General features: G+C 46.6%; 3 protein-coding genes across 6 annotated transcripts; 1 reads left to right on the top strand and 2 right to left on the bottom strand.

Moving 5' to 3' along the window:
• Positions 1-35,968: 35,968 nt before the first annotated feature.
• On the top strand, positions 35,969-61,675 carry LOC123385772. Of its 3 annotated transcripts, XM_045058684.1 has the most exons (10): positions 35,975-36,103; positions 38,470-38,628; positions 40,113-40,357; positions 44,650-44,795; positions 45,819-51,663; positions 59,862-59,967; positions 60,060-60,095; positions 60,664-60,774; positions 61,092-61,133; positions 61,249-61,675. In XM_045058684.1, exons 5-10 carry the CDS (start codon positions 51,647-51,649, stop codon positions 61,384-61,386), a joined length of 450 nt encoding a protein of 149 aa, XP_044914619.1. In that variant the 5' UTR covers positions 35,975-36,103; positions 38,470-38,628; positions 40,113-40,357; positions 44,650-44,795; positions 45,819-51,646; the 3' UTR covers positions 61,387-61,675. The 3 variants fall into 3 exon arrangements, with proteins under 3 accessions (XP_044914620.1, XP_044914619.1, XP_044914618.1); XM_045058685.1 differs by lacking the exon at positions 38,470-38,628 and having other exon boundaries at positions 35,969-36,103; XM_045058683.1 differs by lacking the exons at positions 35,975-36,103; positions 38,470-38,628; positions 40,113-40,357; positions 44,650-44,795; positions 45,819-51,663 and having other exon boundaries at positions 58,949-59,967.
• CSF2 (colony stimulating factor 2) lies at positions 37,519-39,809 on the bottom strand. 2 transcript variants are annotated; one of them, XM_019833687.3, is made up of 4 exons: positions 39,448-39,809; positions 39,310-39,351; positions 38,527-38,652; positions 37,519-37,814 (listed from the first exon to the last, which is right to left on the bottom strand). In XM_019833687.3, exons 1-4 carry the CDS (start codon positions 39,604-39,606, stop codon positions 37,713-37,715), a joined length of 429 nt encoding a protein of 142 aa, XP_019689246.1. In that variant the 5' UTR covers positions 39,607-39,809; the 3' UTR covers positions 37,519-37,712.
• LOC111560806 (interleukin-3-like) lies at positions 51,649-53,490 on the bottom strand. The gene is made up of 5 exons (XM_023255164.2): positions 53,332-53,490; positions 53,199-53,234; positions 52,094-52,186; positions 51,929-51,964; positions 51,649-51,819 (listed from the first exon to the last, which is right to left on the bottom strand). The coding sequence occupies exons 1-5, from the start codon at positions 53,488-53,490 to the stop codon at positions 51,712-51,714; spliced, it is 432 nt and encodes a 143-aa protein (XP_023110932.2). The 3' UTR covers positions 51,649-51,711.
• Positions 61,676-70,127: the final 8,452 nt, after the last annotated feature.

Raw genomic sequence — 70,127 nt, 5'->3', positions numbered from 1 at the left:
ATGAAGAATAGGGTATACCTGGTGAACGTTTCCTGTGCACTTGGAAAAAATGTGTATTTTGTTGTTGGGTTGAGCATACTGTAAATACCAAGTTGGTTGATAGTGTTTAAGTTTTCTATATCCTAACTTATTTTCTATTCTATCAATTAGTGAGGAGGGTTGAAGTCTAACTATAATTGTGGATCTACCTATTTCTACTCAGTTCTGTTAGTTTTTGCTTCATGTGTTTTGAAATTCTGTTAGATGTATACACAATTAAAGTTGTTATGTTCTCTTGGTTAGTTTACCCCTTTATTACACATCTTTCTTATACCTGGTAGTATTTCTTGTTCTGAAGTCTGTTTTGTCTGATATTAATATGGCTAGTCCAGGTTTCTTTTGATTTGTGTTTTAATTGTATATAATTTTCCATTATTTTACTTACTTTAAATTAATAGATGTAATTTTTTAGAGAAGTTTTAGATGAAAAAAACTGAGTAGAAAGTACAGAGTTTTCCCATTTTCCTTTTTTCCTACCCCTACACAGTTTCTACTGTTATTAACATCTTGCATTAATGTGATACATTCATTATATTTCATGAGAAAATATTGATTACATTATTATTAACTAATGTCCATAGTTTACAATAGAGTTTGCTCTTTGTCTTACACATTTCTGTGGATTTTGACAAATATATAATGACATGTATCCACCAGCACTGTATCATCCTGAATAGTTTCATAGCCTTAAAACTGCCTTGTATTTCACTTGTTAATTCCTCCTCTCTCCTTGAACTTCTGGCCACTGAAGTGTCTGTCTCCATAGTGGTTCCATTTTATCTCCATTATTGGCATTATTTGTACCTCTTTCAAACAAATTTTCGTGATTTTCCTAGAGTTTATAATACAGTCTTTTATTAACCTCAGTCATCTTTCCAATAATATTGCACGACTTCATGTATAGGTTAAGTACCTTAAAATAATACCCCCAGGGGGTGCCTGGGTGGCGCAGTCGGTTAAGCGTCCGACTTCAGCCAGGTCACGATCTCGCGGTCCGGGAGTTCGAGCCCCGCGTCAGGCTCTGGGCTGATGGCTCAGAGCCTGGAGCCTGTTTCCAATTCTGTGTCTCCCTCTCTCTCTGCCCCTCCCCCGTTCATGCTCTGTCTCTCTCTGTCCCAAAAATAAATAAACGTTGAAAAAAAATAATAATACCCCCAGTTTCTGCCTCCTAATTTTGTGCTACAGTTGTCATGAATTTTCTTTATCATATGCTATAATTTCATAACACTTTGCTACTAGTTTTGCTTTAGACAGTCAGTTATCTTTTAGGTGATTAACAATATGAAAACATGTCTTTTACATTTGTCTTCATTTATCCTTTCTTAGACACCTTTATTTCTTTGTATAGATCCAAGTTTTATTGGGCAGGTCTGTGGGTAGTGAATAATCAAGTTTTATTTACCTGAAAAGATATTTCAGACTTCTGGCTTCTAGTCCATCATGTAAGGAGCTTAGAAGTTGCTATTCCACCCTAATAACAAGTATTTAAAAAGCTGAACAAACTGAAAAATCATCCGCTCTTTTAGATTCATCTGAGAAGTGAGGTCACAGTACAAACCTCATAAATGTCCCATAAATTGGAGACATATAGATAGATAGAATCACAACTTATTTAAGAAGAAGCCCACCTCCATGGGAATGAGTACTGGGATAGAAAAGCCCTAAACTGTGATTAACAAATTGCTGGAGGTTCATTGTGGACAAACTTAAGAAATCAAAACTCCAGGGGATCCCAGTTATTGGAAGGCTCTTATGCGCTTATGAGTTTTATCCGAGAAACTTTACCAGGTTCTCACAGTGAAAATCACAGAAAAAGCCTCTCATGCTTCCAACAAGGGTAGAGAAAAAGAAACCATTTTGAATTATGCTAGAGCATTGTTCTTTTTTTAATTAATTAGTTTATTTAAATTTTAGTTAATATACAGTGCAATATTGGTTTCAGGAGTAGAATTCAGAATTCAGCAGTAGAATTTAAGAATTCATCACTTAAATACAATGGGACACTTGTTGTGATGAGCATTCTGTTCTTAACAAGGCCTGCTCCCAGTAGAAATTATTTTATTACAGCATAATCTGCTGAGATTTTATCAGAGCCTAATCAACCTGGGGGAGGGGAATTACCCAACTCCAGTTCACTCTCTTCTTCCACGTGGGGAAGGGAAATAACCAACCCCAATCTCCTTTAGCTATCGTCTCCCACCTAACGGGGGGGGGGGGGGACTGAGAACTATTGGTGAAGTTGACAGTCTAGGGGCACAGACTTATCCAAAGACTGAAACCTAATCATGGTACTATAAAGTGCTTCTACTCTCTCCACACCTTACCACTACTTATTAAGCCCTACTCACCACAGCTCCTTTTACCCAGTGCATCATATCTTCTTTTCAATAAGAGATTACAAGCCATACTAAAAGGAATAAACAAACAAACACACTTTAAAGAGAGAGAGCAAGTATCAGAGCTAGACTAGAGGTGGCAGGGATATTGGGGTTATCAGACCATAAATTTTAAAACCACTATGAATAATATGCTAAAGACTAAATTCTTCTTTTTCTTCAACTCTGTTTCCTTCTTCTGGATCCTAATTACATATATGATATACCATTTAATATTGTCTCACAGCTCCTAGATACTCTTCCCTGGTTTTTGTTTGTTTGTTTGTTTTGGGTTTTTTAATGCACTTTTTTCTCTTTGTGTTTCAGTTTGAGTAATTTGTGTTGCCCTATCTTCAAGTTCCTTAATTTTTTCCTTGGCTGTGTTGAGTCTGCTTTGAGCCTTTCAAAAGCATTATTTAGCTCTCTTACTACAGTTTTTAATTTTAGAATTTCCATTAAATTATTTTTTTATGATATCAGTATTTCTGCTGAAATTCCCTATGTGTTCATACTTGTCATTCTTTTTTTCACTTAAGACATTAACTTATTTATCACAGATATATTAAATTCCCTGTCATATCATTCCAGTATCTCAGTTTGCCCTGATTCTGTTTGAGATAATTGCCTTGTCTTTTAAAGCACTTTATTTTCTTGTTTTTTTTCTTTGTTGTAGTTTTTATTGCATACTTACCTTATATGTAATATTGTGTGTAAAATCGTGATGTAAATGTTATATTTTTTGAAAGTGTGCACAGTTCTTCTCCTAAGTTATTAATATGGAACATTGAGTGAATTTAGTTAGTATAGGAACCTATGTTTGAGATCTTTTTTGTTCTTATGTTTGCTTTCATTGTGTCTTCAGCTTCAAAACATTTTTCTTAGGATAGGAGTTGAGTTTCCAGAGGGTTGGGGTGTGTGTGTGTGTGTGTGTGTGTGTGTGTGTGTGTGTGTGTGTGTCTATTTTATCAGTCCTACTCCACCTGCAACTTTGAGGCTTCCCAGTACATTTGCACCTCAGAGCGATTTTCTCAGGGCACTGTTGCCCATCCTTGACCATAATCTTCTCTTGCTTGGTACTCATGCTTGCTAGCCTAGTGGTGGGGATCAGTGAGAATCCTATGTTGTCCTGGTCCATCCTCAGTCTTAGACAAGCTGCGAAGTCTGTTGCTTTTAAAGAAGGTCAGGAAATGATCTCGTTCCATATCTTTAGAATTGTTATACCACTGGGAGGAATACAATACTGTCTCCTGACCAAGACCCACCAAAGATACAAGGAAGAGTTTGACTGTCTTGGAGAGGTAGGTCAGGATCTCTGAGAAAGCCCTAAGGCCATAGGGCCAGTCTTTCTTGTGAGCATCCAGTGGTCTGTTGAGAAGAACATGTGAGAGTTGTGAGTTTCCCTTGTGTCTGGGACTCCCAAGAGTGCCATGTTGTCACATCACCCATGCTTTACCTTTAGTAGTTTTTTTTAATGTTTATTTTTTTTAATTTGGAGAATGGGGGGAGGGGCAGAGAGAGAAGGAGAGAGAGAATCCCAAGAAAGCTTGATGCTGTTAGCAAAGAGTTTGACATGGTTCTCAGACCCACAAACTGTAAGATCATGACCTGAGCCAAAATCGAATTGGCCACTTAACTGACTAAGCCACTCAGGCTCCCCATTGCCTTTAATAATTTGTTTAAAATTTTTATATGAATTTTTATTAACCTACTACTATGATGTCCAGTGTTTCTTCCTTTTGTGCTCTGCCACAGGTGGACCTTTGCTCATGTTCCATCTCTCAATGGTGGCACCTGTCTTTCCTTAGACTTCAGACTTTTTGATTGTCCTATGACCTCATATCTCTGATGGGTTCAGGAAAAGTTATAGTTTTGTTATTTATCCAGCTATTGTTGTTGTCATTGTTGTTAGGGTATGAGCAATACTATTCCCAGATTTCTACATCCTGGACTTCCTTGTGTTTTAAGAATTTTTTTTTCATAATCTATCCCATATGTATTTAATATGTAGCATAGTTGATATTTCCTTTTATTTATGTTTTTTTTTTTCCTTTTTGACTTACAGTTACTTAATGACTGTTTAAAAATTTTCAGGGTGGTTGAGATTTTTATTTAACCTTTTGATCTTTATTTCTATTGTTTTAACATTGTCGTTGAAGAATAGGGACAATTAGATATTCACTTTGAGAAATATATTGAAGTTGTTCTTTTGACTTTTTGACCAGAATATATATTTGAAATTTATGGGATAGCGCATTTAATATCTCTATTAAGCCAAGTTTACTAATTATTAATAGTGGGTTCTCTATAATACTTTTTGCCTACTTAATCTGTTAAGGATTAAAATAAGCATGTTAAAGGTAATGATTATGATAATGATTTTACCATTTTTCTTGAATTGACTCTTCCTAGTTGTTTTAGTTATTTTGTAAGCTGGTTTTCAGCACAGAAGTGTTTATAGATGTCTTTATTTTGGAATATCATAACAAAATAATCCTTTGATTTCACTTAGTTCTTTTTTTTTTTCTATTGCCACTTCTGATTTTTTCTTGCTTTCTTGCATCTTTGCCCGTCTATTTTTAATCCATCTACTGTGTTCATTGCCTGGGTGGCTCAGTCAGTTGAGCGTCTGACTTCAGCTCAGCTCATGATCTCACATTTGTGGGTTTGAGCCCCGCATCGGACTCTGTGCTGACAGCTGAGAGCCTGGAGGCTGCTTCCAAGTCCGTGTGTGTGTCTCTCTCTCTGCTCCTCCCCCACTTACCCTCTGTTTCTCTCTCTCTCTCTCTCTCTCTCTCTCTCTCTCTCTCTCTCTCTCAAAAGTAAATACACATTAAAGAAAATTTAATCCATCTACTGTGTCCATATCCATTGCAAAAACTCAAGTCCAAGTTTACTGTCATCTTTTTCCCTAGACTACTGAAATAGGAACCTAACTGGTCTCCTTGTTTTTGCTTTTACCTTAGTGAAATCCATACCCGACTCTATAGGCAAAGTGATCATTTGCCAGCTGAAAACTCTCCCATGGCTTCTCTCATACTTCTTTCCATGCCTTATATTATATAATCTACCCCCAGCCTACCTCTCCAAACTCCTCTCATACCACTCTCCCCTTTGCTTGCTCTGTTCTAGTTATACTGGTCTTGTTTCTTACCCTTAAACATGACATGCTTTTATACTAGCCAGTCTACCCAGAAGACTTCTTTTTGTGACTAATGCCTTCTTTTCATTTAGGACTAAGTGCATTTGTCAGAGAATTTTTTTCTGACTACCTAAAGTAGCCATTCTGTCACTCTGTTCTATCACTCTATCACTCATTCTGTTACTCTGAGTCACTCTATTGTGTTGTTTTATTTTTTTCTTTAAAGGATTTACTAGGATCTCATTTAGTCTTGATTGTTTATTTGTATACTGTGTGAGAGTGGGTACCTTGTATGGGTTGTTTACTGTTGTCTCCCTGGCATCTATAACCCTACCCTGCACATCTCAGGGCAGTTTTCTTCAGCTATTTTTTTGGTTATTAGGTCTTAATTTAATCAATTTTCTCAGAAAACTTCTTTTATATTTACTTTACCTTGTGTGGAGTTTTCTTGCGGATCTTCTTATCTTCTTATTTTTATGTTTTTCCTTCAGTATCTCAGAATTTCTTTCAAGTTTGTCACTAATTCTTTGGTTCTGTGTTCTGTACTATATAATATTCTGTTTACTCCATTCACTGGGATTAATATGTATAGTTCTGCATTCACATTATTTTCTCTCCATACATTGTTGGGCTTTTTTTTCCTGATTATATTGTTCCTCTTCACACAAGGTCCTTGTGGATTATGTTGGAAAAATTATTCCTCAGGTTGGAGACTTCTTTTGAACTACTAAATTTGTTTGTCTCACATTTTGATTTATTTTTTTGCTGATCATTACAGAGAGAGTCCAGAGTTTGCCTATTACCAGGAGTTGAGGTGAGTTGAGGTTTTGGTATAGATTATATTTAAACTCCTTGAATGATTTCAGGTTTCTGAGATATTCAAGATCAGTATGGGAAGTGAGGTTGTGGTAAAAGGAAGAGTCAGGTTTGATATAGGGATGAGTCATTTTCATCAAGGGAAAACTCTGCAGCCTTGGAGAGTCAGTGGAATCAGGGACTCATCCAGCTATGTCTGAAGGTGGGATAAATGTACGAATAAGCTAGAGCCACCTGTTGGTTATTTGTATCAGTTCTGGCAGGAACACCTAGCATGGTTTCCAGCACAGAATTAGTCCATAGGATATATTTGTGAAATGAACCAAAGTACACTGACTAATGAATTCCTAACTCTGTGCTGGGTGCTATGGGAAATACACAGATGATAAAATGGCATCCTGTTCCTGCAGTGAGCTCCATCTAATAGGGATATTAGCCATTTGAAGAGTTAAATAATAAAGGAAGAATTTTTTCAAGAAATTCAGATGTGCTAAAAGAAGGGACACTACCCTCTGAACTGGTTAATTGGGGAATTTTTCCAGAAGGGGACAATATTAGCTGGGTCTTAAAGAAGTGGTTGGAAATAGGAAGGATGTGGTTAGGGTGGACTAGATGGTAGGAGTAGTTGATATAAAGATGATGTAGTGGCCCAAATCAGCACAATTTATATGGGAGAAATGAAAGGTTCAGTTTGTCTAGGACGGACAAAGCATGCAGGGTATGGAGTATTACTCCATTTCACTAATACATCCCCTTTCCTTTGACTTCCCTGAAAACATCACTTATACAAGTTTTTTTGTGCATGCAGCAGATGCTTGAGAAGATTTAAGGTGCCAGAGATGTTTTATGCTGTCATGGTGCTTGCCCTGGCCCAGTGGGCCTGGACCTTGATTGCTAAGCATAGGATTTTAGCCTTTACCTTATGGCTACAGGAAAGTATTGGAGACCTTTGAGCTGAGAAGAAAGAACTATCATTAGAACTGTTTCAGGAAGCTCCATTGGTATATTTCCATTGGTGAGAGATTGATAGAACACAAGATATCTCCTCTTGTGCTTTTCTTTCTTCTCCTCGTTTGTCTCTTCTCTATTTCTTCCTTTGCCCCAAACTTGATCAGTTTTCTGAGATATTCCCTAGAGTGGCTTCTGATTCCTACCATCCCCAAAGTAGTAACAAGGTCAACAGTACACATTTTACCTCCTAGTAGCTACTGCAATTTGGACCTTGGCTAGTATGCCAGATATAGCAGAGGTTTTAGAATTTTCCAAAAGGAGAGTTTTGCATCCTGAACTCTAACCTGGGGGCCTACAAGATAGATGTCATGTTCTTATTATATGGCTTATGAAAATTGGCCTTCAGAATAGACATAGCAAATTGCAGCAAGATTATGTTTTCACCCCATGCCTTGGGGATGGATGGAGAGGAGGGAGTGTTAGGCTCACTGATTGCCTAAGCTTCTAATATTTTTTGCATCATCTCAAGAACCACCTTGCCTAAAGAGCCTGAGAGATCTTCATATAGACAAAAAGTTGAGAATTCCCTTGACTTATCACTCTGCCTCCGGAGTCACTGCCTGTGGAAGATAGGGAGGTCCAGTCCCACCACTGTCCAATCTGGTCCTTCCTTTGGCCACTCACCAAAGTGGGGCATCTCACTAATGGGAATGGAGATGAAAGTATCACCCAGATATCATCAGGATTACACTCTTCTGATGTTTTGAATTTTCTAAACTTGTTCCATATTACTCCATTTCACTAATATACCCCCTTTCCTTTGACTTTTCTGAAAACATCACTTACACAGGTTTTTGTGCATGCAGCAGATGCTTGAGAAGATTTAAGGTATCAACGATGTTTTATGCTGTCATGGTACTTGCTCTTGGCCTCATCTGTCATGTGTTTCTCATGTGCTTGATACTATTTTGTGCTGTCAACTTCCATTGTACATTGGCAAACTTTGCTCCAAACAAACAGGACAAACTTAGTCATACATGACTATTTAATTAAACAGGACTAATTATGAAAAGTCCTCAGTTCCCTTAACCATATTTCGTGTGCTCAAAAACTACATGTGATTCGTGGCTCCTATACTGGACAGTGAAGGTTTTTAATACTCTCATCATCATAGAATGTTCTATTGGAACTGCTGGTCTAGAATAATACTGCCACATTCCATCAGGATGGTCCACGTGGATGTAGGTTCTCCAAGGTTGGTTCAAGTTCTTCACTGCCACTCTGTGAAGTAGATATCTCTTCATTATTGCAGTTGTCCACCTGGTAACTATTAGATTAGACAAACATACACATACACACAGTTACCCATTAATTCTTATAAAATGGATATTATAAACCAATAAGGAAGAGGGGAAGCATTTTCCAAATTGCTCTGTAATTATCCACAATAGAATTACTACCTCATGCTATTAAACAAAGAAGTCCCCTCCTTTCAAATTATGCTCCTTGAGCCTCAGAAATAGGAAAATAAACTCATTTCTGAACCTCTCTCCTTCAGTAGCAGGTCATTCAGCTCTAAAAGGATGCATAGAAGGTTTTTTTTTTAATCTATTCATTTTAAGCGCCCAGTGGAGTGCTCATCTTCTCCCCCATCTGTGCTGAGGCTCTGGAGGTAGAGGCAGAGATCTTCAGCAATGGGATGACCTTCTTAGATGGTATAGTCTTTGTCATTTCACACTTTAACCTCAAAGGAAGTCCTTCTTGTTCTTGGGATGGAGTACTTCAGTTCCCACAACTCTTCTCTGAAGTCACTGTAGAGTGGGTGGAGGGAGGTGAGGTGATGCTTTAGTCTGAACTTTTTGGGTAACCTTGGGAGTGGATCTATTAAAACCAGAGGGTATTTTTCTTTACCACACCACCCCCAGGATTCCATTTCCTGCAGATGTGTTATCAGCAACTCAAGCCGTCTTGGCCCAGACCTTTGGATCATGCCTTAAGAGGACTCCACCCTCTGACTTGGGCTCCATTTGTACCTCTTCAGTGGAAACAGTGACTTTCTTTGCCCTGGCCTCGTGGGCAGCCTCTTTCCTCTCTTTCATGATTAACTGAAGTGGGAATTAGGATTACTACCCCTGTGGGTAAAAGACATTTTGCTCCATGTTGGAGAAAGAGGTGGGTAATGGCTTCATTTGCCACTACTATCCATGGATATTAATAGAACCTTTGCCCTGATGCAAACTCCTGCTTCTGTCCCTGGCCCTTTCCAATCTCTTACTCTGTTTTGATTTCTAATCACCCCTTTTTCTGACCCTGATGGTATCCCAGACCGTTCTTCTTTTCCTCACTCTGCCATTCTTGGAGCCACTGCCCTGGACTCAAGGTGAGCTTAGAGGGGCAGTCTCTCAAGGTCTAGGCAGAGCACCTCAAGGGTGGGGGCTGAAGACATGGGGAGAGGTACACAGACTCTGAATGCTGGTACCTGCCTGCCAAGGCTGGACCTTCCATGGCCTTCCCTCCTTTCTGTCTTTGAAATTCTTTCAACAGAGGAGCCCTTATCATCTGGCCCCCAGGCTATCCAACACCTTGGGTCTGCCCTCTGTCCCCTATTTGTGGGCATTCAGCTATGCCGAGGGAGAGAGCTGGCCCATTCCCCCACATTTAAGGGTCAGGGAGATTCACAAGCATGGTAGTTGAGGCCTAGGCGGTGACATCTGGAATCAAGTCGCCTTTGGGCCACAGGACCCCCAGCAGAGGGAGTAGGCTCCAAACTTTTGCCTTTCCTTAGCCAATCCCTAATGATTTTATTAAAAATCCACTTTGTTATTTAATTATCTAAATTATGCATGAATACATTGTCTTCTTGTAACATTTTATCTTCCTGTAAAAAAATGATTATACAATCATAAGGCTAATTAAACTGCCTCACCTGGGGCACCCGGGTGGCTCAGTCGGTTGAGCGGCCAACCTTCGGCTCAGGTCACGATCTCGTGGTCTGTGAGTTCGAGCCCCGCGTCGGGCTCTGTGCTGACAGCTCGGAGCCTGGAGCCTGTTTCGGATTCTGTGTCTCCCTCTCTCTGGCCCTCCCCCGTTCATGCTCTGTCTCTCTCTGTCTCAAAAATAAATAAATGTTAAAAAAAATTTTTTAAATAAAAAAATAAATAAATAAACTGCCTCACCAGATCCCAATCCCCTTTCCCAGTTCCCACAAGTAACTATAATTCCCAGCAAGGCATTTATCTTTCCAGAGCTCTTTCTGTACATTTCCTTACTAACCCTATATCTATCTATAGAAAATGGCATTTTTCTGTGCTTTTCAGCCTCCCTCCCTCCCTCCTTCCCTTCCTTCCTTCTCATAAATGATGTACTGTACCTGTCACCCTACAGTTGTCAGTCAGTGACTTCTCATAGAGATCTCTCCATGTTCGTTCAAAGAGATCATATGCATTTTGAATAGCTGTGCAATGTCCTCTAGCACGAACACACCTCAGTTTATCTATTCATCTCTGGTTGATGGACATTTTGTGTGTTTCCAAGATTTCACCACTACAAATAGGCTGCGATGAGTATTGTTGCATATGTTTCATTAAGCACATGAGCAAGCATCTTTCTTGGGTAGATACACCATAAGGAACCACAGGCTCATAGGGTATGTATATTTACATTTAGTAGAGTCTGTCAACTTGATCTCTAGAGAAAAGCTGTGCCCACCAACAGCCACAACATTACATATCTACTAACAGCCTGTTGAAACCATTGTCTTGATATTATCAAATGTTGCATACAGAATTTCTAACTTTTGCATTTCTCAACTTCCTTAGTGATGCTAAACATCTTTTTATATATTTATTGGCCATTTTTGTTTATTCTTATGCTAATTACCTGTTCATATCCTTTTTCTATTAAGTAGTTAATATATTATTTGTTAACTTTTTGATACTCCTTATATACTCTGGATATTAATTCTTTGTTGTAAGTATTACAAATATTTTTTCCCACTGTCTCATTCATCCTTTATTTTATAATATCTTTTGATTATACCAAAGTGTTTCATTTTGTTGGAGAAAATGATCAATTTTTAAAATGACTTGATTTTTTGTGGGTCTTAATTAAAAAGGTTTCTTCTTAGGGCACCTGTGTGGCTCATTCAGTTAAACGTCCCACTCTTGATTTCAGCTCAGGTCATGATCTCACACTTCTTCAGATCGAGCCGCGCACTGGGCTCTGTGCAGACAGCACAGAGGCTGCTTGGAATTCTCTCTCTCCCTACCGCTACTTTGCTCTCTGTCTCTCAAAATAAATAAACTTTTTTTTTTTAAAGGCTTCTTCTCAGGATGCCTGGGTGGCTCAGTCATTTAAGTGTCTGACTTCAGCTAGGTCATGGTCTTGCAGTTCGTGGGTTCAAAGCCCTCGCCGGGCTCTGTGCTGACAGCTCAGAGCCGGGAGCCTGCTTCAGATTCTCTGTCTCCCTCTCTCTCTGCCCCTCCCCTGCTCATGCACCCCCCTCTCAAAAATAAACATTAAAAAAAATTTTTTAAAGGCTTCTTCTCCCCCAAGGTCATAAACATATTTTCCTATATTTTCTAATATGTTTATTCTTTATATTTAGGGCTTTAATATGACTGAATTTCTTTTTGTGAATGGTATGAAGTGGGATCTAGCTTTATTTTTCCTCTTAAGTGATAACTGTGTGGAAGCTCTGTTGTTGTCTGCTCAGTGTGTATTCTTCCCTCTTCCCTTGCTAACAGTATTCTGAATTTCCCAGCTGGGTGGTTTGTGTGGATTTGTTCTCACCCTCACCTCTTAAAGTGGATGCTACTTGGCTTAAGCCAATCAGTGCATCCCATCTCCCTGGCTATAGGACACGAGTGGTTCAAATGGATAAAACACCCTTTGGGAGCTGGTGATACATGAAGTAATGCTTTCTGTGAACTTCTGAAAAAGATACTTTCTTTTTACTCTTGGCTTAGTTCCTCTGATAATCCTCTTACTTTCATGAGGGAAGCTATTCTTAGGATGAACCAGTGCAGTGGAAAGCAAGGATGAGAGAGCAAAAGAAGGTTCTTGCTGACATCATTGATCTACTGGATCTATCCTGTTCTGAAATCTAACCTACCTCTGGACATTTTTCATGAACCAGGACATTTTATTTATTGTTTGAGTTGAGTTTTCTTTTACTTAAAACTACTACTTAACATCTTTTACTTATAATTGGTTAGTATTCCTAACCAGCTTAATAACAACTGTCTCAATACTTTTCATTGAAAGATTCATATGTTTCACACTGATATGAAATACCACTTGTGGTAGACTCAGGCCTGCTTACTGAAAGACCCAGAATAAACATGAACAAAAAACTTTAAGACTCTATAGCTATGTAAGGATAGATTGCCCAAAACACTGGCAACAAGAATTTTCAAGGCTTAGAATAAATATATTAGTCCTGTATGATGCTACTGAAGAGCAGAGTTAGTGCTTTATTTGTTAGTATAAGCTGTTTCTGGTGCTCACATAGGTGGGATTGAATGAGGCAATGAGTACTCTTCTGGGTTCTTCTCATCTAGTGGACATCTTATTCCGTGAGGGCTACCAAGACCTTTGAACTTGGGGGATGCCTTTATGAGAAAACAAGAAAGGCAGTGGAGAGCCACACCCCCCACATGCATTATCAACTCCTGAATATCCTTTGTGCTGCTAATTATTAACTACTTCAGCAGTAAACCAAAATAAAAGCAACCCTGAAGAGAGTCTAAGTTAGCATTATCACCCATTCCTGAATCTAAACTTTATCTTCCTTCATAAATCCCATGAATATGTGGATATATTTCTAGACTGTTTATTCTCTCTCCTTGACTTATTTATTTATGTATCAGTACCACACTGTTTTAATTTTTTAATGTTTATTTATTTATTTTGAGAGAGAGAGAGAGAGAGAGAGAGAGAGAGAGAGAGAGAGAGGGAGGGAGGGAGAGAGAGAATGCAAGTGGGGTAGGGGCAGACAGAGAGAGAGAAAGGGAATCCCAAGCAGGCTCCATGTTTTCATCTCACAGCCCATCGTGGGGCTCAATTTTATGAACTGTGAGATCATGACCTGAGCTGAAATCAAGAGTCAGACATTTAACTGACTGAGCCACCCGGGTGCCCCCCTCCACTGTTTTAATTCTTGTTGTTTTATTAATGCATTTTGATATTATAGAGGGCAAGTCTTCCATCACTGTTCTTCAAAATGATCTTGAATATTCTTCCATATGAATTTTAGAGTCAGTCTTTTGTGGTATTTGGGAAAGCTGCTGATTTTTGTTTGTTGATCTTGTATCTGGACATATCATTTCACTCCTGAGTTTTCTGTGTGGAATCTCACATTATTGAGAGGTAATATAGTATAGTGATTAAGAACACAGATTCTCAAGTTAGACTACCTGGGTTTCAATCTGGCTCTGTCATTTACTAGCCAACTACCTCAAGATCACTATTATTTAGTTTCCTCATCTATAAAAATGGGTTTGATACTAATACCTACCTCATAAAATGGCTGTTAGGATTAAATAAGTTAAGATACACAAAGTATTTAATGTAAAACAAGCAGTAATAACAATCACCATTTATTTATTTAAAAATAATAAGTTTAGATTTTTTTCAATCCTCATATCTATATTTCTTATCTTAACTCCCTGGATAAGACTTCAATATGTCATTGAACAGTTACATGGATAACAGGTATTGTTGTCTTGTTCCTTCCTGTCTTTCATGGGATTTCTTCTAATGTATTTCTGTTATAGTTGCTATAGATTTCTAGCATATTCCTTGATCTTATTAAGGATTCTTCCTGGTAGTGCTAGTATAAAGAGTTGGCTGAAGCAATGAGTGAAGGAGTAGGCTAATCTTGTGCACAGCCCATTAGACAGAAAGTAGCCAGGGCCACTAGAGAAGTAGAGACAGGGCTGCAGGTGCTCCAAGCAGGCCAGTTACCCACCCTCTTCTCTTGCTGTCTCAGATTTGAAAGGGTCATCATGGAGATATGCTTGAGATGAGCATGTAGTAGTCTCTTGGCAGCAATGGAGAAGGCTCAGGCCTGTGTGTATAAGTATGTATGCAGGGATATATCTGTGTGTGCATAAGTGAGCATGTGTGTTCACTCTGGTCCTGGTCCCTGCATCAGAAGGTTTATGGGGCCCTGCCTCGCTGTCCTTTCTGCAGCAGGGCTAGAGGGGCTCCTGACTGCTGTGTCTTTTTGGATTGTCATATTTTTCTGTAGTAGCACCCCTATGTCATTTGCCTCCACCCCCTAGAGGCAGGCAGGGTGATGACTGAAGCATCAGACCTGTGGTTTCCATAACAGGAAGTGATTTAGATGCTGAAAGCTAATTTTAGATAAGCTGATATGGGGTTTTCAAAGAATGTTTCAGGGGAGGTTTCAGGCTCAAGGTTCAGCCCCCCTGCTTCTCTCATCTACAAGGGACTGACAGTATTCCACAGTCATTGTCACCGTCTAGCTGGGTGAGCTCATGTCCAGCTGGGTAGTGCTCCCAGCTAAAACGCCAGGGCTGGTTTTCCCTGGATTCCAGGCTGCCTGAGTCATTGTTTCTGGTGTCAAGCTCCAAGCAGAATCTTGTGACTCAGCATAGTCTGGCTGTAGGCCAGGCTGACACAAGGCCTCTTACCCTGGCGACAGCTGCCTGGGAGGCTCCGAGGGTCCTGTCAGGACAGGGCCATCTACCCCCGCTCAGGCTGAGGCCTGGGTCAGAGATTAGTTGAAGCTTCTGGCCCAAGAAAAGTGTCATCTTGATTAGCATGCACTTAAGTAGGGTGTATTCTCCAGGCCATCGCTTCCTGAGCCTCTTAGAAGGGAGGATACTCAGACCCATTATGGCCACATTAGCGGTTCCATCATTGCTTCAGTCCTGGAGGTTAGGATTCCTTCTGGTAGCAGCAGACACACACACACACACACACACACACACACACACTAGAGGAATTAGCACAGAACTTTCAGAGAGTTCTGTCCTCCTGAAGCTGTCCCCACTGGTGAGCACCTTCAGAGCTAAATGGTTTCTGTTTGTTAAGGCCTGAACACAGAAAATGGAAGATGGGCTGTCTTTGCTCACCTCAGCTTACCTTTGATCGCCTCCGATTTCCACAGAAATCCCTGCAGCAGAGAATGCCACCCCCATTCTCAGAGAAGAAACCAGGTCTTACTATACTAAAGAAGATGGCCCAGAGTGATATTGTATAGGTGGCATTCAGAGCCAGGCAAGGTGCTAGCCCCTGCACGATACTGCCAAGGGGATGTCTAACATTCAGAGAAGGAGCTCTGCCTGTCTGATCCAGGAAGCAGCCAACCGTTATCCCTTGTCACAAGCCTGGGGCCTCTGGAAAGCTAGGGAAAATACAATGGAAGTCTCTGCCCGTGCTCAGTCTACCCCTTGTCCTGGTTTGAGGTGAGATGTAGCCTCAGAGCTGAGGCCAGGCCTTTAGGTCTTAGTTGGTATGTAAGAGGAGACTCTGCTGCCCAGAGAGTCTGTAGACAGATGTTTCCAGGGGCAAACAGGCAGCCTTCTCCTTGGCCTCCATAACCAATCAGTCCCCTGAAGAGAACCAAACAGGGAAGGACTCAAGACCAAAGCTAAGGCTGGGCTCAGATCCAGAGAGGAAGAGAGCATTCTCACAAGTCTCCAGCATTTATAGACTGATAACAGAGTTAGATGGTATAAGCTAAGCCCTGCTTGAGAGTTCCATAGAAGGTATCTTTGACCTATTTTCAAGGCCTGTGGTGGCAGGAGGAATTTTTGGCCACATCATAAAGAGTTTTGCGGCCACCTCTGATAGACCCAGCTCAGGAAGTTGTAATTTTCCACTATTAGGTTGTTAGTCACCAAAGTGATCCCTGCCCCCAGCTCCTGGCTCCTGCACTGCAGCAGGCTGACACAGGTGGGCCTTCCAGTGTGGAAGCCCTGCCTCCTTAGGTTAGGCCTCAGCAGCATGCCAGAAGTTTAGGAGGCCCTGAGCATTGAGGTTGGGCCCTCTGTGTGCCTGACTTATTTGTGGATCCTCACAGCTCCATTCCAAGATTTACATAACCATCTTGAGCACTTTGTCTTCCCTGGGAGATTTAGTTTGGGCAAGAAATTCCTTAAGATATCAATGAAGGGATGTGGGTAGAGAGTAGCTCCCAGAAAATCCACTCAATGGAAGACCCATGTACTCTGTGGTATCAATAACTGTGTGGGCCCAGTCTATGACCTTTTGGAGCATTTTCATTTTAAGAAAAGAGAAAGTCTTACGCCAAAGAAATACATTAATAGAGATATTTCATAAAGCACTTTCAGGAAACCATGCAGGGTTCAGAGCTCCTTGCCCATTAGAAAGATGGGGTTGTGTGGTGTTCACACCTGGATCCCCAGGCTTCACTCAGAGAGACAGAATTAGATGCAACTCACCCCTCTGTTGGAATTTTTTTCTAGTTAGCCCTCTTTCCCAAACTCCTGAGTTTGCCTCATCTCAGCTCCTGGGCTCAACTGGGTGCCTCTGAGGAGCACTCCTGCTCCTGGAATTGGTGGAGCATTGCCAGGCTGAGGGCTGAGGAGGGCTGGCCCCTGACTCCTGCCCCTAAAGTCACAGGGATAGTCACGCATCTCAGTTGCCAGCTGGTAGCATTTTCCTAAATGGAAAAGGCAGGAGTGAAGTCCTCTCTGGCCTTTGGAGAACCTTCCTCCCTGAGTCTTCAGCTGTCTCTGGCTTGACCTCTGTGATGGTCTCTCAGTGAAGGCATGTATATGGTAGACAAGCACACAGAGAAGCAGTTTCTGCCTTGGTAGCAGGGAGAATGGGGTGGGAATGAAGGAACTAAGTTTTTTCTGGTCTTACTTCTACCAGAAACAGTCTTAATGTGACCACAGTACTTGGTTGGTTGGCTGGTTGGTTGGTTTGAAAGTAACCCTTTTTCTGAAGTCCTGCTGCCTTGATTCTGGAGGAGCTGAGGATTGGCCTAATGTCCCAGGTGTTTGGGAGCCTCCAAGGGCCCTTTTCATGCTTGTGAAGTGACACCCCTCACCTCTATCTCCAGCACCATAGCCAGGGCCTTGGTACTGATGTGGATCAGAGGAGGGAGCTGAGAAATAAATTTATCTTCAAGCTCTGGACTGTCTTCTCAGGGCAGGGACTTTAGGTAGAGGATAGCTTGCTTCCCATGGAAAGGTAGGAATAGCAAATAAGCCAGCACTGCATCCTGGGCAGGTGTAGAGGGAGGCTTGTGGTTCATGTACAATACTACAATCAAGAAATTGAGACAACAGCTGGGTAGGAGTGAGGTGACCCCTCTGTCCTCAGAAAAACAGGAGTCTGAGCTCATAGGAAAGTGACTTTTAAATAACACAGGTGGGCAAGCCCCAGACATTACTGTAATCTCCTTTCACAGATACCCTTTCCGTAGTGTTTCTCACACGTCCCTACCTTAATCAACAGTGCTGACCACAACGAATGCCTTTCAGGATGACTCAAGACTACTTCTTAGGCTGGCCATTGTGCCTTGAATCTAGGTAAGGAATGCAGCTGGAATTGGGACCAGCCCTGAATGGACAACAATCCCTAAACAGTCCTCAGGTTGTCACTTAGCCAAAAGTCTCACCAGTCAATTTGTTTCTAGGCAAAAGATAATACTGGCTTGAACCATTGTGGGTAGACTGGAGATGGTGAGAAATGTTGGATTCTGGATATACTCCAAATGGGAGAGCCATCAGGATTTGCTGATGGATTAGATGTGGAATATGAAAGAGGAGCACATAGTCAATGATGATTCCAAGGGTTTGTTTCTGAGAAGCTAGAAAAAAGGTAGTGAAGTCACCTGAGATATGGAAGGCCATGGATGGCTTGGGTTTGAAGGAGAAGATGAGGAGTTCACTTTTGAACATGTAAAATGGTTGATAATATCCACTTCCCAGGGCTGTAGTGAAGATTAAATAAGATAATATATGAAAGTGCCTAGTACTATCACATAACCAGCTTGCAGTAAATGTCACTTTCCCTTTTCCTGTCTCATGCAGGTGGCTAAAACATGGGCAACTGGGGGTCTTCTCTGCCACTTTGACCAATTGCCTTTTTGTAGAAATAATGAGCCAATCAGATGCCAAGTCATTCTCCTCTCAGGTGGTTTTCTCACCCTTCAGAAAACTTTCACTGTTGCTAACAGGGTCTTTCACTTTGTCAAAGTTTTCTCAGCAATGTTGACATACTGTTGGGATGATGAGTTTCTGCCTCTGTGGTACCTTAGTGACCAGGCAGCCCCTATCTCTGTGCCCACCCTTTCCATGTCAGTTACTCTGCAGGTGGCAGATGAGCAGGAAGCAATACCTTCTTATAACACTGAATAGAGATTAAGGGAAGGATTTTCTTTAGAATCTATACTTTTTTTATTATCAAAATATAGCTGATATAATATTAGATTACAACTTCCTCTTAGATCTTGGAATCAAAATAAACTTTTGACTGTGGATAATATTGCTAGCATATGGCACATTACAATTGTTGAATGAACAAAAGAGGTTATAACATGTATAGTACGAAATTTTTTCACAAAGGGTATAAATGTATACCTAACTCTCTGGATGGGGAAAAAGAAATGCTTAAAGAATGCTAACCAGAGTACCATCCCTATAAAGGGGATGTCTTTTGGGGCGCCTGGGTGGCTCAGTCGGTTAAGCTGCCGACTTCAGCTCAGGTCATGATCTCACAGCTCGTGAGTTCGAGCCCCTTGTCGGGCTCTGTGCTGACAGCTCAGAGCCTGAAGCCTGTTTCAGATTCTGTGTCTCCCTCTCTCTGACCCTCCCCCGTTCATGCTCTGTTTCTCTCTGTCTCAAATATAAATAAACGTTAAAAAAAAAATAAAGGGGATGTCTTTTACTTTGCTTGTTTAGATTTTTAACACTAAGCATATCATTCTTAAGACATTAATTTCTGGGGCGCCTGGGTGGCTCAGTCAGTTAAGCGTCCGACTTCGGCTCAGGTCATGATCTCAGGGTCCATGAGTTCGAGCCCCGCGTTGGGCTCTGTGCTGACAGCTCAGAGCCTGGAGCCTGCTTCGGATTCTGTGTCTCCCTCTCTCTCTGCCCCTCCCCCACTCATGCTCTGTCTCTGTCTCAGAAATAAATAGACATTAAAAAAAATTATTTAAAAAAGACATTAATTTCTAAGAAGTCTCTGATATGTTCAACTAAGGTTTGTGTAGCACAGCTAACGTGACGGACCGGCTTTCTCATGAGATGTGTTGGTGGTTACATTGCTTCATCTGAAGGATAGTCTGACCTTGCTGTAACCACAGGGGGACAGGCAAAGCAGGGGCATGTGAGATGGCAAGAGCTTAGGAAAACAGTTAACCTTCCTCAAAAGTGCCCACACTTTCCTCTTCCTCTGAGTTTGGAGACTTCCCAGACCCAGAACCATGTTCACTCTCAGAGAGAGAACCTTTGCTCCAGGCAGAAGTATGAACTACTCTGGAATTTTATTTTGCATATGTATACTTGTTGCTGGTGTAAGGGCTCCAGGTAAACATGGGTCACCTTTGATAGCTCAAGGGTAACAAATCTATATTCAGCTCTACTTGAGGGCCGCTTATAGGACTGACATCTACAAAAACAATGATATCCTTCTTACTCTGTTTAAATTTTGGAGATTGGTCCATGGGCACCTGCCAATGTGGGCATTAGCAAGTGAATCCCAAATACATGTGCTTCACTGGCCTATAAAATCATTCAGGAGACAAGCTTAAGAAAGCTATCAAATTGTGCAGAAGCAGAACATTTGAGTGCCTGCCCTAGTATTGTCCTGATCTGATGTTTATCTGGGCCCATTCTTAGAGTCCAGAACAGCCCAACTCTTGAAAAATAATACAATTCTCATACTCTTTGACCCTTGGGGTCCTACTGCAGTGTGCCAAACTATCTGGGGGAATATCACTGGATGGGTCACAGACCTCCTCCTTCTCCCCACAAGCCACTGAGGTGTGCTGATGGACGTGGCTTCAATGCACTATTTGGCCCCAAAACTGAATGTCCCTGGAGAGCTTCTACCTCATTCCTGATATTGCCATTTGTGTTGCAACTGTCCTTGCCTTGTTTTCTACCCCTTTCATCTTGACATCCCAGCCCTCTTGCTTTGGTATCTTTGGGGATTGATGCTGAGTGGAGAGGAGAGGTCTCCTTCATGGTGAGCAATGGTATGAACATACGGTGAACAGTAAATCTCTGCTGACCACTGACTGTTCCTCTCCTTACAGTTGTCCTCTCCCAGCCTGTATTGCTAATCTCTGTCTAACATTCCTCTTTGCTTGTCCATGGCCAGAAGCCCAGAAGATGTTTCAGACAGGGAGGATGTCCACTTGCACAACTGATTACCAACATGCTTCAGCTTCAGTGGGCATCACCTCTGGGCTTTAGCCTGGATTGTGTACAGGTGAAGGTGCTGAGTGGCAGTCAGTCTGATGGGCAGCAGATGTTCCTTCATCTGGAACCCTTCAAAGTTCCAGCAGTTTTAGGTACTGGAGCTTTAGGCAGAAGGATACTTGCTGTATCTTAAGTCCAATTCCTCATATGACCAGGATCACGATGTCCTAAGAGTGAGACACACCCTATCAGGTTCAGGTCCCAGGACTCTTACCATCTGTCCCTGCTTCCTTCTGGATACCTCTGGCTCTGTCCAAGGGCATTTGGAAGTGGCCTTCAAGAGCCCAGGCTAGCTCAGCAGCAGAAGGTGGGAGAATCAAGAAAATACTGGAAAATTCTTTTGTTTACTGCTTTACTATCTATGTCCCTCACTAGAATGTAAATACCAGGATGACAGAGAATCTGTCATGTTTCTCCCTTGTCCCCAGTGCCCGAGACTGTGCCTGATACACAGTAATTATGTTCTCTCTCTATCTATATATACTCTCTCTCTCTCTGTCTATATATATATATAGAAAATATATATAGAGAAATATATATATAGAAAATATATATATAGAAAAAATATATAAAAAATATATATAGAAAAATATACATGTCATATATATATATATATATTTTTAATATATATATATATATATTTTTTTTTTTAAATGAATCAGTCCAACCATCCATCTAACCTGCTTCAGAATAGCTCACATTCTAGTCATTGGGCTGTTTGGCAGTCCAGAGTGACCTAGGTGTTGAGTGGGAAGAAGAGCATCTCCACCTCAGAGGTGAGCAAGGCACAGGCCTACTGTGACCCCAGGAGATGCAGAAAGGTCCTCTTAGCAGAGTGGCAGCCAGGCATTAGGCCACATATCTCTTTAAAAGTAGCAGGAAGCCAGGCTCTGAGATAAGCGTGACTGCTAGTGTGATAAAGGTGGGGAGAGGGCCAGGAGGTGGAGAGGTGGGGCTTCTCTGTGGGGATGTCCAGGCCTCTGTGGCTGGCCAGACAGCACCACATGCTTCCTGTGGGGAACAAGGAGAGGAGATTCCCTCCAAAGGCCCTGGATCTGGGGCTGCCCCAGCTGCCTCACCCTTGACCTCACTGAGGTGGCTAAAACACAGGGCTATTGTCCCTCACATCTGCCATTCTTGGACACTTGGGGGTCTGCTCTAGGGAAAGTGTTAGACCCATGTGTTCTCTGCCCTGGCTCCCTGTGCTTCTCTGTGTTTTAGTCTCTCTGTTGGTAAAATGTATCCTCCACACCAGTGGTTATGAAGAGTCAGGGATGTGTAGGAGGAGGGTCTCAGTGGGAACCAGAGGCTGAAGGCTCAAGAAGTGAGGCAGAGGAAGGCTGAGATGTAAGGTATGAGAGGCAGCCTGGGTGGTGGATGGGCCAGGTAAAGCTCAAGATGAGGGTCCTGAGGCAGGCACGGGAGATGTTTAGAGGCCCCCAGATGTAGCTGGGCATGCTGATGCTGCGTAACAAAGACCTGGCATCCCTCTCAGTATCTTATCTTGGCTGGTTCATGCTAAACAGCAAGGAGGGTAATATAAGAGCACCTGAGAGGCTAGGGTTCAAGTCTTTGACCATGTGACTCTGGATAAGTTATTTCTCTGCTCAGAGCTTTGGTTACACCATCTGTAGAAGAGGGGTTGTGGTGTCACATGATTGTGGTGAGCATTAACCCTAGCACCTGAGAGGCTAGGGTTCAAGTCTTTGACCATGTGACTCTGGATAAGTTATTTCTCTGCTCAGAGCTTTGGTTACACCATCTGTAGAAGAGGGGTTGTGGTGTCACATGATTGTGGTGAGCATTAAAGAAATGATGTAAGTCATCCCAGTGACACTATGGGCTTTAGCTCCTCAGTACTACCAGGGTCATCTTCTGGGGTGGGGATGGTAGGGGAACTGTGGACTGTACTAAGGAAGCCAGAAAACCGCTGTCCTGACTCAGTGGCTTGCTCCACCCTGGCCTCTGGCCCAGATTCTGGAGGCCTTAGTCAAGGGGTGGGTGTCAGAGCTGGGGGTTTCCCTGTAGGTTCCATGGGACAGAAGTATTGTCTCTCTCTGGAAAGCCCTCAAAACAGATGGAGGTACCCCTGTCTGAGAAGAGCTCAGAACTGCCAGAACAGATGGGTGGACCAGTTGGACCTGCCCCCTGGGGAAACCCAGGCATGAGCTGGCATCTGGACCTTAATACAGTTCCTGTCCATCCTGCTCCAACAAGGATCTGAGGAAAGCTTGAAGAGAGTCTGGGGTAATGCACAGGCCACAGGCTGCTCTCACCTGAATCTTGCTTGGCATCCAGCCTGTCCAAAAGTCTCCCAGTGCCTGCACTATCCAGGTCTCTTCCACCCACGTCATCTCCTCATTCCCCATTACCCCCCTCACTCCACCTGTCCTGAAGACCTTGCAAGAGATGCCACTTCATGCTACACTGACTTGCTCCCTCCAAGATTAGGGATATTTTCTGACCTCTTGGTCTCCCCTTGCCTCCATGATGCCACTATTCCTGGCTCTCTCCTCTGGGACCAATTCTTACAGACTTCTACTGTAGCTCTCTCTTCCTTTGCCCATTTGCTAGGTTTGCAGGTAGGTACCTTGGTGCTTGGTTCTTTCTCTCCCTAGCTATACTAGATATCTCAAATTTGTGAGGTATCTATGGGCCAAATCAGGGCCTGCACCCTCCAAGCAGAGTCCCTGCTTTTTCTTCCAAAGGTGATGGCACAAATTAGTGCTACCATTAAAGACCTAAAGGGAGTCCACCAAATCTTCATTTAATTCACTCGTAAAACTCAGCACCTAGAAGATGGTAGTGGGCTACTACCAATTCAAGAAGTCGTAGCCATGTTTACAGCCCCTGTGCCTGCCAGATGTGGTATCTTTGATTCAGCAGATTAACATGGCCTCAGGCACTGAATGAGTGGCCACTGATCTGATTACTCCATTCTTTTTCCATCCTCATCAAATAGTTTGCATTCACTTGGAGAAAACAGTATAAATTTACAGAGCTAGGTTATCTCTCCTTCCCTCTACATAACATAGTCCCAAGAGATCTGGACCATTTGGATATCCCACAGAATATCACGCTGGTCTACTCTACCAGTAATGTTATGCCAATCAGACAAGGTGATCAAGAAGTGGCTAACACTTTGGTGGCCGTGACAAGACACATGCACTCCAGAAGATAAGCCCTGTGAAGTTTCAGAGCCGGCCACATAGAGCAAAATTTTTAGAGACCCATTGGTCTATGGCATGTCAGGAAATTTCCTTCTATGTATAAGAAAAATTGCTACATCTTGTTCCTTTCATTATGAAGAAGGAAGCATGTTTGGTAGGCCCCTTGGTGTTATGGATGCAACCTGTTGCACATTTGGGAATATTATTCTGACCCATCTTCTTGGCAATAACACAAAAGCTTGCCATCTGTGAGTGGGTCCCCAAGCAGGAAAGGGCTCTGCAGTAGTTTCGGGTTGTAGTGCAAGTAGCCCTGCCATTTGGGCCATATAAATGATCAGAACCTATTGTTTTTAAAGGTATGAGTAGTGGGGAAGTATGTTGTTTCCCTGGGACTCTGGAGCAAAGCCATAGCATCTACATTGGGGAATTATATACATTTTGAAAACCAACTCCTGTTGCACTCCTGAGCCCTAGTGGAGCTGGGACACTTATGCAGCTGGAACTACCTGTGACAAGTTGGTTTCTTCCAGACTTACTAAGCCATAAGGTCAGGTTGGCCTAGCAACAACGCATTATAAAATGGAAGTCATACTTCTGGAGTCAAATATGAATAGGATTGGAGGGCACAAATAAGCTACACAAACAGGTAACCCAGAACCCTGTGTCATCCACCTCTGTGGCACAAGAGCCTATCACACTTGTGGCTACATGAGTGATCCCCTAGGACCAGCTAATGAAGGATGTGAAAACCCAAGCCTGGTTCACAAATAGGTCAGATCAGTATAAGGGTGAAGCCAAAAATGGTTAGTGACTATACTACAGCCCCACTCAAGGATGACCTTGAAAGGCAATAGTAAGGAAAAATCCAATGGGCTAGAGCTTCAGGTGGTATATCTGGCCACTGACTTTGTGTAGAGAGATAGTCTGAAATTAAAATATATATGTACTCATGGGCAGTGGCAAGTGGAAAGACCAGTTGGGGATAGTGGCAGTGACAGATTGACAGAGTCGCAAGCAGTGACAGACAAAGACACAGCTGTTGCAGTGGTGGTAGTTCTGTCCTGAGCTTGGCCCTGGAGGCTCTTGGAGTTTCCTTTTGTCACTGTGATCAAAAACTTCCAGAAATTCTTTCCAGGGCCATACTTCCCCCTACCCCCATGGACCCCAAGAAGGGAGCAGGCTGTGACCCTTGCTGTCCCTGGATCTAGAGTCAAGAATCAATCCACTCTCTTGTCCCCACTTCCCCTTCCCAGCCTTGTAGGTCAAAGAAAGCCTCCCCCATATTCCTCCTAGGGCCATCTACTCATAGCATGGTGGACCTGCTTGTCCTGGAAAAGGTCTTCTTAGGAACTACTGTGAGTCCAGCCTCTGTGGGCACACTGGACAGTGTCGGGTAAAGGCTGCAGTCCCATTTATCAGAAAATGTTTAGATCTAATTGGCCAGCTTCTGTTGTCATCCTTATGACCTCCAGGGCCCAGAGACCTAACAGCCTAAAAGGTTCTAGCTAAGAGGAGACATTCCAGGCCAGATGAGGATGAGGTGATTAACCCTTTCATAGATAGGGAGACTGAGGCTGACTTGGAACATATTCAGCTCTATAGAGTCCAAGAACCCCCTAGGAAGGGGCGAGATGTTTCTCCCTTGAAGGGATCTTTTTGCTGAAACCATGACCAGGCTCCTGCCTCAGGTTGGGCCCATGAGACAGAGACTCTGAGACAGAGATTAGCATGCAGGATTGCTCTTGGAAGGGAAGGGAAACAGGAATAAGCACAGGGAGAAGCTGGATTCAATGCAGTCATAACAAAAGTCTCAGCTAACCCAAAGGAGGGTTCTAGAGCTGGGATGGTCCTTCAAAGTTTTCCTAAGTTGGGGCGAGGAGGAAATCAAGATTTTATTCATTCATGCTCATCAGTAATTGGATATAGGTTGTTGGTTATTGACTTTAGGCATGGCAACTTTGTTCAACAAAGGAAATCCCCAAAGAGACACACAGTATTCTATCTGAAGCTCAGGGCTGGTGTCTGCTGGTAGGCTAGACATAGGACAGTGGCAGTAACTAGATCACATGTGGTAAGAATTCCTGGTATTGGATTCATGCAGAGTCTGCCCCTATGGCTATTCTATTCATGTACCCATTGGGCCAGCACTAGGGCAGAATGACAGAAACTGGACAGTATCAACCGGATGAGTCAGTACGTCTACCAGATTACTGTACCTCTTTCACTGTGGTATGATTTCTGGTGACCATTACCATGCAATATGAAACTTCTCATACTTTGTACCACAAACATTTGTCCATCACATTCCTTTATCCTCAACTTCCTTGTCTCAGGTCTTCTGGTCTTCCTCCTTCCAGGTCCCTGTCCAATCAGCAAAGCCAAAAGGAAACTCCAAAAGCCTCTAGGGCCAAGCTCAGGACAGAACTACCACCACTGCAACAGCTGTGTCTTTGTCTGTCACTGCCTGGGACTCTGTCAATCTGTCACTGCCACTATCCCCAACTGGTCTTTCCATCTTTCCCATCCAAGCTCTGGCTGAATCTGTCATTGCCAGGGACTCTCAGTATCTGTCTATCTGTTACTTTCAGGAGCCCTGAGCTATGTCTGTCATTTTTTCTGTCACTGTTATGGACCTGTTCTGTCTTTATGTGACTCCTGGGCCATTGGATTGCCTGACTCTAAGGAAAGATGCTCCTTCTTACCATGGGGGCTTACAGTAACTAGGGGACCTAGGCCTGCAGTCATACCTGGTGTTTTTATTTGGTCATAAGCCCAAGTCTCCGTCTCTGTTCCTGAGTTTCATAGGCAGGGGAGTCTTTGGTATGACAATGGCCTGAGACATTGCCTGCAGCTCTTGCAGCTTTCCCTGATTTCTACCTGGGTTCCAACACTGGATGGTGTGCATTTCCAGGGGATTAACTGGTGAGAGATGGGGTATTAGGGTCTAACTGAGTCATAGTCCTTCTCTGAATCTGGGCTGGGTACAGCCTTGTTACCAGCCCTGGGGAGGGCTGGAGCTTCTGTTTCAGTTAAGGACCTGGGAGGGGCCCACAACAGCTGGCCCAGAGAGATCCCAGTGGGATAAGAGGCCTGAGGACTGTGGGGGTCAGTCAAGGAGAGCTTCCTGGGATATAGGAGGAGAGTGGAGACTATGAGTTACCATGTAGTTTCTGACTGGAAACTATGGCTCTAGCAGCAGCTGCTGATTCTTTGGCTTCCCCTCCCAGTACATGGAATGACCCCACCCTTATCCAGACCTGCTGGCAGAAGAAGCCTGGGTAGGAGCCAGGGCTTCCACCAGGAAAGCTTGGGGCTGCCCCAGGCTCTGGGCAGGAGGAAATGTGACACAATGCCAGAGAGCTGGGCTTCCCTCCCTTCTATTTCCTTTAAGATAGTACCCAAATCCATTAAGTGGGAAAGGGAGCAGGCAGTTGTGCTGGTATTGGGTTCCCAGGTCCCCCGGCTCCTATCCTCTTGGCTCACCTCTCAGATGCTGTTGTTGATAAAGGTAATGATAACAGTATCCCTTGCTATACAAGAGTACCTTATAGCCTAGTGCTGATCTGCTCCCACAGAGCATTTCCTAAACTTTGAAAATTCATAATGCCTTTTCATCTTGATTTCCATAAAATCTATGTGCATTTCTTTTACTTGTAGGTGAGAAAAGACTCATTTTCATCAGACCCTGAAATGTAGCCACTGCTGGCACCCATATAGTGAAGGGTCCTCCTCAGACCTGAGGGATAGAGAAGTAGTTCAGAGAAGAGACCCCACATTCCCTGAGGAGCAGATGGTAGTGTCCCCTAAGACCCAGTAGGTGGGCAGGCAAGCCTCAGAGTGAGTATTGAGGAAGAGTATGCCCCAATAGAGGAAGTGTCCATTCCTACTGGACACTGGTTGAGTCTCCTGAGGGGATGGATGTCAGACACTTAGCAGATGTCAAGCACTTGGCTGGGATACATTCCAGGCATAGAGGCGAGGGTATGGTAGGAGAACTGTGACTGGTTTCTGTTCCTGGGACCTAGGATTGCCATGAGGGGACAGGGCTATGAGCAGAAGCTGAAGGTATGTTTAAGGATCATGAGGGCCAGAGTGTCATGGCTAGGTCTTAGGCCAGATCATACAGCTTGATATTCACCCTGAGCCAACAGGCAGACCATATGTGACACAGCCAGACTAATTCCCTAAAATGTAAACATCTCAAGGGTTGGGTTCCCTGCAGAGCCTGGCACAATTCCTGATACTTCATAGGCACTCAATAAATATTTGTTGAATAGATTCATGAGTATATAAATCCATCTAGCTGCCAAGGAGAGAGAAGCAGGAGAGGTCTGTGTAGAGACTAATGCCTCTGGGCCATCTGAGGTGGTAGTCTGTGTGGGACACGTGGGCTAGGCTGGGGCAGGGCTACAGGCTGGTGAAGTAGGCAGATTTCTTTAAGGGACCAGGAAAGTGAAAGTACCAGGATAGGATGGGGGGTTGACTAGGGGATGGTGACCCTGAGAGGAGCCCAGGACACTACCTGGGGCTAAGCCCCTCAGCCTTGTCTCTCCTAGGATGATAGCACCTCATAGTTTCCTTGGGGCCTCCTAGAGCCTATGGGGCAAGAGACTTATGGACAAGGGCTGCACTGCAGAATGCACTGGCAAGACACCAGCCACGTGCATGTCAGACTGGGCCCTTTTTGAGCTAACTGCTCCCAAAATGAGATGCTAGAAGCTGACGGAGCCCCTACACAGCCGTAGTAGCATGGGGAAGTGGAAAGCGTAAACTTGCTAATTTCTGCTGTTATCAATGTGCCTACTTCCCTGCAGTCTACCCAAGCCAAGCTCCCCAAGGGCAGGTCCAATGGCCCTGTGAGCACCATCTGAGGCTTAATCAGATTTGGGTTTTGTTTCCCAACAATTGGCTTGTCAGAATGTTGACAACTGGGCAAGAATGAACAATGTAGAGAAGAATTTCCAGTAATGATGAGGACTTTGGGAAACAGTTTCAGATTATGTGAAAGGAGAGGAAAGATCCAGAGTCTGATGGACACACAGTCTACAAGAGGTAGGAAAACCAATATTGCTTAAAAAAGACTTTTCCATGCAAAAATATTTGACAGTAACTACTAAAACTAAAATATGTATACCCGATGACCCAATAATTCCACACCATTCCCAGCATTTCCAGCAGAAATGCATACATAATACTCACCAAGAAAGGAATACAGGAATATTTGTAGCAACCTTATTAATGTTAGCCAAAAAACGGAAACAGCCAAAATATCCATCAGCAGTGAAATGGGGAAATACATGGTGGGACATGATGGACTACCACACAGAAACAAAATAGACTACAGCTCCATCAAAAAACAGAAAGGATTGCACAGATAGAATATTGAACAAGAAATGTCAAACATAAAAGAGAGCACAGTCTATGATTCCATTTAAATGAAGTTTAAGAAGGGAAAGATGAATTTATGGTGATAGAGTCTGGACACTTAGGACAGCAGATAGTAAGTAACTAAGAGGGAGAAAGCAGAGGCAGCCTTTAGGAGTGCTAGAAATGCTCTGTATCTTAGAGCTCTCGGGTGCTGGTTGTATTGGTATAGACATATGCAAAAAGTCACTGAAATGTACACTTAAGGATTCGTGTGCTTAATGTACAACTCAGTTAAAACTCAAAATAATTTTTTTTAAGAAGCTTTTATCTGCCTCCAGAAGAACTGCAGGATCTTGAAGAAATACGGATCTTCCCCTTGGGTGAGGGCCAGGAATTATGTTTGAGGGCAGAACCTGGGGAGTTTGTGCTGATCTTCCCTTGAAGTTGAGAAAAAGAAAAGGGAGAAAGGTTTTTAATTAATCATCTCTCAGGTTGAAAGAGCAGGTCTGGGCCAGAGATAACATCAGTGGCAGCAACACGAAACTGTTTCACTGCTGTTATCTCAAACCACAGTGAAAAATAACTTGTGAAGCTGCATCTTTCCTGGCAGCCATAGCTCAGGGTCTCCTCACAGGAGGGAAATTGGTCAGCCATTTCTGAGGGCAACAGCCCTTCTGAGGGTCCAGAAAAGGGGCTTCTGCGAACCAGGCCTGAGGATTCAGTTCAGCTTACCTTCTGTGTGGTCCTGAAGAAGTCCCAGGCCTGTCTGGGGGGCAGGGTGCTTCCAGCACTAACAGAAGGTGAGATGGCTCCTCCCCATCCCCAGGTCCCTTCTTGGAGCTGGCCCTGCTCTGACCTGCCCTATAGACCTGGATGCCATGAGCATTCTGGCCTCCCCTCTCCTCAGAGAAACTGGACCAGCATCAGGGCACTCTCAGCAGAAACAGGTTTTCCTGGCCTTGCCCTAAGCATCAGGGCAGTAGGCCTTCCTATGTCATAGCAGGTTGGTCTGGGGCTGGTGCCTCTCTGTCCCTGCCACAACCCTACTTTACAGTTTTAAGGAGATTGAGGCCTAGGAGAGACACAAATGCCAGATTTCTTTTTTGCGAAGCCCCTGTAATAGTGTGGGAGGGTCCATGACAGGAGCTGCTGGATTCAGCCATGTGCCTTCAACACAAATAGCAACTTACTCATAAGGCCAGGTTGGCACAATATGTGCCTGGTGCATGTACCCCCTGCCCTCCACTCTCATTTATATAAACCCTGAATTCCTAAGCATGCACATGTGCAGGCAACCAAGATACAAGAGGCATAAGGGCTCAGGTCCTAGTTTCCAGGGCCAGTTCTGCCTACTTGGGTCTGTGTGATGCAGGCCAGATGTGTAGCCCCCACCCTTCACTCCATGCACGGGATAGTTGTGAGGTTAATTGAGGATGCCTGAGTAGTACCTTTCAACCTCCGGGCCTGTAGTGAGAGCTATCCTGCCTGCCAAGGAAGAGCAGCCAGGCCTCTTTTGCTGTCCATGCTATCTCAGAAAGAGCAGACAGCCCTCTGGACTTTGAGGGGAGAAGACCCCCCCTTTTTAAGCTAATCACCTGCGTCTTCGTTGAACCACCGACTTGGAGAATCATTTGATGCAAGCTGCCACCAAGAACTCCATTTACCTGGAGACACTGAAGGTGCAAATTTTCTGTAAACAAGGGAACCACATGATGCCCACTGATCTTGGCATTCAGTGTCTCTCCTCAGATCCAGCCACAGCCACGTTTACAGTCATCACAGGGTAGAAAACCAAGGAGAAAATATACCTGCCATCCCACCACCCAGGTCATCATCCCAATTCCTTTCTAGCCCTTGGCCTACTTGGCATTATCCCAGCATCAATGCCATTCTGGACCTTTCACAGGTGCCTTGTCATGTTGCCATGTTAACTTCATGTCCCTTACTTTATTTCATGGACTGAACAATTGGCTTTTTCTGTGGATAAAGCTTCCCTCCTTCTGTGTGCTCTCCCAAAATGTGAATGCTGAGTCAAAGAATGTAGCCACGCTGTGGCCTGTGATAGAGACCATCATGTGGCTGCCAACAGGACTGTTCCAGTTCTTGAGGCCTCGCATGTATGAGAAGGCTGCACAACCACTTTAGCGTATGTCTTAGATTCCTGGTTCTAATCTCAGTACTACTGACTTCTGAGGGAGAAGGGGGGCTCTAAGAGGCAGAGGGTGATAAAGAGTTGAGGTGGTCCCTAGGGAGGCCCCTGTGAAATGAAGGGAAAGGGACTGTTCAATTGTCCTGGTAAGCCTTGATGTTTGGATGAGCCTGTGTTCTCAGGCTACCCAGCCCTGCCTTTCCTCCTGGTCTAGAGGTGGGCCTCGCAAAGCCAAGAGTGTTTCTTCAGGGTCAGAATAGGCCTGACCCATATCTTCCCATGGTTATCTTCCTTGGAGGGATATAATATGAACCTTTTGCCTGGTATCCTAGGGAAAGAGAGTGCATAGAGCCATCCCAGCCATTTGGGGGTCAGGCCAAACCTCTTGTGCCCAGGTGTCCAGCCCAGAGCTCTGGCCTTCCAGTGTACCAGCTTCTCCATAGATTCTGAGGCAGTAGAGCCAGTAGGCTCCCAGAGAGCTGTGGGCTCAGGCCTGCCTGGGTCTCCAGAGCAGTTCCCACATGGCCCTCCCACCTGGTTCCAACAGGAACCATTACCGCTGTCTAGATATGAGCCTAACTGGAGGGGGAACTAGGGCACATAGAAAACCCAAGTGGCTCGGAGCACCTGGATGGCTCAGTCGGTTAAGCCATCAGGTCACGTGACTCAGGTCACGATCTCACGGTTCATGGGTTCAGGCCCTGCATCAGGCTCTGTGCTGACAGCTAGGAGCCCAGAACCTGGAGCCTGCTTCAGATTCAGTGTCTCCCTGTCTCTCTGCCCCTCCTCTCCTTGTGCTCTGTCTCTCTCTCTCAAAAATAAATAAACATTAAAAAAAGAAAAAGAAAAAAAAAAAGAAAACCCAAGTGGCCCTCACTGCAGGATCTCTTCATGGATGGCGTTTGGTGACCAAGGTTTAAGGGTGGCAGGGGAATGGGGACAATTATTTCTTGTTGAATAGCTGCCCTCCTGCCTGTGTCCTTACCAACTTTACTGTTTCCCAGAGGAGGCACCAGAGCCTCTTGATCAACCTTAGTTTCCCTAGAGCTGAGCCACATGCTCTGAGGCCCCAAGCTTGACAAAGACCCTGAACTTTGGCTATGGTCTGGCCTTTGGGGCTAGAGCCCACCCTGCCTGTATGGACTGTGGCTGAGAAACTGAGGTGCATGTTCAACGTCACACAGCGAGTTAGTGACAGGCCAAGCCTGTGTACACCCTAATGTCCTGAACACAGCAAGGGGATGACAAAGGTATACACGCTAACCCCCAGACCTCCACTATTAGATGCCTTAGACTAAGAGGAGGCTGAAGCAGTGAAGTGGTAGGTCTTGTCATCAGTGTGTCTCCACAACCCCGTCCTGCCATGCATCCTGCAGGCTCTTGTGCTCATTACAGAGGAGTAACCTTAGGAACCCTGAGCACCCATGTAATGTGGCAGGCAAGGAGAGATGATGAATTAGATGTAGAGCTCACAGTCTGTGGGGAGTGCACCATGGGCTTCCTCTGGGCTTTATCTTAATTATCTTTGGCCCCTGGGCCTATCAGCCTTGATACCCAGAACTGAGTCACAGGGCTATCCTCCATGTTATGAGATAATTTGGCAACTTTGCTCAGTCACACTTGCTGATCTGGCCTGATGTGGCCTATCAAGGTGGAGATGAGCAGGGAGTGGTCTGTGAAGCCTGGAGCAAGGGATAGGGGTAGGCAGAGCTATGGAAGGTCTGTGCTCTGGCTGCAGGCACAATCCAAAGCTTCACAGCTAGGCAAGCCCTATCAGAAGGTAGATGTTGCACACTCCCTAAAGGTCTGGCTTGGGCCACATTGTGGTTGCAGCTTGATACCTAATGGTATTCCAGAGCACTACATCTTTATCTTTCCTGGTTTGGTGAAGGAGCTCATGGTCTGGAAGGTTTGGATTGTAGGAGGCTGTCACCTCCAGTAAACTCTTCAAATCAGGGTTAGGGTTAGAATTGAAGATAAGGGGATCAGAGCTCAGTACCTCAGTCTGGCATCACTTCAGGACCAGAGTAACTTGTGAATTCACTACAGGCATGACTCCATATGCTGGGGATTGGGGGTAATAGCAGTTTGGGGAGTGGGCTGTTATACCAAGGGGACTCTGAAGGGTGTTGTGAGGTACTTTACTTTGAAGTCAGATAGCTATTTGATGGTCTCAAAGAAGCTAGGGGTTGGAGATATCCCTACTCCCTGTGGACCACCCACCTGGTCCAGGTTCCCTACTGTGCCCAGTCCTCTGTGAGTAGGCTCAAAGCTCCATGCCCCTGAGCCATTTACCAGGTCTGACCCTTCTCTGGTTATACCAGTCCTCAGCAAGAAAGCAGGCAAGGGGAGATGATGAATTAGATTTAGACACCCCCCCCCCCGCCTCCACCCAGGAGCAGTAGTAGACACCACAGAGGGAAAGGCCTTGAGCCTTGAGTCTTGGCCCTCAGATCCAGGAGTGCTTGGGTGCTGAGTGAGGCTGGGGATGGAGGGATCTTTGAAAGGACTTGATTCGAGTTCTGAAGAGCACAGGGAGAAGAGGGCTAGTAATAAGATGCACAGACATTGATGTGCATCATTGTGTCCTACTCTGTGTCCACTGGCACCGGAGGGATAGCAGAAGAGCAGATGAGATGGGGCTCCCACTCACCCTCCTGGGCCCCCCTCCTGAGAGACTCCTGACTGTCCAGGTCAGGAGTCCTGGCTATGGAACCATCAATCCCAGCCCTCTGCCCCTTCCAGTTTACCAAGGGCCCAGGGAGACTAAACTCTATCACAACTCTCACTCACCAGCATTTATATACCCCAACTTTATTGAAATAGCAGGTGCTGTTGCATCATTTACAGAAATAATTTCCTCAGGCACACCCCCATCCTTATTACCCACCCACATTCTCATCAGCCAGCCCAGGGCCAGCAAACTCCCACCCCACCCTGGCTATAAATTGTTCCTGAGGCTCCTCCAGTTCCATTTCTTGTGTCTCTAACCAGGCTTCACTGAAAAGATGGATTCTCACAGGCTGCTCTTGACCCTTTTACAGGATTTCCATCCTTCTATGGATATGACAACACTCTGTAAGGCTTCCTTGAACTGTGAGAAATTACTTTTCTCAGTAGTACAGTTCTTGGGTGATTCTGTTGGCTAAATAAGAAATACATATTTAAGTCATCTTTTTAGTAGAAAAAAATAAAAACAAACTCTGTTCTAGCCACAAGGGTCCTGTAAACCCTCCATCCCTGGGAGATACCTTGGGCAGGCCCTTAAAGGGGGCACTCGAGGCTGTCTGGAGCACAGGGTCTGAGGACCATATAGCCTTGGGGAGAGAGCAGCAAAGTGTGGGCAGGTCCCATGGTTGCCCAGGACAAGTAGGGTCAGAGCACAAAGGGGATGTGTAAACAGGGGGCCGAACATAGAGGAATACCTTGGTCATTTCCCAAGAACATGCCCCCCCTAAACCACTGCCCATCCCCACATAGTAGGCTCCCAGTGGGACTCATCAGCCCTGAAGGAATCCCAGGAGCAGGGCAAACCAGAGCTCCCTGGGACTGGCCACCGAACCAAGGTTGGCTGAGCAGCCCTTCCTAACCAGCCCTGCTCTGACCTGTCTCAGACCTGCTCCACACTGACCCCTGAGCATAGGGACTTGGCAGAGGGCATAACAGAAACTTCTGAAACAACCCCTAAATCCCCACTCTCCTAAGCCCTAGCCCCTGTCAGTGAGTGCACTTCCTTTGGATCAGAAAATTGTACCTGAGGCCTCACATGTGACAAGTGGGGGCCGTAAGAAGTCCTTTGTCCCATTGGGCCCCCTGACTGTGGTGGCATGAGGTTCCCCTAAGAGCAAATAGCAACTTACTTCCAGCTTTGGGCAGATTCTGGTGAGTTCTTTCATGTCCTTATAAACCTTTCTTATATGATGGTCATGCTCGTTGTATTTCGTAAGTTCCTTCAGGGTAGAGATGAAGACCTTTGTAAACTCCCCATAGCAGGGCTCCTGAAACAGGGTTGGGGGCACTGGGATGATGGTGGTGTACATCAGACCACAAGTTGACCACCATTCCCATCCATCCCTGGTCACCCTGGCTAGGAGCCCTGAACTCAGAATCAGGCCCTACCCTGATTGTCCCACAGGACACTGGTGGGTGCTGTAAGCTGTGCAGTGAGTGTCTGGTCTGTCCCCAGGCCCAGGACTGATCTAGGGTGGTGATCAGGGAGCCTGGAAAAGCCTAAAAACTGGCCACTCGCTCATCTGTTGGCTGAGCTGTCAGCTCCAAATTCAAACTCCGCTTTCTTCCCAGATTTCTCACTCTGACATCTTTTGTTCTTATCTCTGCCCTGGGTGCTGACTGGGGTGATGATCCCTTTCAGATGTGGTCAGAAGGTCCATGGAGAGACTGCACCTTACCTCACTGGTGTTCTGGGGCCTTTTGAAGGAACCCTGGAAGCAGGAGAAGCTGGTCAGAAACACAAAGGGCCACTAAGAGCAAAGCAATGTTTGATGAAGACCCAGACTTACGTTGTAGACAATGTTGTCAGCCGAAAGTTCTTTCTGAATTTCAGCACAGACTGCGGTGTGATTGTCGTGAGCAGATGCGCTGGCTGTCTTCATCGAGGCAGAATGGTTTTCTGATCCCCAGAGTGCACAAGCCAGGAACACATACAGGTACATGGTATGACCTTATGATAGCTCCAAGCCAATCTGAGCCCTGGGCTTGGCTCCACATTTATGTGGAGAGGGGTACCTATATATGTGAGTCTAAGGAAATGCTAAATCTCTTATCAGTCATCACTGGCTTACGTGGAAGACAGAGAGTTCCTTATCAGTGGGCAAGATATGCTTTTCATGCATTTTCTATGACCACAGCACACTTCATGGATTCTTGTTATTGCTGAGAATCAGGCTTGGTCTAAGAATTTTTATTTGTAATCACATCTAGAGTCATGACCCTTCTCTGCCTGCCTGTTGGGACAGGTCTTTGGCCAGGACTGGTGCTGTCTGCAGGTGCAGGCTAGAGCAGAGACAATAGGTGGGGTGGAGAGAGAGAGCGGGTCAGGGGGAACAGCTGCACCAAGCCAGCTTCCTCAGGCCCACCTGTCAAAGAGAAGGGTGGCCTTGCTGTTTACCTGACACTTGAGGACCCACCCACTTCCTCATTGTCCACAGGAGGGACACAAGGGAATGGGTTCAGGAACATGGCCTTCAACCGGGCTGGCAAAGGGAAGAGAAAAGCACTGCTCTTTCTTGGACTGAAGGCCTTGGATTTTAGGGAAGGGCACCTGATTAGATGTAAAACTTCATGTAAAAACAAAAGCCAGCTCAGAAAAATGCCACACTAGAACCATGTACTAACAAATTCTGAATTTACATTCTGACTCTCAGAGATTAAGATCACCCATTTGGGGGAAAGTTTGGTAAATATGCTGAGCTCTGACCCCTGTGGTTATTTTTGTTTGTTTGTCTTTTTTTTTTTTTTTTTCTTGAACAGCTAGTCTATCTCCTGGTTCAAATTAGGAGTGGTTGAAAGCCTGAGTATGAGGATCAGGGTGTGGTCACATGGTCCAGGCCTCTGAGGGGCATAGGTGTTTTGCCTCGCTCAAGGGCAGGCCTGTTCAACCAGTGGCCAGCCAAGCCCCAGGAACCCTCAAGCCTTCTCAGGAAGTATAAGGCCCTTTTTCTGGAGCACAGTGCCCACTGACCAGGTTCCTTGGACTTCCAAGTGAACCTGAAAACCTCTCTTTGCAGTGGGACCCTTGAGCATCCAGGGAAGCACGTCTAGGTGTGCAGAATGTAGCACCCAGGCCAAGTCTCACCTCCCCTCTGCTCCGACAGTGCCGCCCCTCAGGCACCACCCCCAACCTTGCAGCTCCTCCCATCCTCACTGTCAGCATTCACTCAAGTTTGAAAATAAACTGGAAACGGCACAAATAAGAAGAGGCTTTTAATAATTTATTATTGTTGTAAAACATGTTGAATAAATATAGAGTATGATCTTAAATAAATAAATAAATAAATATTAAAATACATAAATATATAAATAAATATTACTGATCCCTGCCAACGTAAAACATTGCCCGCTCCCCATACCAAGCCCATATCAGGGGCAGCGTGTTCCAGCGCAAGTCTGGCCCCGCCCGCCCCCCATGGCCAGGCCCCACACTATGGTCCCTCCAAAGTGAAGATCCTGAGTTTCAGCAATCCGTAGGTTCGAGGGCAGTGATTCTCGAGGTGCACTCTCAGGGCTGGCTCCTGGCTGGACTGGCCTGCCTCACTTCTAGACTGGCTTCCAGCAGTCAAAGGGGATGTTAAACAGAAAATCTTTCAGATTTTCTTTGAAATTTTTGAAGGTGATAGTCTGGGTTTCACAGGGCGTTTCCTTAAAAATAAGAAAAAGAAAACTTTGGGTCCAGGTATGAATGGGTAATGTGAGGGAAGCACCAGTGTGTTTCTGCACAGCCTGTTAGAACCCATTCTGGGCCCGCCTGCTGACCTGGATCAGGTGACAGGTTGCCACCATATGTCACTCAAAGGGTGCACAACTCCTCCAGTCGCAGCCCGGGACAGGCACCTGACAAATTGCCTCTTTCCTCAGAGGCCAGCTCCAGCGACCCAGAAGGAGCAGGAGTCAAGTCCACAGACCTCACTCCTCACAGGAAAGGACTGTTTGGGGCCTTTGTCCAATCCGGATATGACCCCCTCCTAACTCCCATGCAATTTAGGCACCTCACAAGGGGCCAGGGAAAAGTCCTGTTGGGAGGTAGCACTTGGGCTCAGGAATGTATCCTGGACCTTAGGCAGGCCCTGAGTTTCCTTGGGTTTGCCTCACCACTGAGCTCATTAATGATAATAAGAGCATAAGCCTACTCCCACTAGGGAGTATGTAGGCTCCCAGCTCCATGGCTTTAACTCCAAGAGATAAAAATAATCAGGGCTGCTGACCCTCTGAAGGGGCTAATCATTATAAATCTGTTGACACAAAAACCCTTTAGGGTCCTGAACAGCTACAGTGAAAGGCCTCTCCTTTTACCCAGTCCTCAACCCTCCTAGGCCAAGACATTCCAGCTTGGGACCCTGACATGGGCACTCACCGGAGTAAGGGGGCAGTGCTGCTTGTAATGGTTGGCCATCATTCTCAGAGGCTCCTTGAGGCTGATGAGGCTGCCCCGTAGGCCCTGCTCGTACAGCTTTAGGTGAGTCTGCAGGCATTTCGGCTCCTGTGGGAAACGTCCATTCCTTGGTGAGAAGTGGCCAAGTGCCCTCTGGTGGGCGCATGACAACCTCCCTGTCACTCTTTCCTGTTCTCAGCCCTGTCCCCAGGAGTAGGGTTTGGGAGGGGAACAGGGTGATGTCGGGTCTAGTCATCCGTACTGCTGTGTTCATGTAAACATAAATCTGCACCATTCAGCTCAGGCCCCCCTCAGCTAGCACAGCCACATTCCCTGGCATCTCAAGAGGGTCCCAGTCCCCAGGGAAGGAGGTTGCTATCCCCCAACCATTCGGGCAGTAAGGAGCAGGATGGGACATCCCCCAGACCTGCTATGTGAACAAGGCTTGACCCTGAAATACCTCTGCGCCTCTCTGTAGTCAGCACTCTTGTCTCCACAGGGCTTGGTCTCAAAGTAACTCCTGCTTACTTACCCGTTCCCTGGTGACTCCCACCCCCTTGAATGCTAGGTCTGTCCATGGCTGCTCAGCTAACAAAAGAGTTTACATGTCTGCCACAGGGGCAAGGCCCGTGGCCACCTGAACACCCCTCCTTCTGGCAGCCAGGTGACTGGAGAGAAAGTGGACTTTGTGAGAGTCCATCTAAAATGGAGCCACCCCCCAAGGTAGAGGCCTCTGGGAAGGTGTGTCAGAGAGGAGTATCTTACCTCAGGGTCAAACATTTCAGAGACGACTTCTACTGCTTCATTCTGTAGAAAAGGAAAATACCGTGTTATCAAACTGACAGGGCCACTCCAGGCCAGTGAGATGGCTCAGGCACGGACCGCACTCCCTTCCTCACTCACCATCACAGCAGTTATTTCACTACTGTTGTTCAGAAGGCTCAGGGCCTCCTTGATGGCATCCACGTGTTGCCAGGGCCGAGTGACAGAGCTGGGTGAACTGGTGGGTGCAGAGATGCTGCAGACCACAGTGCCCAGGAAAAGCAGGTTCTGCAGCCACATCCTCCTGAGGACTTTAGCCTTTCTCTCTGAGCACTGGGCTCACTGGCAAAAGAGCTCTTATATACACAGTTAGAGGAAATGATTAATGGTGACCACAAAACGCCAGGGAGGCGGGGGAACTACCTGACCTGTGGAATCTCCTGGCCCTTATCACACATGGGAACGGTGAGCCTTTCCTCCAGGTGGTCAGGCTCAGGGGTTTTCGTTAATAAGTCCTTCCAAGAATTGGCAGCGCATCCGCCTGCCTCCTTGAGCACCCTCCAGCCTTCCCTGGCTAGTCTGCCCAATGAGGCTGCCCCCTTCCTCTGAGGAGCCTCTGGGCACAGTTTCGACTTCCTGGCCTGGAGTGGCCAGGGCGGGGCCTGGGCCCCGGACACTGGATCCGGACACTGGATCGAGCTCCTACACCCAGGCTCCCCACCCTGCCTCTAATCCCAAGAAGGCTCTGCGCTGGCTGTGCCCACCCTGGGGCCCATTCTAACATCAGCCTTCCCTTCTCCTCCTAGATCCCTTTCCTCTGGCCACAGTGAAAGATCTGAGTGGGAGGAAGACCTTCACAGGCCTGCACCACAGTCCACCTAGGCACATTCCAGACAAATGGCACAGTCCTGCGATCCAGAGCAGGATCCAAAACAGTCAACAAGGCCTGCTCAGCCAGGGACCTCTGCCTCATAGCCCCCTGTGAGCAGAGAGAATGACACATGTGTGCACATCATGTCCAGCCAACAAGATTGCAGAGCATTCCTTCGTGGTAAGATCCCATCTGACAGCAACAGTTCTGGTTTTCAAAGCTGTGTTTAACCCCCAGGCTGCAGAGATCAGCTGGGGTGGGTGAGGGCCCTGAGTTCAAATTCTGACTCCAGTACCACCTTGCTGAGTGACTCTTCCCTCTGAGCTATAGAGCCTCACCTCCTTCTGTGGACCAGACTACCCTTCTGAGATAGACATTGCGCTCCTTTGTAGAGCCCCTGGCAGGTGCCAGGAGCTTCAGGGAACAATGGCTTCTCAAACAAGATCTTCCAGGCATAATTTTTACAGGGCCCCTGCCCCAGCTCACCTCCAGCTCCAGAGGCCTCTCTGAGGAACAGGAACTGTTTCTGAAAAAGCCAGTCTCTTGAGGGGCTGACAAGTGTTTGCTTTTCACAATGGAGTTTGGAGAGGACAGCACGAGTTTGTGTTTGCTGCCCCATGCTGTGAGTTTCTTAGCCACAGGGTGTGGCTGCACACATGTGCATTTCTCAGTGTCTGTGTGCCAGTGTGATTGGATGTGTCTGTACTTCCAAGTGTGTTGGGCAGGGGACTTTTACATGAGGTACATCCATGTGAGCCCCCATGCCTCTGCAGGTGCCCTTCTGATATGGGAAAAGCTCCCCACACTAACTGTGATGTTTTGGGGCCCCAGATTCAGTCTAGATTGATGCAGTCGGACACATTAATGACATTCTGCTGGACTCAAGTAGACACCCCTCGAGAGCAGGTAGAACTTAGGGTCTAAGTACCGTGCCCTGAGCCTGCAGCCCTGGCAGGTTTCACCATAGGGCAGGAGCGTTGCTGCACTGGCACAGGGAAGACATACCTTAGTCCTCCAGACCTAGCTGCATCCCCTCCCAGGGTCTGGGACCCAACATGAGGCCAGCCCTGCCCTCTGAGCCTGGTGGAACATTCCTAGGTGGCCAGGCTAGAGTGAGGGTGTAGAGTGTCCAGGCCCTGGTCCTTCCCCCTTTTCCATGAGGGCTCTGCTCAGCCCCTTCTAGGAAGTGCTTAGGAGGCACCAGAGTAGTTGAGGATACTAGATGCAGATGCTACACAGAGTGGAGATCTGTGTCAGACCGTGATCTGGAACCTGGGTGGTAGAGAGTGGGAACCACAGTGAGTGGCTAAGTGAGTAGTCAGGGAGGCATAGAGCTGGTGTGGTCCCTCTAAGATGGAAGGTCACTTTCCTTTTAGAAATGAGTCGTCACAGCTCAGACAGTTAGTCAACAAATATTTCCAATCTGTACCAGGCTCTGTGCTGGGGAGGAGGTGGATGGGACCCTCCCACTGGCCCTCACTTCTGGCCCTGGAGGCTCTCAGCCTGGTAGAGAGAGAGAGAGAGAGAGCAGTGGATCCTCCCACTGTGTAGATCCAGGCAGGGAAGAAGTTCAGAGCTGAAGGATCCCAAGAAAACACTTCTCACAACTTGGGGATCCATGGGGACCAAAGAGCCTCCCTAGGGGATGCTGCCTCCCTGTGCAGGCTGAAAGGAGAGGTAACGTCAGGTGGGCAAGTCACATTGTGGGAGGGAGGGAGAGGACAGGCTAGTGGAAGAATGGGGAATGGAGAGACAGCAAGTTTTAGGAATAGGTATGGAAAAGAGGAGGCAGTTTCCAGAGATATTTAGGAGGTAGAAATTTATAGGACTAGATGATATAATGGAGTAATTCAGTCATTCATTCATTTTTATTGAGTACCTACTAGGTTCCCAGGAGGGGAAGAGGATACAAGGATGATGGAAAACCTACAGGGCCCTGCCTTTATGGAATTTATAGCTCTACGAATGAAAGAGCAAGATTAATCTACTCAACACCCTCTCTTATGTGCTTTTTAATGTACATAAGAAGAGTTAGAACCACTGTCAAGGTATCTAAGATGGGGACCCAGGGATGAAGAAGCAGGTTTGCAGTGTCTATGGACCTACAGGAAGTTTCAGCAGTTTGGAGGCTGCTTGTGCAGAAGACAGATCTGCCTGTGAGTGGTTCCTGTCCATGCAACCACTAAGGCCACAGAAAGTCAAAAGAAGGGCTGAGGGCCAGCACAGCAGTTTTTAAGGGCTAGGGGCATGCTAGAAACGTGAGACACTGGCCAGTGGCCAGGGTTCCAGTAGAGCAGGAAAGGAGGAAAAGCAGGAGTCATAGGAGAGATCCATGCCAGCAGCTGGCCTATAGGTACCAAAGTCATCATGGGAAAGACAGAGTTCCTGGGTTTGGCCATGAGGTTCGTGGGCAGAAACACATCTTCTTCTCCTTTTTTTTTTTTTTTTTTGGAGAGATGACATCAAGGCTGAGGCCGTGACACAGACAGACATTCCTAGATTGCACCGCATGGAAAGTGGCAGCGATAACATCGAGCGGGTGTGCTGACTCAAGGGCCCCAGATAGAACAGTGGGAGGGTTGGGGCGGGGACTGTGATGAACAGTGTGACTCCTCTTTGGCCCCTTCCCACAGGGCCAGGAGAAAACCCTCTGGAAGGGGTTTCCTGTGAGCATCCTCCTATAGGCTCTGGAGGAAATGGGTATGTGGCTACCCCAGGCTCCATATCAGAGAGGAAGTTACCACAGCTTGAAGGAAACAGGCGTCCTAGTGCATCATGTCCCAGGGAACCCCTACACAGACATATCAGCTGATCACATACTCCCTAGACCTGCCAACCCATGGTGTGGGAGTCTAGGCGACCAGAGGCCCACCCACACAGTCTGTGATGGCAGAGACAGGAATTGAACCCATATCTGTTCCTGCTCCCCTGATGTTTCTGTTACTATCTCAGGGATCAGAATGCCAGGAAATGCTGGTTGCCTGGCTAGACAGATGAGGGATGTTCCCCATTAGGGCAGCTTAAAAGGAGACTCTTACAAGTGTTGGCAGGGAAGCCAGAGTGGCCTGTGAATGTCTCAGGGAAACCCTGAAGGCCAAGGGCAGAATTTCCCCAATAGAGCCTGTCACCCAGGCATCTCTGTGTTTCAGGTTTGGGCTCTCCACCACTGATCCCTGGGTAGCCCAAGGAAGTCCCTCTTCCCTGAGCCTTGGGTCCCTCATCTCTACAATGGGTTTAATTATTGCTGCCTCACAGAGGAAACTTTTGTCTATCCAGAAACTTTGTGGGAGAAACCTCCCAGGAAGGAGGTAGTGCTTCAACCTTTCTTCTCCTCTTCCCATCACTTTGGGAGGCTTCTGAAGCCCAAATTGGGCAGAAGACTCAGCCTTGCTGGAATTATCAGGGACACATGCCCCTTGCCCAGCCATAGCCTCTGACAGCATCTTTATGGACAGATGCAATGAGGTAGAAAGCCCAACCTCCACCCAGATTCAGGGCTCACAGGGTCCTGGCACTGTACTCAAGAGACCCTGGTGCAGGGACAGCACCAGGAGTTGCTCATTTTTCCCTGAGAAATGATCCCGGTCACTCCAGGCCACACCAGACACACAAAGCAACATCTTTGGCCTTTGTGGTCGCAGCTCCAGGCAGATCACTCTGGCATCTCCTCTGTCTAGGTCCCCAGAGGTACACCTCAAAAAGACCCAGCCTGTCCAAGTCCTAATTCTGATCCTGTTTTTTGGGTGTCCCCAGTCCCTGGTACTGGTGAGTCCTGACTGGTCTGGGAGGATCTGAAGGTGATTAACCATTAACCATGTGTGGACTTTCTGCATTCAAGCCTATAGGAGGACCTACCTCTTGTGGCTGTACTTGGAGCTCATGTTTGGTGGTCACATTAGGTAGGGAGAGGGAGGGCAATGCCTAGACTCATGGACACCATGTTGAGGGCATCAACCAACCATGCACAGAGAATGAAGAGACAAGAGGGGGAATCAACAAATAAGAGTGAAACAAATTCAAAGAAGGCCTTGAGGGGACATGTTGCATGTGTGGGTTTGGGGCAAGAGGTGAACGAGGAGTCTGATACTCAGGGTTCTGGCTCAGGCAGCTGTGTGGACAGTGAGGTTATTTGATGAAATGGGAGAGACCCAAGGTAGCAGAGAGGTTTGGGGAGTTGTTCTAGACTGGACTGGATGTGGCAAGTTTAAGAGGCCAGGGAACCTCCAGGAAGACTCCTTCAGTTGTGGCTACATGGGCCCAGAGGTCAGGGAGAGGTCAGGACCCAAGACACTTGGAAGTCATTGGTAAAGAGGAAGTTCTTCTCACCAGAGGGCTGCACAAAGTAAGCTGGGCCTTGGGTAGTGCCCAGGAGCACCAACTTGTAAGACTGGGCCAAGGATGATGAGACACCCTTTTTTGCTTCCTTTCTTGGTTCTTGGGACTTCCTTGCTGTTTCCTAACTGCACACTCAGGCTGGTAACATCCCACAGATGGGTTCATCAGGCATGCCCTCCATGATGCCCTCTCCACCACTTATGCCTCCTGCCCAGAGTACTTTCTCCAAGGCTGGAAATGCATCCTCTGCCTGTGAATCTCTGTCTCTTGGCCTCATCCCCAGGTAGGAATGTCATCAGGCATCCAGAAGGAGCCACTTTCTTTATCTGTCTCCTTGGGAAAGAGCCATTGGATACTGCATTAAAAATGAAAAGGAAGAGAAATCTTTACCAGAAGCCTTTTCAACCTCCCAAGTCTTATGCCCCTCCCTGTCCTTGGTTTTTGAGGCTGAAATCCAGGCCAATGTGCTGGTTGAGTACCTGGGGATCTGTACCCAGCTCTCATACCTGCCTTCCTCTGGGGCTGGTGGGTCAGAATCAAGGTTGCAGATGTGGGCTTTCAGTTCTGGTGGTTCTGGAATGAGCTCCTTCAGGACATTTCTGAAGTGCCAGGGCTCGCTTGGGCTTTCACTGAGGCACTGTTTAGGCAGGCACATCCCTTGCTTCTGGTTCTTCAGATCCCAGAGGGCCCTGGCCTTGAACCCCAAGGCCATACCCTCTACCCTCTATTATGTATCTCTGCCTCTGGGCAGAGCACCCAACTCATTCTGGCACCATACTCCCCTAGCCCCTCACAGAAGTGAACAGCCCCTGCTGTGAGGCAGAGGGCCCAAGAGGAGTGGTGATAAAAGTGATAATGAAGAGAGTTGGGGGGGGGGGGTCCACAAAGTGTCTCTGGGATGGCTAAAGGTGGTCCTTGGAGATTTCTCCTCCCAGCCCTGGGGCAACAGATTCAAAACTCCCTCTCCCTGAACACACATTTATTTCTCACTCCCACAGGCCACCCCTAGTATGGGTTGTAGCCTAGTTCCCTATTTAGCCTGCTGGGGTGCAACAACTCCCTCCACTATGAATGCAGAGTTGGAGGCTTGCCTCTAAGCTTGGCCCTTCTTGCTGCATGACCTCAGGCTATGACTCCAACCTCTGAGCCCCAACTGGCTCATCTCCACAAGAGGATGGAGGCACACTATGCAGTTTTTGGAGAGTGCCGGGCTACATGGAGGGATGTTTTCTATTTTGACTGACTGGATGCCTTCCCTCCCTCCCCCACAAACCCCCACCCTTCCCCCCCCTCCCCGGCCCCCCAGCATCTATCTTCCTGGCCTTGAGAGGAGAGTAATTACCGGGATGTGGACGGCCTCCAGAGACTTCTCCTGGTGTGGAGGTAGGCTTCCCTGAAAGGAGTTTCCCTATACAGACCCCTCCCCAGTGCCTCAATACCTCCCCACACCCAGCCCCAGGAGGAAAACCCTGCTGGGCAGCTGGGTATTTGAGGTCCACTGACTGGGAAATGGCACAGTCACAGGGAAAGAGCCAACTAAGAACATCAGGACAGGGGGCTGTCCTCCCTAGTCCTGTCCCCCACCTCGTTCTGGCAAGGAGGAGGTGGTCCCAGGCTGTCCTCAGGAGGAAAGGTCCCAGGGTCTTGCCTCATAGGAACAAGGAGTCATTGAGTCTGGCCATCAGCTGAGGAGAACAGTCATACCTATTGGGTACCCACTGATGCAGGTGGGCCCATCCCCAGTGTTTCATGCCTCTCAGGGTTCACAACCTCTCTGAGGGGGAGGAGTGGCTGTCTGTTGTTTTTATTACCATATTCAGGAGGGACCCTGCTCGCATACAAGAAGCAGGACAGACACAATGGAGAAGAGAGAGCACTCCATCAACCCACTGCCCACTCCCATGCTCTTATAGCTCTGTGCTATGACTATGTTCTCTCCACACCCAGTCACAGCTGGCCCCTGTCCTTCCCCTCCCCTTCCAGAGGCCCATTCCTCCCTAACATGGTCACCTCAGAGGAGCATGTGTTCATCCACACAGCCTGCTGTCCCTGGCTGCACTTGGTTGGTTTCAAGCATAGCCCATGTGCCCTCTAGGGCAGGGCTCAGTCAGGACACTTGCAGGATACTTGCACAGTGCTGCTGAAGGAAGTCTCAGGGGCAGGTGGGGTTGGGAGTGCCGGTCTGAGGAAGCAGTAAGAAGGCTTCAGACTAGGACTTTGTGAGCATAGGGAGCAGGGAGGGTTTGCGGAGGGAAGGGGGAGGGTATCAAAGAACGAGCCAAAACTGCAGTGAAAGCTGACCCTGGGGTCTTTGAGGAGCTGGGTGGGAGTAGGGAGGCCCTGACTGCTGGCCAAGGCAGGAGAGAGCTGTGAGCCGGTGGTTTCTCTCAGAAACTCCATGAGGCATGTGGGAATGGGGGACACATGGACAGGAGCAATGAGGGCCAAGCTCTGCATCTCAGCCCCAGTGTGTGTGTATGTGGGGGTCACTGGGTAGGAGGAGACAGTGGGCATGTAGAGGATTTGGGTGCTATGTGTGTGGTGGCTTGGTGGGGTGGAGCTGAGGCTCTGTGGCTGTGCTGCTCACCACTGGGGCTGGAACCACAAGGCCGCAGAGCTAGGAGGTCCCTCCGGAGGCCTGGATCCAGCCAGGAGACTACACTTGAAAGGCTCCTGTGCCTCAGTTAGCATTGGCCAAAGCACTGTGGATTAAGGATTCACAGTCTCTGGAGTCAGAGGCTCCCTTAATTTCTCTGTGCCTCAGTTTATTTGTAAACTGGGGTTAATCACAGATGGGGTCATTGAGGGGATTCCCTGAGCCCTCCATGGTCCAGGAGGACAGCAGCAACTTTGCCTGATCCATCTCTCACACCCCCTCCAGAAGCCTGACCTGAGGTTTTCAAGGGAAAAATTGAGGCCCTGGCTCCCAGTGGGAATTCACTCAACACTCTACTCTGGCCCAGACAGCCTCTGCCTCACCCTCCCTGCCACCATGGGCCAGGGGTCCTGTTCTGCTTGACCAGCTCTTCTTTCCTTCAGCACCTCTCTCCCTCTGTTCTGGATCTTTCTTGTGGATGTTAAACATGGTTTCTGTTGTGACCCCATCCTTTGTCTCTCCCTTCACACACCCATCACTTCTCAGGCCATGGTTGTTCAGTCTTGCTGTCTCCACAGTGGCCAGGCCAGGCTGGGCTGGCCTGGGATCAGAGAGGAATGAATGGGGGAGGGGACGAGGCTGAGACCCAGAGGTGCTGGGGGCCCTGGGTGACTGGGCTCTAGGGGCAAAGGCAGTGAGTGGAGGGCCTGGTTCCACCAAGCCGCTTAGCACCCAACTCTGGCCCTGTTAAGTGGCCTAGATGCTCCTGTGCTCCCAGCCTACCCTGTACTTTTAGATCTTCATTCTCTTTCTCCCCAGTGTCATCTGCCAGACATCCTTTTCTGTATCTCTCTCTGCAAGATGAACCCCTAGTCCCTTCTCAAGCTCTCTTTGCATCACCCTTTGTGGCAAGCCCCTCTAACAAGACCCATACCTGTTCATCCATTGCTCTGTCTGAAATAACCCCCACCACACTGTGCTAGGCCAAATTGGACATGGTCAAAAGGCCCCCAAGGGCCTGACTCAGTATCTCCCCAGTCCCCCACCCCAGCCTGGGTAAGCTATGGTGGGTCCCCAGGTTATTTACTGAACTGAGTCAAATGAAGTTTCCAGGACAGGGTGGGAGGAGCAGAGCCTGTCCTGAAGCAGGAGGATTCACACTATGGAGTGAGGTGAGTGATGCCTCTCTGAAGGGGCCTCTCCTTAAACACTGGCCTTCCTAGCAATTTCTCTCTGCTTTATTTTTCTGAATTTACAAATTTTTCAGTGAAGAGGATACATGCTATCTTATATTGCCCTTCCAGTGAAAAACTATAATGTTTCTTAAATTAAAATTAAAAAAATAAAATAAAATTCCTGGCTGAATTCATCTACTTTCCCGCTGAAAAGGCACCTTGGATTTGGGAAGGTGGGAACTTTGACTTTCAAAAGGCCATCCTGGGACTTTTGATGGGGCTTTGCTGCCCACTAGTGGCAAATAGACTTATAGATCTGGCACTAAGGACACTCTGGGTAGCCTTTGGAGAGAAAGCATGAAACTGACAGACATACCAGGGAGATGTGAGCACCCTGGGGCCTCCCATTGGGCCAGGGAGTCATAAGCCCTCTCCCTGCAGGCAGCTGAGCATGATATAACAGTGCCCCAACCTGACTTGTTTCTGGGCCCCAACCCAGGGCTGTGCTGGCCCCAGGCTTGTTCTCGGGTTTGGGATCAAGGGTGAGCCTCAGTTCATCTGTTCTGTAAGAAGGGCAGTGGTGAGACCCCAGAATATTGGAAAAGGCTCACCTACTCTCAGTCGTGTCACCTCCACTTGTCTTTCCCCTGCTTTGTGGGGCTATCTTTGCTGACTTCCCTCCCTCACACCTTCAGATCTTCCTGGGCCAGGTCTGTGTCTGGCCTGACCACCACCTCCTGCCTCCTGTAGTCCTCAGTCACTAACACAGGGCCTGGGCTGGGCCTGGGCCTGAGGAGAGAAAGAGAAGCTGAAGAAGGGTTGTGGGCCCCCCACCAGATTCCACTTCTATCATAGGTCATCTCTGTTCTGTGAATGCTTTCAGCCCATTTCAGTCTCTGGATCTTTGCACTGTTCCCTCTGTCTGGAGCTCTTTCCTCCCTTATTGTCACACATCTGGCACTTTCTTGTCATTCACGTTGCAAACTATGTGTCACTTGCTCAGAAAGCCTTCCCAGACCATTCAATGTAAAGCAACCTCCCCAGATCCCCTCCATCTGTCTGGTTCACTGCCATATCCCTGTGTCCAATATAAGCCCTGATACATAGGTGCTCAGCCAGAGTTTGCTGAATGTCTGAAGTCCCAGGCACTGAAGGAATATAGTGCCATCCAGCCTGGAGTGAGAATAGTGTGGCTGCAGCACAAACAGAGCTTTGAGAAGGGGCTCTGAATGGGGACAGCCAGGTAAGAACAACATAGCAGACTGCCAGCTACCTCTCCACACCTCAAGTGAGGGGAGCTCCAGCAGCTGGTAAAAGTTAAACCACAGATTCCCAGGGCAAGGAGTCCGCTTTGTAGCATTTGCCCATGTTCATAGCATAAATACTCACTGTGACCTGTCTCAAGGTATGGATGGTTTGATAACTGGCTGGCAACTTTTCAAGATTTAACAATTGGCTCTGTGAGCCGGTATGAGCTGGTTCCATCCACCTTCGGCTCTGGCCTGCTGAGGACGAGGTGTGGGAGAAGCATGGCAGGACAGGTCACTGGGTCCCTCTCCTCTCCACCAGGGCAGAGGGTAGCAGGGCTAGCACAGGTGGAAGGCAGCTGACCCATTCTCCAGGGAGTGAAGAAGAGGTGGTGAGCAGGGACTCATCCTGGGAACAAGAGAGTGGTGCACAAATGCTTGCCTCAGCTGGGATGAAAACAGGAGCAGCCACCAGGTGTGGGTGGAGAGCGAACAGGCAGGGAAGTAGAAGTGGGAAAGCTAGCCAAGAATCAGGAAGCTTGGGCCCATGCTCTCAGATCCTCCCCCAGTGTCCTGGAGCATCTCACCAGTGGCCTGCCTGCCCCTAGTGGCTCCACCAGAAACTGCAGCAGCTTCTCCAGCTCCTTCCAGGGCCAAGTCCAACACAGAATCCTCCCTGAGCACCCACAGTGCTGTCCGTGGGCCAGGCTGGAGAGAGGCAGAATGAGTGAGAGGAAAATTGTTTTCGTGGGAACACAAAATTGTATTAGGAAGAGGAATGTGGAGGGTATATTTCTGCGGTAGTAGATCACTCACGTTTTCTTGTCCCATTCAAGCAACCAGGCTGTTCCTTAATCATGACCCAAGGGGAGGAGTGGATCAAGGTGGGAAACAGAAAAGAAGAGGGATGGGACCCTAGCATCTGATGTCAGCATCCTAAGCCTTTATGGTACTTGTCAGAGAGAATGACATTGCTCCTTAGCATGGTGACAGAGGAGGGCTCACTCTCCCCTCTCTCCCCCACCATGCCAGCCTGGAGAAAGTGCACCTAGGCAGCATGCAAGAGAGCCAGGGATGGAGGCACTCAGAGCTAGAGGGTCAGTGGGACCTCAGGGGTCAGGTGGCACATGGAAGCCACACTCAGTGATGTCCTAACCTCCACCACTCAGATCAGACTGTGCCACCCTGGGCTACAATGGCTGTCCTTCCAGTGGGTCCCCATCTATCCACCTATTTCAGACAAGAGCCCTGTCCTAGAATAGTGTGGACAACCCAGAGGTAGGCAGCATTTGAGTTGGTCTCTGTAGCTGGAACTCACCATGCAGAGTCAGGATCAGGGCATTCGAGGTTGAGGTGTCAGTGTGGGTAAAGATTTAGAGGTATAAAAAAAGGTGTATGGTTCATCCAAGAAGCCACACTGTATCTACTGGCTGGAGTATCAAGGAGGTTGGTAGTTGCAGACATAAGGAAATAGAAGCACCAGATGGAGGCAGGCCTCTCTTGCTATCCTAAGGTGAAGGACAAGGTCCAGAACCCCCCTGAGGACTGGAAAATAAAGTATCAGATCAACCTGGTCAGATTTGCATTTTCTAAAACTCCATCTGGCTTCCCAGTAGACCACAGATTGCCAGGGTGTGGGTTCCGGGGCCCATCTGGTGGCAGGGAGGCTTGCTGGGGGTGGGGGCTGGATGGCTGCTCAATCACCAGGCAAGAGAGTTACTAAGACTGAGTCAAATCGAGACACTGGCAACAGAGAAGTTGTTCAGAGAGTGTGGTTTATTTTCTCAGATGCATAGAAACCAGTTTAAAACCTGAGGTACAAATTAACAAGCCTCCAAGTCCCCCTCTTGAGTCTTGTTTAGAATGAGCAGGACATAGGCTCCTTTGCTAAAATAAATACATTTCACATTGCACAAGGTAATAAATAAAAATACATAAATAAATACATTCAATAGGATAAAAATGAGACTATAATCACTAAAGGCCAAATGGGGCAGCACATTTCAGAAATCAGATAATTAACAATTCATCTGACTCCACAGGAGAAAGTGAAATCCCTCCAGTTCTGGACTATGTGAGAGATATCCCAGAATCTTCAGCTGTTCTGCTGTGTTTGATGTCCAAGGCCCCATGGTGAGAAGGCCCAGAGAAGGAGGGGTATCAGATGGAGAATTCTAGGACTCAGTGTTTCTCCTTGAAATTCAGAAAGTTATCAAGGATTTCCAGATATTTAGTCAGTTTCCATTGGAAATCAACCCAGTTATCCTCCTCGATATGGATTGGGTCTCCCTGTGAAGAAACCAGGAAAGTGGCATTAGGTTAGAAGGTAGGTGACAGGCTAGAGGTCAGGTCATGGCTAAGAGTACCACCTGCAGGGGCATCTCGAGGGGCAGCTTACCCTGGGTGTGGGAGTGGGCAGGAGTGGCAGGAATTCCTGTGGGAAGAGACCAAAGCGTACAGTCAGGGTCTCACCTGAAAAAGGAGCAGGTCCTGCTACCCCGCTTCCCAGAGGCTGGTCAGAGCCAAAGCAGGGATCCCCAAAGCTCTCAACAGCTTCACCCACCTTAAGATTTTTCCAGATTAGCAGTCCATCTTCATGGAAATTTTCTGCAGCTTTTAAGAATGCATCCAGGTTTGGCCTCAGAAGGGTGTTTTCCTAAGGGGACCAAGAATACGTATGAGGGGAGAAGGTTGGGGTTCAGCCTTCCCATGGCTGAAGTCATCCCCAGTTTTCCAAGACTGCCTTCAGGGACATCCTTGGACAATCCCCTCCTAGTCCCGTTCTTGCCCAGTTGAGTTCCTGAGATAATCTTCAGGGCACAGGTCTACAGGTGAGTGCACACCCCAAAGAAAGCCAACTTTTCTTAGCCCTGACCTTCCCTGGTTCCAGGTAAGCTGCATACAGGGCCTGGGTGGATCTTTCTGCACCTGGGTGGGGGAAGCATTGCTTAAAAGAATATCTACAAAAGGTGAAGGGCTGACCAAGGGGAATATTTGCAGCTAAGAGGCCAGATAATAGGATTAATGCCTTGACTGGATAAAGGGCTCCTAGAAATTAGAAGGAAAATTGCAGAGACCCCAGCAGGACATGGGTGCAGCCTGTTAACTGTGCATGCCTTAAAGAGGGGGATACAAATGGCTAATAAACTCGGGAGAGATTCAACCTCTTGTTGGACCCGAGGAGCGCCATGCAAACAAAGGTGAGATAACCATGGAAGCCAACTGGAAGTAGGAAAAGTAATTGTAAGTGATAATGCCAAGGACCAATCAGCATGAAAAACGACTCAGTGTCTTAAGGAAAAGGAAGAAAGCAGGCATGTTCATGGGGGAAATTTTAGGCTGCTCCACTGAAAAATGATGAACTTAAGGCCTTTGGAATTGTTCACCTAGAGCTGCCTTTTCATTTGTATTTGTTTAAAAAAAGGCATTTTCATGTTATAGATATGGCTGAGGAAATGTATTCAACACTAGTTAGCACCAGACACTGGTCTGGTGACTCTATGCATTTGTCCCACTTAATTCTCACAATGATCCACTGAGATAGATACTGTTAATCCTATTTACAGATGAAAAACGGAGGCTAGGCAAGATGGTGTGACATGCCCGAGGTCACCCTGGAGGAAGTAGATTGGGATCCAAGTGCACCCAAGTGTGGGCTGAGTGCTTACCCTCAGGATCTCTGTCTCATTTGGGTCCAAGGGGTCCTGTGGGGGCAGAGGAAGAGAGAGTCCATTAGTCCTATTGGCCTGAAGCACCTGCTAGCCCTCCCTACCCTATGCCAACTTTATCCCAGTTACTCACCTGTGAAGGCAAGGGTAACTTGTTTAAGATCTTCATAATTTCATCAATCTTTGCCAAGTATTGGTTCAGCTGGTAAGTTGGAAAGGGCCGCCCCTGTGCCTGAGGCGCTTGGAATCCAAGAAGAAGCAGGAGAAGGTACATGATGGGAAGGTTGCTCATGTTCAAGCTGTCAGGGTCTTTTCTGTCTTGTCCTGGTCCTTCGTGGCGTTCTGAAGCATCCAACAGTCTCCCGTCTTTTATGCGCTGAGGCAGTGTGCCTACACCCTGGTGGTGTAGGAAGGGGCGGACGTCGGAAGAATCTTTATCTGACATGGAACCCCCATAGCAAACCACAGACTTATTCATCACTTTCTAGTGCTGGAGATCACTGAAACTTGGAAAAAAATTACTCAGAGGGTATCTCCTCATTTTGCCTAGGAGAATAAGATGGGCTGGCCACTGGACAGAGTGGGAACAGGTGAAAGGACCCCTCTGACAGGTGAGGGGCTGCCTGACTCTGAGCTCACTCAAGCCTCCTGCGCAGTGGGACCTGGTCCTACCATCCCCTGGCCAGCTCTGACTGACCCTCTGTTGCCCTCTCTGCCTGGCTCCACCTGGTCCTGTGTGGGTGTCCAGGTGAAGGCCCACAGGAACAGACAAGGATTTGTCTGGAAGCCTGTCACACAGCTAAGTATTCACATGTGGGCTCATCCACTGAGAAGCACATCTCTTGACATCTCCCACCCCCATGCTGAGTTACTGGTATTAATGTCCCCAATGGTTTGCCTCATGGCCTTTAGGTTGCTTCTCCTCAACACTTTCTGGTCCTAGCAGGGGGCAGATGGAGCCCAGGCACTGGATGCCCATTCTTCTTTCATTGGTCTGACAGCCTGACTCTGTCCTGTGTTTTGAGATCTTAACCCCTAGCAGAGGCCTGGTGGCAAGCACTGGGCAGTCCCTTTGGTAGCACGGAGGAGCTGGGCCTGGGCCCCTGAGGATAGGGGTCTTTGAGAAAACTGTCACTGGGAAACAGGGGGAGGAGGCTGGCCTGGGAAGTTTTCGGAAGTAGAATTGGAAGCTCTGAGAGGCGAGGCAAGGGAGGAGGGGAGGGCAGCTTTTGGTGTCAGGCTGGGTCTCTAGTGATAGGGGCAGGTGAACAGTGGAGAGAGCTGTATTGCAGGGGTCCTGACCCCAGTCTGTGGGAGCTCGGATTTGGCAGGCACAGGCTGGGTAGGGAAGCTGTGCTCAGCAGAGAAGTGGGCCGGGACAGACCATGGAGGAGTCCATAGAGAACCAGAGAGGCAGCAGCTAGAGAAGAAGCAGGAAAACCAGGAGGGTAGGGGGCCCAGAGGCAGCCCCTGAAGGGAGGGGGGGACCACTGCCCCATGAGGTGTGTCAGGCCCTGACACAGGCCCAGGACAGGGGGTTTTGGCAAAGGGGAAAAATGTGGCAGGGCATGGAGAAGAGTTCTTTGAGATAACGGGGCCCGGAGTGGCGGAACAGGAGAGGCGGGGTGAAAGAGCTAGGGGTCAGGTGGAGGTCTGATACAAACAGTGTGGGGAGATGAAGGATAGAAGGCTATGCTGAGGAACTTGGGTGTTTCACGCCTCTGAGCAGGAGCAGATCTGGTAAAGACAAGGACCAGGATGTGGCTGAAGAGGAGGCAGGTGAAGAGGCTGTGACCCAAGACAGTGCTGAGAGAATAGTGCCCTTAGCCAGAATGCACGGCTCCCTGCTCAGCCACGGGCAAGGAAGGAGCCTGGGATCTGGGCTCAGAGCATCCTCAGAAAGCATGAAGAGTGTCTCCAAGGCACAGTGAAATGAAGCAACACAGGAAAGTTTACAGCGAGGTACTCACTAGGCATAATTTATTCAACAAACTATTAGTTGTGTGTAAGCACTGGAAATAGAACAGACTTGGTCCCTTCTCTTAAGAAACAATCTTGTAGGGAGAGACAGATCGCAAGCCTTGCTACTTCCGTCTTGGACCTCAGAACTGCCGCTTCAGGTCACTTGGGAGCTTGTTAGAAGTGTAGATGCTCAGGCCTCACCCCAGACTTTCTGAATCAAAAATTACGTTTTGACAAGACTCTCAGGTGATTCACACGACATTGCAGAAGTACTGATTTAAAGTACTTGACTCTTGCGCTGCCTGGGTGGCTCAGTCAGTTAAGCGTCCAGCTCTTGATTTCGGCTCAGGTCATGATCCCAGGGTCACAGGATTGAGCTTGCTTAAGATTCTGTCTCTCTCACTCTGCTCCTCTCCCCCTCTTCCCCTCTCCCTCTACTATAAATAAATAAATAAATAAATAAATAAATAAATAAATAAATAAATAAATAAAATAAAAGTACTCAACTCATAATACAAGAGCTTAATAAATGTGAGCTGCTGTTATCATCTGCCCTCTCTCATGTAACGTTTGCTCTTTCTCTGGACTAGAAAGGACTGTTTGTTCTCATCCGCCCTATTAGACTTGGAGCTTAAAACTGAAAAAAAAAGAAATAAAGTACTCCACACAAGCAGGGCTGGGGATCCTTGACCCAGAGACACAGGGCTTCTTGACTAATCAACCGTGGATTGGTGTTACCTTCTATATAAAAGTTTTGGGGACCTGTGTACAAAAATGTGTGATTTCTTACAGAGAGAAGCCTCTATTTTTTTTTAATTCAAAGAGATTTTTTTGAGGAAATTTTAAAGCTCAGTGGGTTTTAAAGCTAGGGAGGCTGAATATTTCCTGCAAATCCTCCCTTAAAAGTCCTGACTTTGCATTCCATTATAGCAAAGAAAACCCCTGAGTAGTGCTACTGTAAGTCTCCACATTTATAGTATTTGTCTCCAGTTTTAAAAATACTTACAAAATCTATCAAAGGAGAATGAGGTTTAGGCTTCATGCTAGAAGCATCGAAAGAATTGTGGAGTGTTCAGGAGTATGGTCCTGGAAAGTTTGGGTTCTGGGAAGCCGAGGTTAGCTACTGTGGGGAGAATGGCTAGGAATAGTCAGGACACTGTGGTGGTCAGTGGGGGGTGGGGAGTTCTCTGGACCACAGATGATGGGGAGGCAGAGAACTGCATGGAGGTAAAGACTCTAACAGCTAAATTCCCCTGAGTGACACTTAGTAAATGCTGGACACTAAGTAAGTCCTTTTCACTAGTTGACTCATTTAATCCTCGCAATGAGCTTATGGGGCAGGTACTATTATTATCACCATTTTACAGCTGAGGAAACTGAGGCTCAGAGAGGTTTGGTTCCCACAGCTAGGAAGTGATGTCACCACAACTGAATGCAAGCAGGTCTCTCTGACCCCAGAGGCTGAGCACCACAAAGTAATAGATTAGGGAGTAATGCAGGGTGGTGAGAGGGGGACCTTATGGTGAAGGTAAGATGTAGTCCCTGGGATTATTGACAGAGAGGACACTGGTGCCTCTGGGGGAGCAGTTTTAGTGTGCCCTGAGGGCAGATGCTGGTGGCAGTGGGCTGAGGAATGAGTGAAGGTGAGACAGGGTAGTAGATGCTGTGAAGTTTTATTCTGAAGGGAAGAAGAGAGATGGGGCAGCTGGAGGAGTCAGTGAGTCAGAGAAGGATCTTTCCAGGCAGAGAAGCTTGAGGATCTCTGTGCTGGAGGTGAGCTGAGAATGGGCCTGATAGCTGGATGGTGGGCCGGTGCAGTGGGTGGCCGAGGGTGTTACACACGGGGAGGGCTTCCAGCATCAGGCGTCACATGCTCACCTGAGCAGAAGCCTCAGGGAAAGTCCATTTGGGTGGGTCCAGTCCATCCAGCAGGGAAGGTGCCATGGATTGAGTCCACCAGTTTGGTGGCAGATGAGGACAACGGTTTCTGTGTCTCCTGTGAAATAGGAGGCAAAGTCAGCTCCTAAGGATTTAGGGAGGTGGAGTTAGAGGCTCTGAACTGACTGCCTGGGTATAACCTTAAGGGGTTGGTAGTCTGGGTTAAAGGGAAAGGAGGTTGGGCGAATCCAAAGTCTTTCTAGTCCAGAGTATAGAATGGAAGGCCCCTGAGGCAGGGTGATGGGGCCAGAGGAAGAGGCTGAGATGGACAGAGAAAGGAGCAGCGATGGCCAGAACAAGGGAGGCAGGAGGTATTGGGCCCAGTCCCCCTGGAGAGGCCCTTTGAGTGCAGCCCAGCACTTAGTCCTGTGCAAGGAACAGAGTCACACTCCACAAAGCACATGCACATCAAAGGGGGCTGCTCAGCTGAGGAGGACAACCGAGTACCCTCCCCGTGCTTCCACAACATCTCAGGGCAACCAGGAGACAGGGGCCTCCTTTGGAAGTCTCCCTTGAGGTTTGCCTTGACTATAAAGGAACTGCTTCAGGTGAAATCACAGGAACCTCCTTGGTCTCCTGCAGGCCACAGACATGCCCAACCCCTGGGGAGAGGCCTGGCCCCCTGTAAAAAAAATGATTCCACCCCAGGCGTTTGCGTCAGCCCCAACCTAGGAAAAGCCTCCTCTGCAGACCGGGCTGATTGCAATCAGGAAGGGAAATGAGCTGAGGATGCCCAGCCATGGGTGGCACAAGGGAGGCCCTGCTAGGGCCGAGGTAGGAGAGCCAACCCAGGACTGCTGATTGCAGTCTGCAGAAAAAAGATCTTATGGCTTTCAGGGTGGGTCTCTGGGCCCCTTCCAATGGATCTCTGTAGGCCTGTGGTCTGGATTTATTCAGAATGGGGCACAGTGTTCAAGGTCGTGGCCTGTAGGGCCTATCTAACGTGGGCCCATCCACATCTCTTTCCCGTCACTCACCCCCACAGACCTCATGGGATTTTCTGGGGTGCCCACCACCAGTAGGGACCCAGGCCTCAGTCATCATGACAAACTCCCCTGCCACCCTCTCTATGATATCCTGTGTCAGATTTAGTCTGCCCATGACCTCAGTCAAGCTTCCGCTGGTAGCAGAACCACACCATCTGGTTTTGTCAATACAGAAGGCAGCACAGGGCTCCTGGCTGGCCAAGCAGTGCTATCAGGTTTCATATGCTCACCTGAAGAGAGAGCTTCGGTTAAAGGGAGGTGTGGCCTCCTTTTCACCCAGCTGTGTATCCCTTCCCCAGGGCCTGCATAGCCTCACACTGTATACCCTCAGCTTTCCATTCCATGCTGTGGATATGGCCTCCTTGGGGCCCATCTGTGCCAAGTGGACCTCCTTCCCAAATTCAGTCTAATGGAGGAGACAGATAGAAAATCACAGTTTAGAATAATAAGCCTGGAAAGGAGAAAGCCTAGAAATGGGTCATTCTCCCCTAGCCTGGACTATCCGGGAAGACTGAGGAAGGGAAAGCTAAGCTTTCTGAAGGATGGTCCAGACCAGATGTGTTACAGGGGAAGTGCTCCCAAGTACAGTTGGGTTTGGAATGTAGATGTTCTGTTTGTCAATTTCAGGTCTACTAACCTCAGCTCTAATATCAGGTAACTGGGATAGTCATGCCAGTCTTATTTATTTATTTATTTATTTATTTATTTATTTATTTATTTATTTATTTATTTATTTAATTTATTTATGAGAGAGACAAAGCATGAGTGGGGAAAGAGCAGAGAGGACGGGGGGTGGGGAGAGAGAGAGAGAGAGAGAGAGAGAGAGAGAGAGAGAGAGAGAGAATCCCAAGCAGGCGCAGTGGTATCAGCACAGAGCCCAGGAAGGGGCTCGATCTCACGAATCGTGAGATCATGACCTGAGCTGAAATCAAGAGTCAGATGTTTAACTGACTGAGCCACCCAGATGCCCCTAAAAATGTATGTGTATTCAGTGCCTGTCACTCTCTGGTTGCTCACCTGGAACACAAAGAATTGGGACAGATGTTCCTATTGTGTTGGTAGTATTTATCTCAGGTAAAACCACAAGCCAAGGGAAGGGCAGACATACAGGACCTTCAGCTCCATACTCCTGATTCTCAAAGAAACTGTCCCAAAACTGTGAGGTGACAACGTTGGGACTTCATGCTAGTAACATAGCGTTCCAGGCTCCTAAGAACTGCTTTTCTAAGTGGTTGAGCCTTCATGCAGATGGTTAACCATAGAAATGATGTTGCCGGGCAAAATCTTGGCTGTCACTCAGAAGGGGAGGCCAGCAAAGGTGGGTGGCAGAGAATCAGAGCTGTCCAAGGGACAACAGGACCAGATCCTGGCTGGGGAGAGGCACAAACAGGCCCAGGTGAGCTCAGAGCCAGGTTGCCCACTCTATCCGGTGAGCAATCGTTCTTATTTTCCTTGGTGAGGTGAGGTGAAACCTTTTGAGAATGTTGTTTTCAAGTTTTACTGATCGTGGGTTCCAGAGAATGATGAATACATTGATATGTTTGTCATGGAGGTTCCCTATCAGAAAAGGGTATCAGCCCATCTGGGGCTTCTCTGAACATCCCTCATCACCCCGTTTCCCGCCCTGCCCTACCCCCTCCATTGGGCCTATAAGAGAGCAAGCAGATCGGACCACTTCAGATTCCATAGGGCCAGGGAGGACCACGTTAGCTTTCAGAAACTCAAAGATGTGTAGATCCTTCTGTCTTCAGCTTCTCCTCATCTTCCTTCCCTTCAGCCTCCCCAAGTCCCTGCATTCAGGGACCTCTGGTACCCCAGGTCAGGACTCCTGCGAGTACTGGGACATCATCTCTGAAATCGACTCTAAGCTGAACACTACCTCTGTGAGTACTTGGGGACACACTGGACATGGGCAGGGATGGCCTGGCAGTCTCAGGCCAGAGGCACTCACGGTTCTCTCTCTTTGCCCCTGCAGACACCTGAAGAGTTTAATCTGCTGCTAGAGCTGAAGGTGAGAGCTCAGACCCAAGGGCCCCCTGTCTCCCTGGAAGTGACTGCCATCGTGTCGCTGGTGACTTGGGTGCATTTGGGTCAGGCACCCCTGGATGGTCACATCTGAGCCTTAATCTTTTGTCTGGCGTCTTCAGTGCAAATACTTCCATCAGCATATTCATTGCCTCATGGGGGGTTGTGTAGTAGATGTTTATTTCCAAGTATGGGAGTTCTACAATTTTATGGTGGCAAAGCTGGCCTCCTTCCCCTTGAGCTCTTTTGGTAGCTGGTTCACGAAGTTCCCTATTCACCCAGCCTCCTTCCCCAGCCCATCTGAAGCCAGGAGGTAGGACATGCCATGCCTTGGCTAAGCTTTGCCACGATGTGCTGTGACCACCTCAGTTGTCTTGGGGCAGCTGGGTCCTTCCTGGTCTGGGGCAGGGCAGGGTGGTCACGTAGAGAGCTGGGGGAGGTGACAGAGGATGCTGGGAAAGGCATTCCGGAAAGGAGGCAGGAGGGATGACACACAAGACCGGGAGAAGGACAGCCCCTCCTTAGCCCTCCCTCATGCACTCTTTGTCCTACAGGACAAGACCCTTCTGAAGTCTAACCTGGCTGCCTTCCGGACCATCTCAGAGAAGTTCATCAATGTCTCTAGTGTAGTGTCATCCATCAGTAAAAATCTGGACTACCTGGAGGTTTGTGAGGTTGGGGAGGGTCTCTCTGGCACTGGGTCTCCACGACCCCAAGGAACCCTATTCCAGGTCAGAGTGCATGGCCTTGTCTTTCCCTTTTCCAAAATAGCAACAGCACTTTTCACGCCCACCCCCAAATTCCTACCCCCTCTCCTGCCACCAACCCCTCATAGCTGGGGGCAGAGCTACCACCTAGTACTTTCTTATGTACAGTCACTGGCAGGGAGACACTGATACCTCCCAGCTACTAGTGAAGCTCCTGTTGTGTTCCTGGCTTTCCCCCAAAAGGCTGACTGGCCTCTCTTGTCTCTGGTCTACAGGAATTGCTGCAAAACTTGACCATGCCCACGCCCACATCCCAGGTAAGCTGTCCAGGCCGAGTGTGGCTGGGATGCCCACTGCCCAGGCTGAGTATGACACCTGTCACATTCCTTCTACCTCCTTCATACCTGACCGAAATTTCTGCTTTCTTCAAAGAGAGAAGTGCATATCGAAGCAGAAGATGTTAATGAGTTCTCAGAGAAGCTGCTTGTCTTCCTGGAAGCCCTGGATGATTTCCTGAAGCCATTACTGAAGTGCCCAGAAACTTTCAAAGCCTCACGTAGAACACCTTAGTTGGGGTCTTTGCACTGTCAGGGTTCAGATTTGAGCTCAGGTCCTGGGTCCCCAGCTCTCCTCCTAGATATTCCATCTAATGCTCCACTCTGTCACAGATCTCACTGACAATCTTATTTATATAGCAATTTATTTATTGTCCATGCTATCGTGGAGTTATTTATTTTAATAATGGAGACCCTCTCAGAAGTCTCTGAACAGAGCCCAGAGGTAATATGAAGCCATTTTCATTCGTATTTCAGATTTCAAAAGTGTTTCTTCTCTTCTGTGAAAAATAAACCTTTATAAAGAGCCACTTTGTGCCCAATGTTGCATTTCTTGAGGGTTTCTCTGTCTGACTTGGGTCTGGGTTGCAATTTCCTCACTCCACAGTTAATTTCTTTAATGCCGTGGTTTTGATTCCTCTCGGGATTCTGTCTTTGTTTCCCTGGTACTCCCTGTACCACACACTTCATGGGCCCATCCAGATCTTCTCCTCCCTAGCTTGGGCACCACCACACACACGCCCCATGATCTGCCCACATCTGCATCCCAGGACCTCTCTGCTCTGCCCATTTCCCATCGTTCCCATGTACACCCTGCATCCGGACCCAGGCCTGGTTGCCAGAATTCCTGCCAAAGCTCCCAGGCCAGGCATCTCCCACCCTATTTGCCACACCTGCCAGAGTGACTGGACACCTCTCTGCCCACACCTCCTGTGAATGTCCCTTCGGTGACTTATGGTTTGCCCACGTGGCCCAGGCCCCATGACAAACACAGCCTGGTTTTCTTCCTAAGGAAATTCCCACTGGGGATCCATAGTGCTCCTTTTAGTACAGGGCACAAGTAGTCCTTGTTAGTTTTAGATACTGGCCTCCCTAAGCCCCCCACCCCTATTTAAGCCTTCGGTCCTCTCTCAACTCCTCCTGTCCTCCCTCCTGGGGGCCACATCTAGATGAGGACAGGAGAGCCCACATGATATGAAACGTGCTCCCATTTTCTATTCTAAAACCCTCTTACCAAACTCAGTTAAAAACAACTTTAATGGCTGGACACTAAGCAAATGCAACGTTGTCTTCTTCCTAGTTAGCTGTTAGCTAGAGGACATTTGCTTGTTTGAAAGCACACCCTCAAGACAAAAGGTCAGTTTAACAGGATGCTGAGTAGGATTTTACCTATTGTCCTAGAAAAGACAACCAGCATCCAACCCTATGCCTCTCTGAGCCAAGAAGATAACCAGTGGGACAGAGTACCCTAGAGCCTTCTGGCCTCCCACAGTGTGGTGGAGAAAGGATATATGGTTTTCTGAGGCCTAAGTGAACACCCAGAAGTTAGAAAGGCTTATACCCCCAAAGAAGAAGGCTACCTGCCAAGCAGGGGAACCCAGGCGGAGATGGTAGGATGACCACAAGGACTGGAGCAGGGGCTCAGAAGGGATAGAATGAAGGGGTTTTCCTTTGATGGGAAACTATGAAGTCAGGAGGTTCCTGTCTGTTCCTTCACAGAACCCTGAAGGATACAGACACATACCCATGGGACCTTCCTGTCACAGAGAGCCTCATAGCCAGGCCAAGTGCAGTCTGAAAAGCAACAACAGGTAAGAGAATGACAACAGTGCCTGCCATGTACGAGATGGGGTCTCTTTCCATTCTCCCCACCCCCAATAGCCCAAGGCGGAAAGGGTCCTGAAGAGGGAGGGGAGAAGAGGAAGACAGGGGCCCTGCCTTCACCCCCGCCTCCCACAACCCCAGCAGCTCTCTGTGACAGAACCAAGCAGCCAGGGGGAGGGGAACAAATGGCTGTCACATGGGCTTTAAGCTGCACCCGATTTTCTTTTACGATGCAGGTGACTCAGGAGTTGGGAATCTGCCCAAGAAGTTGACCAGCGTCAGGAACGAATGGTAGGAAGGGACACAGTTCAAGGCAGTGATTGAAAAAGGTAAAAGTGGCGCTTTGTGTGTTCCAGACTCCACTGGAAGTTACAGAGCACCCTGAGCCCTGTGGCACCCTGGGAAGCTCCCTCTGCACCCTTCATCCAGCCAGTTGCTCCCATGCATCTTCCTCCCAGTTCAAAAGCCCTGACTTGCTTCTTCTGTAGATCCCTGAGACCAGAGGACAACTTGCATCCATGTTCTCCTTCCTCTCTGCCTCTCTCTGACTTATGCCTAATGTCCTCTGGGCCCTTATTTTGGGAGCTTAAGCTCCTTAGCTCTGGAAGTGTTATCCTCTCTGTGCTGTGCCCGAATGGCGGCTCCTGTAGCTCCTTCACTCTTCCTCCCTCCACACACAGGACCCTGTATTTGGCTTCTTATATATCTTATCTCTAATTTGCAGGGGTTTAGGTTGAAACATTTGCCTGACTGTTGCACACTAGCGTTTCCCAAACATCTTCTTGTGTATTGGGTCCCCTAGGTTTCCAAGAGACTCTTTCAACTATGAAGAACTTTTTCAGATTTAACTACTGAGTCGCAGTCTTATCATTCCACTGAACGTAGTACTCCATGAGGCTGGGGTGAGTTGAGGAGGCCCATGACGTGGAATGCCACACTGCATTTCTGCCCAGATGTCCATGCCAATAGTGCCACAAGGTCACAGACAGCATGTTAGAAGTGGAATTGGAGCCATGGGTCTCTCTGGTCTTAGTAGGTTAATCATACTGGCCTCTCTAATGATCATTTTCTTAACTGAAATTGCCTTAGTTTCTGACTTTGAGACATCTAGTCTGTATTTGTACACCAGTGTTCATATAGCTGTCTTTGTCCATACAGGCTGCTATAACAAAATGTCATGGGCTGGGTGGCTAATGAAGCACAGAAATTTATTTCTCACAGTTCCAGAGGCTGGGAAGTCCAAGATCAAGATGCTGACCGGTCAGTGTCACAATAGAGGCTCTTTTCACTATAACCTCACTTGGAAGGAGAGGCAAGAGAGCTCTCTGGTGTCTCTTCTGTAAGGGCACTAATTCCATTCGTGAGGTCTGCACCCTCATAACCATTTCTTCCCAACAGCCCTACCTTCAGATACCAACACACTGGGGGTCGTATTTCAACATATAAATTTTGGAGAGACAAAAACATTCAGTCTATAGGAGCAGCATTATTTACAACAGCCAAAACAACCCGTGTCCAACAATAGCTGAATGGATAAAATATAGCCTATATATACAATGGAATGTTATTCAGCCTTAAAAAAGAAAGAAATTCAGGGGTGCCTGGGTGGCTCAGTCAGTTAAACTTCTGACTCTTGATTTCAGCTTGGGTCATGGTCTCACGGTTTGTGGGTTCAGGCCCCGTGTTGGGCTCTGCACTGACAGTGCAGAGCCTGCTTGGGATCCTCTCTCTTCCTCTCTCTCTGCCCCTCCCTTGCTCATGCTCTCTCTGTCTCTCTCTCTCAAGTAAACAAACAAACAAACAAACAAACTTTAAAAAAGAAGGAAATTCTGATACATGTGCTGCCATATGGATTAAACTTGAAGACATTGTGCTAAGTGCAGAAAGCCAGAGACAAAAAATAAATAAATATTGCACTCCACTTATATGAGATACTTCTTCTAGTAATCAAGTTTATAGAGACAGGAAACATAAGGATAGTTGCCAGGAGCTGCAGGTAGGGGAGAAAGGGGAGTCATTGTTTAACGGGTATAGAGCTTTATTTTGGGAAGATGAGAAAGTTCTGGATACAGATGGTGGTGATGGTTGCACAATATGAATATACTGAATGTTACTGAAGTATACAATTAAAAATGGTTAAAATGATAAATTTTATATCATGTATATTTTACTACAATAAAAAAAAATGTTTACTCAGGCGGCACCTGGGTAGCTCAGTTGGTTTAGCATCCCACTCTTGATTTTGGGTCAGGTCATGATCTCATGGTTTGTGACATCAAGCCCCACTTTGGGCTCTGGGCTGACAGCCCCAAGCCTACCTGGGATTCTCTTTCTCCCTCTCTCTCTGTCCCCCTTCTGTGCTCACACACTCTCTCTCTCAAAATAAATAAATTAGTCAATTAAAAAAAAAGCTTATAATTTTTTTTTCAGCAGAGACTGAGAGTCTGTCTGAGTCTCCCATCACCCAGATGTGTCAGTGCAGTGAATGACAGGGTCCTCTGAGTGTCAATCCCAGGGTTCTCTCCACCCTGATCCCTGGTCCTTCCTCAGCCTGGGCGTCCTTGGCCCCTTCCCAGCTTGGTGAATGCCTCTTCATTTTGAGACTCAGTTCCTTATCACTCCACTGTATAGCTCTCTGAGCCTCCTCACCTCCCCAAAGGACAGTTCTTACCCTTCTGTATGGCCAGGCTACACCTACCTTCCTTTCTCTGTTTATGAGAACGTGTGGGCCAGGCCCAGAGGTTTCCATAGGGAGGCCATATCAGCTTCCTCCCTGTGCCCTGGGAGACCTGGGTGGGAAATAGGGGACTGGTCTGGGAGTTCTGGAGGAATAAACATTCTGGACTCAGACACCAGGCAATCAGGGTAGCAAGGAGGTAGAAGCACCACATGAAGATGGCTCTAGCGGCTGGCAACCCATTGCTCACAGCAGTATCTGGGCCAACCCCAGGTTCCCCTTGCAAATTTGTACTCTTTATATTTGACATTTGGAATGTCAGCTAAGAAAATTTAGATCTCTCAGAGAGTACCCTCAGGGTGAGAGGAAGAGAGGCCGGCAGAAAAGGCCATGGTTCTGCCATCTTGCCAAACCCTCTTCACTCTAAAAATTTTTCTAGCTCTGTTGGGTTTTCCCGTATTCAAAGTGCAACAAATTTCATTTTCTATTGTATTTTTTACATTTAAAAATGGAATATAGAGCACACATACAGAAAAGGGTATAAAATGTGCATGCGAAGTTTAACAAATAATTATGAAGCTATCACCCATATCACCAGTGCTCATCAAATGAAGGAACAATGCCCAAACTCCAGAATTCTCCCCACATTTGCCTTCTGATCATGGCCTCCTCCCCCTTGGGGATAACTGATTAGCCTGGCTTATGATGATCAATTTCTTGGTTTTCTTTAAGCTTTGTCACCTTCATATGTGTTCATAAACAATATCATTTAGCTTTGCCTGCTTCTAAACATTAAGTGAATGGAGCCTAGTTGTTTCCAGTTTTCATTGCAAAAAAAAATATGCTGTGAATATTAATTATCTTGGTGCACATGTTCATATATTTATTAGACAGAGTAGATGAACCCCAATCACCCCCATGACCAAGATGTCCGTCTCTTAATATCTGGAACCTGTGAATTTGTTACCTTACTCTTGTTGAGATGATTAAATTATGGAATTTGAAATGGGAAGGTTATTCTGGATTAACCACAAGGGTTATAAGAGGGATTCAGGAGCATCAGATCCTGAGAAGGAGATGGAACAATGGAAGCAGAGGTCAGAGAAAGAGGGAGGGTTTTGAAAAGGAAGGCTACACTGACGGCCTGACGATGGGGAAAGAAGCCATGGGCAAGGAATTCAGGAGGCTGAATTCTGGAAGCTGGAAAAGTCACAGAAACAGATTCTTCCAGAAGGAATGCAGCCCTACCTTTTAAGACTTCTCACCTTTAGGGGCGCCTGGGTGGCGCAGTCGGTTAAGCGTCCGACTTCAGCCAGGTCACGATCTCGCGGTCCGTGAGTTCGAGCCCCGCGTCGGGCTCTGGGCTGATGGCTCAGAGCCTGGAGCCTGTTTGCGATTCTGTGTCTCCCTCTCTCTACCCCTCCCCCGTTCATGCTCTGTCTCTCTCTGTCCCAAAAATAAATAAACGTTGAAAAAAAAAAAAATTTAAAAAAAAAAAAAAGACTTCTCACCTTTAGAACTGTCAAATAATAAATCTATGTAATTTTAAGCTGAAGTTTGTAGTTACATGTGTATATACTCAAACCTAGGAGTGTAATTTCTGGGTCTTGGAATATATTTAGCTTCACTAGATAATGAAAAACAAATGATTTCACAATGCCAGACAATTTACATTCCCACCAACAGTATTTGAGAATTCCTGCTACTCCACATCCTTGCCAACATGCGATATTGTCTGAACTTGTCAGACTTTTTATTATTATTTTTTTTTATTTTGAGAAAGAGAGTGAGAAACAGCATGAGGTGGGAGGGGCAGAGAAATGAAGAGAGAATCCCAAGCAGGCTCTGTGGTGCCAGCGCAGAGCCCAATGTGGGGCTTGAACTCATCAACCATGAGATCGTGATCTGAGCCAAAATCAAGAGTTGGATGCTTAACTGACTGAGCCACCAGGTGCTTCATGAAATTGTCAGACTTTTAAAATTTATACAAATCTGATAGACATCTGATTTAAATTTTCTTTGTCCTGATTACTATGAGGGTGAGAAACTTTTCATATGTTTACTGACCTTTTGGATTCCTTATATTATGAAATGCCTATTCAACCTTTTGCCCATTTTTTTTTTCTGGGATTTACTGCACTTTTCTTATTTGCAGGATTTCTTTAAATTGTCTGGATACTAATGCTCTGTGGATTATACATGTTGCAAATATCTTCTCTCATTCTGTTTCTTCTCTCGTCATCCCATGGTATCTTTTGAAGAAACAAAGTTCTTCATTTTAATGTACACATCTTCCTCAGCCTACAACAGAGTTATGTCCTGATAAATCCATAAGAAGTTGAAAATATCGTAAGTTGAAAATGCATTTCGTACACCCAATCCACTGAACTTCGTGGGGTAGCCGAACCTACCTTAAATGTGCTCCAATCACTTATAGTAGCCTACAGTTAGGCAAAATCATCTAACACAAAGCCTACTTTATAATAAAGTGTTGAATATCTCATGTAATTTATTGAATACTGTACTGAAAGTGGCAATATGTATATTGATTGTTTACCCTTGTGATGGGGTAGCTGAATGGGAGCTGCCACTCCCCAGCATCAAGAGAGTATCCTACTGCACATAGCTATCCCAGGAAAAGATAAAAATTCAAAATTCGTAGTATGGCTTCTGCTGAATATGTATCACTTTCCCACCATTATAAGATGGAGAAATCCTGAGTCAAACTATTGCAAATTGGGACCATACACAGTTAAAACTTTTCTGTATAGGTAGTGCTTTTTGTATCTTCTTCAGGATTTCCTTCCTTCCCTACCTAATGGCTGTGAGATTTTCTTGTATACTATCTAAGAACTTTATAGTTTTGCTTTCCACATTGATGTCTTTAATTGACCTAGAATGCATGAGGTAGGCTCTGATTTAATTATTTACATATTAATATTCATTTGCCCCAGCACCATTTTTTTGAGAAGACTGCTCTTTCCTGTTGATTTGCGTCACTATCTCTATCATATTTCCAGGGTTCACATATATATATGGATGTGGGTCTCTTTCTGGGAACTCTGTGCTATTCCATTGGTCTATTTGTCTCCCCTTGAACCAATATCACACTGTTGAAAATATGATAACTTTATAATACATCTTGGTCTCTGGTAGAGCAAGTCCTCCCCCTTCTCCCTTCCTTAAGAGTATCTTGGCTATTCTTTTTTTTTTTAATTTTTTTTTCAACGTTTATTTATTTTTGGGACAGAGAGAGACAGAGCATGAACGGGAGAGGGGCAGAGAGAGAGGGAGACGCAGAATCGCAAACAGGCTCCAGGCTCTGAGCCATCAGCCTAGAGCCCGACGCGGGGCTCGAACTCCCTGACCGCGAGATCGTGACCTGGCTGAAGTTGGACGCTTAACCGACTGCGCCACCCAGGCGCCCCTTGGCTATTCTTTATCCACATCAATTTTAAATTGGCTTGTCGACTTTTCCCCCATCCCCACCACACAACCAAAACTTCTGGGACTTTGGGATTACATTGATTCTATATATCAACTTAAGTAAAATGGCATCCTTAAAATATAGAGACTTACAATCCATGAATATAGTATATCTATTTTTTATTTCTTCAATGTCTCCCAATAAAGTTAAAAAAAATTCTCAGTAGAAAACTTACATATCTTTTGTTAAACTTAGTCCTAGGAATTTGGTATTTTGGTGTAATATTAAAAATAATCTTTTAGGGGCACCTGGGTGGCTCAGTCAATTGAGCAGCTGACTTTGTATCAGGTTATGATCTCATGGTTCATGAGTTCAAGCCCCACATCTGGCTGGCCACTGTCAATGCAGAGCCCACTTCAGATCCTTTACCCCCCCCTCCTGCCCTTTCCCCACTTGTGCTCTCTCTCAAAAATAAATAAAAACATTTATAAAAATAAAAAATAATATATTTTTATAAATTTATATTAATAAATGTCTTTTTCTTGTGTAGAGAAATATAATCTATTTTTATAGATTGATTTTGTACCTAGCAAATTTGTAAACTCTCTTATCAATATTAAAACTTAATTTACAGATCTTTTTGGATTTTATATATAAAGTTTAACATGTGTGAATAGAGACATTTTGCTGCTACTTTTCTTATTTTTATATGTATGTTTTCTTCTTTACTATGTAGGTTAGGACATTCTGTACAATATTGAATAGAAGTAGTGATAGGCACCATTGTCTTGTTACAGATCTCAAAGGGAAAGATTACATCATTTTACCATTTGAGTGTGTTGTTTCCTCTAAGTATACAGAAGATATCTTTATCAAATTAAGGAAGTTCCCTTGTATTCCTGGATTTGCTGAGAGCTTTTATCATGAATGGAAAAAGATTTTATCAAATTTTTTTCCACATATTTTGAGATGATCATATGTATTTTTTTTAGTGTTTATTTATTTATTTTGAGTGAGAAAAAGAGAGAGGGAGAGAGAGAGAGAGAAA

This window comes from Felis catus, chromosome A1, assembly GCF_018350175.1.
Source record: "Felis catus isolate Fca126 chromosome A1, F.catus_Fca126_mat1.0, whole genome shotgun sequence".
Lineage (NCBI taxonomy): Eukaryota > Metazoa > Chordata > Mammalia > Carnivora > Felidae > Felis > Felis catus.
The sequence above is the reverse complement of the archived record's forward strand: the minus strand, read 5'-3'. Positions and strand labels throughout refer to the sequence as shown.

Coding starts and splice junctions, on each gene's coding strand:
- CSF2 (XM_019833687.3), bottom strand. CDS start 39,606: ATGTGGCTGCAGAACCTGCTTTTCCTGGGCACTGTGGTCTGCAGCATC. Junction 39,352..39,447: donor GTGAAATAACTGCTGTGATG/GTGAGTGAGGAA, acceptor CCTTTTCTACAG/AATGAAGCAGTAGAAGTCGT. Junction 38,653..39,309: donor CTGAAATGTTTGACCCTGAG/GTAAGATACTCC, acceptor CGTTTCCCACAG/GAGCCGAAATGCCTGCAGAC.
- LOC111560806 (XM_023255164.2), bottom strand. CDS start 53,490: ATGAGCAACCTTCCCATCATGTACCTTCTCCTGCTTCTTCTTGGATTC. Junction 52,187..53,198: donor ATGAGACAGAGATCCTGAGG/GTAAGCACTCAG, acceptor TGGTCCCCTTAG/GAAAACACCCTTCTGAGGCC. Junction 51,965..52,093: donor TAATCTGGAAAAATCTTAAG/GTGGGTGAAGCT, acceptor CTCTTCCCACAG/GAATTCCTGCCACTCCTGCC.
- LOC123385772 (XM_045058683.1), top strand. CDS start 59,566: ATGTTGTTTTCAAGTTTTACTGATCGTGGGTTCCAGAGAATGATGAAT. Junction 59,968..60,059: donor CTAAGCTGAACACTACCTCT/GTGAGTACTTGG, acceptor TTGCCCCTGCAG/ACACCTGAAGAGTTTAATCT. Junction 60,096..60,663: donor ATCTGCTGCTAGAGCTGAAG/GTGAGAGCTCAG, acceptor TTTGTCCTACAG/GACAAGACCCTTCTGAAGTC.